Below are 70,891 nucleotides of genomic sequence, written 5' to 3' on the forward strand. Positions count from 1 at the left end.
CCATTTGGTCTAAAAATGCGGGAGATACTTATCAGCAAACCAAGGTCATTCTGTTTCATGATATGATGCATAAAGAGATTGAAGTGCATGGGGATAACATAATTGCCAAGCCAAGTGAGGATGAAGATCACATGATTAACTTGGAAAAGTTTGTTCAAAAGGTTGAGAAGACACTAGTTGAAGTTGAACCCTTTAAAATGCACATTCGGGACAATTTCAAGGAAGTTGTTAAGTTTTTATTGGTAGCAAAAAAGAAAAAAAAACCCGCTAGAGTGAAAACCCGAAAGGGTACTCTAGGCAAAATTAGGAATATACAAAAAAAAAAAAAAAAAAAAAAAAACCCGCTAGAGTGAAAACCCGCAAGGGCGCTCTAGGCAAAAATAGGGGAAAAAAAATTCTGCTAAAGTGAAAAAAACCTCACAGGCGTTTCAATTTGGGCTGCAAGTTCAAATTTCAGATTGTTTGAAGAAGGATGGTTGGATTACGAGTTTGTTGAATTGATGAGTGGTGCCTGAGTTGGCTGTTAACTTGTCTCACATTGACATAGGTGGGAGTGCAAAATTAATTTCGTAATTGAAGGGTTGGAGATCAGTTAATTGGACATGTACCCAAAACTGGGGCAGATTTTGGGGTGCTTTTGATACCATCAGATATTTTACCTTGCTAAGGTGTTAGTCTGTTACATAGAAGAAGAAGTTTGTTGGCAGAAATGGAAGGTTCAGAGATAGCCTCATACAAGTCAGATTTGATTATTGTTAATTGGGTGCACACCAAAATTGGGGCAATTTTGGTACAATCTTTGAATTATCACATATTTCATCTTGAAGAAGCTCGGTTTGTCCTTTCTGCCTTTGATTTCTCTACTTTCTTGTACATATTTCATTCTAAAATATTTTATTACCACCCATCCTTTTCAATAAAAATTGTGAGGAAATTCATTTCTTCAATTTTGTGGTTTGTATTCTCCTTTTATATATCTCAATTCAATTCTCATTTGATACTCCAAGAAACAAATTGTGAGGAAATTCATTTCTTCAATTTTGTTGCTTGTTGTCTCCTTTTCCACATCCCAATTCAATTCTCATTTCATACTCCAAAAATTTATCATTTGCTTTCAATAATTGACAAGCATGGCTGTACTTTTGAATTTATCACTGACAAAGTTTTCACAGGAAATATAATGAGTGCATCAGGACAATACTTTTGATAGGAAGTTGATGGATTTTGGCATCCTAAGCTGGAAAGGATCTGAGTGAAAAGCCTGAAGCTGAAGCAGGTGTTAGCAGGAAAGAGAAGCTCACATTCCTAAGCCGTGCAAAAAAAAAAAAAGATTTGAATAAGGAAATTCAGATAAATGGGTAGCTTTGAATTCAGATGCGTACGAACATGCAAATTTCAGGGAAAATGAATTGATTATGGGAATGCACATTGGAAAAGGAAAAGAGATAGCTCAAGAGCTGGGATCCAGAACGGAAAAAGACCTTCACTAATCAGATTAGAGAAGATACATTGAAAGCTCAGTGAGTCAGAAAGTCAACCCTGACAGAGAAACAAATTTGGTTTAGCAATTCGTAATTGTGCGCTTGTTGGAGGATGGCAAAACCTTGAGAAAACATGCATCCTTTCATTCATGAGACATTCATAATTGAGCAAAATAGGTCAGTGCATGCATCATCACTGCATAAATAAAAATTTTCAGCCAAGCCGGGAATGGCTACAGTGATCCCGAGCACCTTTTTCTCAATAAAAAAAAATCAAAAAATCAAAAAAATCTTTTCCAGCCAAGTCGGGAATGGCCTTGTGATCCCGTGCCCCTTTATTTCCTTGCACAAACATTTGGCCAAGCCGGGAATGGCCATAGTGATCCCGTGCATTTTCTTTTTTTGTCAGCCAAGCTGGGAATGGCTGTAGTGATCCCATGCACTTTCTTTTCTTGTCAGCCAAGCTGGGAATGGCTGTAGTGATCCCATGCACTTTCTTTTCTTGTCAGCCAAGCTGGGAATGGCTGTAGTGATCCCATGCACTTTCTTTTTGTCGGCCAAGCTGGGAATGGCCATAGTGATCCCATGCACTTTATTTTCTTGCATAAACATTTGGCCAAGCCGGGAATGGCCATAGTGATCCCGTGCATTTTCTTTTTTTGTCAGCCAAGCTGGGAATGGCTGTAGTGATCCCATGCACTTTCTTTTCTTGTCAGCCAAGCTGGGAATGGCTGTAGTGATCCCATGCACTTTCTTTTTGTTGGCCAAGCCGGGAATGGCCTTGTGATCCCGTGCCCTTTATTTTCTTGCACAAACATTGGCCAAGCCGGGAATGGCCTTGTGATCCCGTGCCCCTTTATTTTCTTGCACAAACAGTTGGCCAAGCCGGGAATGGCCTTGTGATCCCGTGCCCTTTATTTTCTTGCACAAACAGTTGGCCAAGCCGGGAATGGCCTTGTGATCCCGTGCCCCTTTATTTTCTTGAACAAACATTTGGCCAAGCCGGGAATGACCATAGTGATCCCGTGCATTTCAATTCTCGTACGAAACTCGGTTGACTACGCCTTTGTTTGCCTTTTATTTCATAAAGGACATACAAAAGGGGGCAGCTGTAGTAACCGGATTTCGTCCGATCCGAAAAAGAAAAAAATAGAAAAAAAGAACACAAAAAATGCAAAAGCTCATTTCTTTGACCTATAAGCCCATAGATATTCATAATCCCTTTCTTGGATCCTTAAATACTCAAATCTTGACCCAATAAGATCAAATCTTAGAAAATATCTAAAAATAAGAGAATTATTTTAAAAAATGTCACATCTTTTTATGATTTTTGCTAGAAGAATGGAAAAGTAAAAAAGAAAAAGCCAAGAAATAAGGAAAGTGGGGGAACAAAGAGAGAAAGGTGTGGCACAAATTGGGAAAAGAAAAATAATAAAAAGAAGGAGACAAAGAGAGAAAGGTGGCACAAATTGGGGAAAGAAAAAGAATAAGAAGAGAGGAGGCGTGAGAGAGAAGAAGGGGGAAGGCTTTGGCTTTTGGTGAAGAAAAACAAAAAAAAGAAGAGAGGAAGAGAGGAAGAGAGGGGAGAGGAAGAAGAGAAGGAGAGAAGGAGAGAAGGAGAGAGGGGGAAAACCGATTCTTTGGATTTTTTTGGTAGAAGCTTCATACCCCTCATATCTTTCACTCAAGTATTGCTCTATTTACACTTGATTTCAATGTTTGATTCATTTTTAGCATCATCGGATGTTGACTAAGAATAGACATGGTGTTTCTTGCATTCACCTTGGACATATGTGATGCTTGGGAGTGTTTTCGATACTAATATGTTGAGCCCTTTCTCTTTGCATTTTTTTTCTTCTATTTCTTGTTGAAAAAGGCGGGAGAGACTATATTTGGATTTGATTTTCTTGGTTTGGATACGTGTGAATCTTATAATGTGGTCTTGACTCGATTTAAATCTTGATTTACATTGGAGTATTCTATTTTTCCCTCTCTTTATGTTTGTTTTGTTGGACGAGGCTCGGGCTTGGATATTATTTGGACGAGTTGATGGAGGCTTGAGCAATTTCAAGATTTTGTTTGGTTTATTGCAATTTGTGTATATTTGGCCCCCCATATTGTGTAATTTATCTTATTCATGTCGATTTGTATAATTTCGACATTTATTATTTGGATTATTTGTACAAGTGTGGATTATGAATATATAGGCTTAAAGTTGAATATAGGTCATTTCAATTAAAGAAATCATAAGTTGATTTCCTTTATTTGAATTATGAACCTTATTTGATTTCATTTATGAATTTGCCATAAGTTGGCAATAATAGGTTAAATTGATAGATGACACTTTTCCAAATAATCATTTATACCATAAGTTGGTATTTAAAATTAAACCTACCAAAAGTTGGTAGGTCATTTTATCATTTATGCCATAAGTTGGTATTTAAAATTAAACTTACTAAAAGTTGGTAGGGCATTTTATTAAATAAACCATAAGTTGGTATCTAAAATTAAACCTACCAAAAGTTGGTAGGACATTTTATCATTAACACCATAAGTTGGTGTTTTAAATTAAATCTACCAAAAGTTGGTAGTGTGTCTCCAAATAAACACCATCATAAGTTGATAAGTGTGTTGAAAGTAATAATTCAAACTTTAACAATTATATCTTGCAAATAGCAAGTATCCATAAGATAGCCATGAAATTAATTAGGGTAACTGTTTTCAAACGGGAGTTGTGGGGCGCCTAACACCTTCCCCACACTCAATCGATCCCCGTACCCTTTTCTCTGGTTCGCAGGTCTTTACGGTGTCCAATTGCACCTTAAATCAATTGGTGGCGACTCTAAACATTTTTCATCCTCCAACGCCGGTCCGCGTCGTGACCCCGGTTGCGACAAATATCAAGGTTTGTTTTTAAATTAATTGTACAAATTTTACCATGAATCGTGATAAAGAGAACGAGTTTGGACTTTAATTACCAATTGATGTAAATGAATGGGGACTTTCATCAAACACCTGGTATGCTTCTCATTCATGACCACATAAGCTTACAAAGACAACCTAACTCAAGCTCTGAATTGACAACTACAAAATCCAATCACAACAAACACGGTTAACTCAATCAAATGAAGACAAGGTTCTCCCCTAAACCAACTCACAAAATAGAATCACCACATTCACAATCAAGACAATACCAAACTATTGTTCTCTACCTAAACCAACCATGCAAAACAATATCCAGAGACATGCATCCATCCAAGAACATCAACTACTTCTCCCCATTTTTGACCACTCAATGTCTCTTAGCTCACTTGAAACAGTCCTGAAGAATTTCCTCAACTTCATCTTGAGTCTTCTTCAAAGAGACCATCCTGGACTGAAGATCTTCATTCTGAATGTTTTGAAGCTCCAATGCACGATCAACCTGTGAAGACATATAATTCAGGGCGAAGGCAAGAGTTTCACGAGTCTTGTCCAAATTTGCTAACTTTGTGCTGACTTCCTAGAATGGTGTCATTGCAGATTGCAAAGACGTGTGTGAATTTAATTCTCTTGTTTTAATCTACTTGTTTATGTTAGTTTTCAATCAAACATCAAATTGATTCTCCAAATAGCAAAGGACTTAACCATAATTGGTACTCAATTGCTTGTAAATACATCCTCGTGGGAACGATACTCAATTCATCATTTTATTAATTTTGCAACTTGTACGTCTGTAATACATTTCAAACAGCGGAAAATATTAATGACGTGAGTGAGATGAGATTTCTAACATCGTTCAATCTTATTGGACATCCTCTATCTTGCCACATATTTTTGTTGGATAAAAAAGAATGAAGAGAACTCTCTTACTATTTCTCTGGTGTTATCAATTCTTTATTCTTTTGCAAACTGAGAAGTGTTATTGAGTCCTCACACTGACAAAATTGCAAATCAATAAGAGCATAGATTTACCTTATCATCTAAAAACTAAAAAATTTCTTCATAAAACTATTAATTTCTCCTCAAATTCTGATAACAGAGTTTAGAATTGTGTACCTTTGACTATTCTAAAAAGTCGAGACTATTAAAAGATGGTTACAAATTATATTTGTGCTTTACAGATTGAAAGTGGGTGTACAAAACAAATGAATTTTGTGAACTCGTTATTTTATTCAACATGATACGTGGCTTAATCTGGTCCATAGGATCTCTATTTTAACGGATTATTTCATGCTAGCCGTTGATTCATACCAGTTTGTTTTATCAACATAATCAACTCTTAACTTCTCGGAGAGAACCACGAATAACTCAGATGACATTCATTTTTATGATATCTCATAGAGATCTCGAAATCGAGCCTCTTCCATCCCCTCTCCTATATTCAAAAAGAAAATTCTTAACTTCTCGGATCTTGTGAATCATATGGCATCCTTTTTCAAGGTCAATGGCCTTGCTTCTTTTTCAAGTGTAGTAAACCCTAATCAAGCTTCAGACCCATAAAGCCGACCATGTTCATGCAAAGCTGCGTAATCACAAGAAGTTGACCAAATTAATTCCATTGAATTTTATTCTAATTAGTATATTCAACTTACTACAAGTTCTCTCTCCATATTCCATAACCTTACTTACAGGGAGAAAAGCTAATGGTATTAACACTAAACCACATACATATCTCTCCCCCTCAAACAGCTAGCCTAGCTCAAATGTTTTCAAACAACAATGAAGACCATAAGACTCGATCGTAAACGATTCATCGTCTCCTCCTTCTTTCTCTTCTGTCTATCTCTATTAGCTTCCCTCAACGATTTTCGAATATTGGATAGCTTACTAAACTTCAGAAGATGTGCATTTCCATCCTCTCCCTTCCAATATTTTTACAATTCATCTTCCACTAATTTTCTAGCAGAACAGAATTCTTCCTCCGGCGACATCAGGATACTAATTGGAATCCTAACAATAGCCGATCAATACGATCGCCGCCAATTCTTACGCCTCATCTATGGCACACAATCTATCCCAACCGGCGCCCAAGTCGACGTGAAGTTTGTGTTTTGCAATCTAACCAAGGAAGAGCAGAAGGTAATTGTAGCGCTGGAGATAATGCGTTACGATGACATTGTTATCCTGAATTGTAAAGAGAACATGGACAATGGTAAGACCTACACTTACTTCTCAAGCTTGCCCGAATTATTCAACGCGGCTGGCCGGCCTAATCCTCCGTACGATTACGTGATGAAAGGAGATGATGATACTTATATTAGGCTACCAAAATTGGTGGAGTCATTAAGGCCATTACCTAGACAAGATTTGTACTATGGTTTTGTTGTTCCATGCTCTACTATGGACCCTTTTAAAGGTAAGTACATGGCAGGGATGGGGTACTTGGTTTCGTGGGACATTGTGGAGTGGATTAGGGTTTCTGATATCCCCAAAAACCATTTGAAAGGACCTGAAGATAGAGTATTTGCAGAGTGGCTTCAAGACGGTGATCGCGCAAAGAATCGGTTCAATGCTAAGTGGTCTATGTATGATTTTCCTGAGCCTCCTACAAGATGCACACATGAGTTTTGGCCGGACACAGTTGCCGTTCACAAGTTGAAGAATCTGGAGAAGTGGGTTAGGACATTGAAGTACTTTAATGTTACTGATAATCTTAAGCCATCTAAGTTGTATCATATACAATAGCAATTATCTTACCATGTGTATGATTGATCATTCTTTTTAATACATATTATAAGAGATTTTTCACTCAATAAAAAATGATTGTTTTGGCGATTCATTGATTTTGTGATTAAATAGGAGTAAGAAGAAAATTCAGGTGGCACATTCGTTGCTTGTTAAACTTAATACAATCATTTTTTCATCAAAAAATGATAGGGATCCCAAATTTTTGATGTTCCAAATATGATGTGTGAAACAATGAACGGATTTGTGTTGGTCCCTTTCATTTAAGTAGAAATAAAATAAATCATTCATTGTGTGACATATCATATATGGGACACTTGGGATACTAATTTTTGGGATCCTTATCACTGTTATTTTTTGGCCCTTTCCAACTAATCGATGATACAAATAGGTTGAGGGTTACGTATAGTAGTAATTTTGTAAATTAATGTACGTATTTTGTAGGATATGGATTTTTTAGCCACTTTGCTCTAATGGACATAGGAGCAATGTCGAACCGTGTAAATTATTGTGTTCATTCTCTTTTGTTTTCTCTTTGAGTATAGAGAATGAAAACGTAATCAACAGATGAATACATTGCAAAGTGCATGTGCTTGAGAAAACTAGTATTATTTTTTATGGTAAATATCAAATAGTCAAAAGTCAATGTATTTCTTCATATTGAAGTTTGGTGATTCCCAACACAAGAGTTCATGGAAGTTTACCAAACTAGTCAATAACTTATTCCCACTATGCCCAAAAAGCCTAACACTAACCTGAATTGCAGCTTAAGATGCACAACTTAGTCCTCAGTTTGCGCCTTGTTTTTATATTGATTTGACTTTTTTTGCAATGAAAATACTAAGAAGTCCTTCAACTTCTTTTGTTGCTATAAGCAGACTCTATTTTAATTCTTCACTCAATACGAGTTGGTTAGGATGAATCCTTCTAACTAGGGTAACTCAAATACCCGTAGTCTCATAGATTTACACAGAGCCAAAACAGTAATGATATGGATTTCAATAGTTGACATCCCAATTATCCCAACTTATTGAGTTATATGCATAGGATTTCATGTGCATCATGTAAGACATATGGAGCTAACTAATTCACTTGGATCATGTGTGTTCAACTCAACAGGTAAGATAATTGAGATATCAACTATTGGAATCTTTATCATTTTCAAAACCAAAAATAATTGTTTTGACGAGGGACAAAATAGTACATTTCAGCTAAGTGAGGAATTTTCCTCACTAAAAAGTGGTCAAAACGGGTAGCCAGAGTAGCACGATATTGCCACTTTTATGCATTATATCTAAGAAACTAATAACAAATTTATAAGTAGCACTTTTGACTCCAAAATCTGCATTCACACGCAAACGTTGACTCTAAACAAATCCCCTCTCGTTTTTATGCTAAAATGGTTGCAAACACCCAAACAACAATGAAGACCAAATCCACAAGGCTTTTCTTCTCATTGTTGTTCATCTTTTCTCTCTGTGTCCTGGCTTCCCTCAACGAATTTCGATTCGATAGCTTGGTAAATTTTGGTAGATGTGCTTTTGCAAACACTAATCCCTCCCTATCCGACAATTCTTCTTCTGTCATTACTTCCCTTTCCGATCGAAATTCAAATTCCTCAACAGATGATATCCGGATATTGATTGGAATCCTAACGTTGCCCGACCAATACCAACGCCGCCAATTTCTGCGTCTGGTGTATGGCACGCAATCTCCTCCAACGGGCGCTCAAGTAGACGTGAAGTTTGTGTTCTGCAATCTAACAAAAGAAGAGCAGAAGGTAATCGTTGCATTGGAGATAATGCGTTACGACGACATCATAATCCTCAATTGCACAGAGAACATGAACAACGGTACTACTCGATCTTTTCTTTTATTTTCAAGAATTTCTCTACCACAGAAATTCTCCTACGCGGCTGTAAAATGCGAGTATAAAATGCAGACCGCTTTTTAAGAATGTAAATAAGTGAAATGACAAGTGTTTTGAGAACTTCATGTTTCAAATCAACGGTGAAAGAATGATCCGCATTTTATATCCGCATAGTTGAAAGAATGATTCGCATTTTATATCCGCATAAGAGAATCCCTATTCTCTACAAATATCTAAAAATGCATTGATTTCCGATCCACAGGTAAAACCTACACATTCTTTTCCAGCTTACCTGAGATGCTAAGCGCGGCGGACAAACCTTACGATTACGTGATGAAAGGCGACGATGACATTTACATTAGACTCCAAAACCTTGTGGAGTCAGTAAGGCCATTAGCAAGACAAGATTTGTACTATGGTTTTGTAATACCATGTGAAAGTATGGAATCTTTTAAGGGACATTACATGGCTGGTATGGCATATTTGGTTTCTTGGGACATTGTGGAGTGGATTAGGGTTTCCGAAATCCCTAAGAACAATTTGCATGGACCAGAAGACAAAGTGTTCGGAGAGTGGCTGAGAGATGGTCGTCGGGGGAAGAACAGGTACAATGCTAAGTGGTCTATGTACAATTTTCCTGATCCACCCAATAAGTGTAGTCATGAGTTTGGACCTGACACGGTTGCGGTTCACTTGTTGAAGAATCAAGACAAGTGGGTTAAGACATTGAATTACTTTAATGTCACTCACAATCTTAAGCCATCTAAGTTGTATCAATATATTTAGTATTATTCATTATTTTATCCTTTGCAAAAGCTTACTACCTTCACACAAAATTTAGTTTTGGGAATTTGTTTGTTACTCTCCATTTAATTACGGTATAAACAAGCCGATCAAGCCTATGAGTTTTACCATATTCATGCTTATTAATGTGACAGGACCTCTTGTATTTATAAACTTCTAACTCACTTCACGTGACCCACCAATGACACATGGATAGCTGAGCGGGATGGAAGTTTGGCCTAGGCCTGCTTGGTGAAGCCATGGGCCTGTTATGTTAGTCGAGTGCTTGATTGGGCCTTGAGGCATGTGATGAAACCATGGGTTTCTGGAAGAGCTCCCCGAGCCACGAGCCCATGTTGGGTTATTGATGCATGGGCATGTCAAGCTTTCATGGAAGGCGATGGGCCTGTAGACCGACTATGAAGGCCATGGGCCTTTGGTCAGTTTATTGTAACCCAAACGTGGGCATGTTATGCTATAGATCAACTGTATATGTTGTGGGCCTTGCTAAGTAGATTCCCGCCCAAGTCTCAAGCCTGTTGGGCTCGACTGCATAGGTCATGGATAGGGCTCACCTTTTGGCCCGCGGGCCTAGGCCCGGCCCGATGCCTTAGGCGGGCCTGGGCTCATTTTTTGGGCCGAACCCGGCTCGAAGCCCGACACTTTGGGCCAATTTTGGCTCGGCCCGATGATGTACCATGTATGATGTATCTGCATTCTAAATCTCTGAACTCTGATGTCAGGAGCATCTCTATGAACTCTGATTTGATTCTCTGAAGTGATCAATTCACTTTCATAACTATGCAAATTCACTTTCACAGTCACTCTGACTCAATCACAGACTCACAGTCGTAGGCAGCAGGTTACCATTTGTGAGACTGAGATTCGTGAGAGAAACTAAGATCATAGCCCGTAGCCGTAGGCGTAGCCACAGCACTGCAGTCAGCACTAGCCGACTAGCAGTAGCAGGTTACCGTTGCTAGCTTGCTGCCTCACAATGACAAAGTCACGGACTCACAGTCTCATAGAGTCACAGTTGCAGAGAGATATAGAGAGTGAGAGTCTGAGACTGAGAGACGTAGAGACCTCGAGTTCCGACCATTGGGTTCGTTGGATCAACGCTCCAACAGGCTACAAATACCCCCTTCTCCTTCTCACAAATCACAATCACTCACTCAATCTCATAATCTCAACTCTCAACCTTCTCAATCTCACATCTCAGATTCTCAGTATTGACTTCTGAGTTCTCCTTCTCTATGACTCTGTGCTCTCTCTAAAACCAACTTTGCTCTTTGTGTCTCAGTGCCGGTGGTACCCAGTCTCCACTCCAGTGGGCAGTGGCTAACTCTGAAGTCGTCAAACGATCGAAGTGGTGAACGAAGCTAGGTAATTGCCTTTATCTCCAAGGGACAGAAGGCAATGGCTTAGTGGTTGGGTATTTGGCATTCTGATTGTAATCTTATCTCTTATTCTCCCAATCTCCCTTGACCGATTGACCCTTATCTCTTCGCCTAAGTGGCTCCGTCTCCGTGGCTAGGTAATTGTTGTTATTAATTAACTGTTATTTAATTTATTTTATCATAATCAATTACCAATTACCAAATTATAACCAATTATATAAAATTACCAAATTACCTATATGTTTTGTAGTACGGGTCAACAAATTACTTATATATATATTAGTCAGCAATATACTTATATATTAATACTAATCGGTAATATACTTACATATTAATATATATACCAATAATACCATTATGATTATATGTCTAACAATATTTATTTGTTTTGTTAGGCTGAAGTGAATTGCAATTTGTACAAACACTATTGACAACTCGACATTTGGCAACTCATATTCAACTTATTGTGAATAATTGAATTCTTTGGGTAATTTCTTATTTATAATTTATTGCATCTTTAATTTGCATTAGTATGGACCATACTTATAATGTTGATAACCCTTCGATTCCTACCACTATTTTGATGAGGAGGATGTTATTGTGAGGGAATCCATGGATCTCTCGGTACTCAAATTCCAAATGAGTCTACTTCCGTTGGTACAACTAGAAGTGTTAAAACCCAAAAGCCACCTAATGGCGCATGGAGATTCTTTGATAAAATTATAATTACAAATCCTAATAATATGAAAGTAGTGAAAGCAAAATGTTTAACATGTGGTAAGTTATTAAGTGGTGCACTAGTGGAGGTACTAGTCATTTGATACGTCATTCTGATAAATGTAGACAAAATAGTAGTGTAGATATTAGAACACAAATGCAATTAAATATAGATCCAACTGGAAATGTAGCTAATTTTCAATATGATGAATCACGTGCACGTGAAGAGGTAATAAATTATATGGTTAGGGCCGAGCAACCATTTACTTTTGTTGAAAAGCACGATTTTACTGGTATGATTCAAAGGGGCATTAATCCCCAATATCATAGTTTTTCTACTACAACTGCGAAAAGAGATACTATAAACAAATTTCAAAGTAGATTACTTAAATTGAAGAATTTTTTTATTAATTTTGATGGAAAAATATGTCTTACATCTGATATATGGACTTCTGTCCAAAAAATGAGTTATTTATCATTGACAACCCATTATATTAATAATGAATGAAATTTGAATAAAAAAATTGTTAGTTTTAATCGAGGCCCAAGCCCGAGCTTTATGGGCCCGGGCAGGGCCTGTGCCTTATTTTCCCAATTGGCCCGGCCTAATGCCCGAAGATCAAAACAAGCTTGGGCCCAGGCCTAAAAAAATCAGGCCGGCCCGGCCCGATGTCGAGCCTTAGTCATGGACCTTACTAAGTAGACTATTGTCCAACCCATCTATCTATTGGGCTCGACTATATAGGCTGTGGGCCTTGCTGAGTAGGCTGCTGCCCAGGCTGTGGGCTTGTTGAGTCTTAGACCAACTATAAAGGCCATGGGCTTTGTTGATTTAGGGGCTAGGGCTTGTACAAGTTTTGGCTCATATAGGGAGTACCTTTCAGAAGGCAAGCTCCCTGAAGACAAGAACTGAGCTGAACAGAACATATACGGCCCAAAGAGTCTAGAGTGATTCCCCGTGTTCAGTTAATCAGTTTTATTTTGAATTGGGACTTGGCAGTGGTGTTGATTTGGTATCCACGTGCCACCTCTTCTCCTAATTTCTTAATTCTCAGAGATGCTCATCTCCACCCCATGAGGCTTTTTGCACTACAGTAGGTTTCCCTGGAGTGAAAAGCCTGCATACCTGATACCTTGGCTACAAAGCAGCACAACACTTCAGGACCCGACATTGGGGACCTTTACAAGTCTTAAAGAGATCGTTCACTCTAAAGAAGGAAAAGCATCGGTTACGTGCCAATACACTTGAGAATTAGTGGATGCTTGGAAACTGATGGGAAATTGTCTTCGTCCCAATTTGTAATAGATAGGCACATGGTTCTTCGCTGTAAAGATGAAAAGAGCCAATGATAAATGAGAACCAACTCTAGGCTCCAGCTACGACTACCAAGCAAGGTTCAATTGAGGCATGAACCCAGATAATTGTATAACACAAATTCCACAGAAAATCAAATTCAATGGAAAAGCGAAATCATAAGTAAGAAAATCCACGAAACTAATTTGATTGAAGATGGTCATTCATAATATCACTCCAACATCAACAAAATACAACTTGGAAACTTAAATATTTATAAATTGGGGCAGATCTAGACAAAACCCTAACCCTAAACCCAAATTTTGAAACCAGCATCTAACCACCGAAGCCGTAGAGAGTCCTGCCCTGCCTCTTCAGTGCGTAGACGACATCCATGGCGGTGACGGTCTTTCGACGAGCATGCTCAGTATAGGTGACAGCGTCACGGATGACATTCTCAAGGAAGATCTTGAGGACGCCCCTGGTCTCCTCGTAGATGAGACCGCTGATGCGCTTCACTCCGCCACGCCTGGCCAGACGACGGATGGCCGGCTTGGTGATGCCCTGAATGTTGTCCCTCAGGACCTTCCTGTGCCTCTTCGCACCTCCCTTGCCGAGCCCCTTCCCTCCCTTTCCTCTCCCCGACATCTTCTCTTTCTCTCGCACTTCTCTATCTGATTGGATGACTTAGCGCGACTTATCTTCCTTCTTTTATAAGAACGTAAGTATGATTTCAGTCGTCGGATTTGTCACGATCCGCGTAATGTTCTTAACTTAGAGTTTTTACCGTTGGATGTGGACTGCTTGTTTTTTATTGGTGGAAATTGGAAATGTTGGATTGGAGACAGTTAGGGAGGGTAAAATAGTCAAACTGTGTTCAGACTTCAGACGATCAGTAATAGTAGATCCGCCTATCGCCGATCGCTCAGACTCCGTTGTGTATTGTTAGTAGATCCTCTGCTTCCAAAAATCAGTCACGAGACCAGTCTTTTCCATGGCAACAATTTCTGCAACCGGTTCGCACAGAGAGCCCGTGACTCACGTCATCTTCGACATGGACGGTCTCTTGCTTGGTAATTATTTCTTCAAGCATTTAAATCCATTATCAATCTTGTTCTTTGGAAATTTTGATGATGTTGTTATCTGCAAATGTGATTCGTTGGTTGTTCGATTCATACAATTTGCTTTTGGTTTTGCCTTTTATATGTGTCATGAGCCACTTTGAGCGTACGATTTTGGCACCAATTGATAGCAGAGAGGGATGGAAAGCTCTCTTGTCAATCATTTTTGAAAGTGTTATTGGTGGGGGTAAGAGAGTTTACTTAGGTTGCAGAAGGGGCACATTTCCATCAAACCCCAGATTTTAATCCAAAAATGTGGGAATTGGTTTTGAAGGATCCTAATTTGATTAAAATACTTGAATGTTTGCATTTTAATCTTGTTATTTTTTAATTTCCAACTACTTAAAAAAAATACATGACTTTTGATCTTTTCCCGTTTACTCAATTTTCCAACTGCATGAGAAGAAGGATACTTATTTTCCACATCCACATAAGGGGAATGTAGATTCTGCATTTCCAGTCCATTTCCCCATTTTATCTTATCTCCTTAGTGACTCCAAACTCCCACTAGATTCCGTAATCACTCCAAACTTCCATCTTATCTTTTGTTGTTTGTGGAATTTACATTGATATATTGTTATGTTAGATGTGATTTTACTGCCATCAATTCTTGCAAAGGAGGTATTTCTTTGATGGGCATCTATTCCTGTTTGCTGCAGATACAGAGAAATTCTACACTGAAGTCCAGGAAATCATACTTTCTAGGTACAATAAAACTTTTGACTGGTCTCTCAAGGCAAAAATGATGGGAAAAAAAGCAATAGAATCTGCTCGAATCTTTGTTGAAGAGACCGGACTCAGTGACTCCCTGTCGGCTGAGGACTTTCTTGTAGAGAGGGAGGAGATGTTGCAGAAACTGTTTCCGTCAAGTGAGCTCATGCCAGGTATTATTCTTTAGCATTTGAAGTCTTTCTTTGATATCATATGTGCTTTTGCATTTGAACTTCTGCAGTTTTATATGTTATCTAGTGTGATTTTATGGAGTAGATCTAAGGTTTAGGACTGAATGAAACTTATGACCGCATGATGAAGAGATATTAGGATTCGTGTGTTGATCATCTTAGAAAACAAAGAAGCTCAAGTTTTATTGTTTGAAGAGGTCTGCTTGTAGTTGAACTGCAAATGAAGGATCATTACATATACTTCTACTTGTTTATTTTTTCCAAAGCTCAAACTTCAACTTATGTGATTATTTCCCCTCATGTGGCCCATGGTAGAGTTGCAGGAATGCAACCTAAAGGTCTACTACAACCTGCTTGTCCCCGACCTCTCCCACTACAGAAGTCTTGTGCACGAGAGTTGTTTACCTTACCATTTGCATCCTGATATGTAAAAACTTATATCAATTGCTGGTCAAAGAAAACTACATGAGTTCAAGATATGTGAAGTGATGCAAGAGCATCCAGTAGTCCTTTTGAGGCTAAGTCAGGCTATGAGTTGGCTTATCTTTGTCATGAAAAAAATGGCTATTTGTGAAGAATTTTAAGTTAAGGGTGAAGATAGAGTTCTCTAAGCCTCTGCCTTGCTTAGGTGCTTGTCAATTTTTGACATATGGAACGGGCTAGGATAATAATTGCAGTTAGGATTGTAGTCGTTCCCCTCAAGTGCAATCATTTTTTTTTTTTTTTGAGGTGCCCAGTTCTTGTTTGAAAACAAGATTCCGTCTGGTACTAGTAAATATATCGACATAAATCCTTGAAAATACAGTAATACACTAAATGTATTTATTGTACTTGGTTTTAATTGACAATTACACATATTGACTTTGGCATCAATAAATGTTTCAATTATATTCAACAAGACGCTGTCTTCTCTTGGTAATTGTTTTTCGTAATGCAGGGGCTAGCCGTTTAATTAGACATCTCCATGCAAAAGGGATACCAATTTGTGTGGCTACAGGGTATGGTATCTTTAGAAATTTATTTTTCCATTATTATTAAAATCTGCTTTGATAATGATGATGATTATCCAAATCTGGTTAGAAATAGATATGGGGCACATTTCTTTAAGATTTCTATACTTCCAACTTATGAATTTTCTTAAATTGTGAAATTTACTGATTAATATTGTACTCAACAGTTCTCACATGCGACATTTTGTCTTGAAAACTCAGAGACATGGTGAGCTTTTCTCCTTGATGCATCATGTTGTTAAGGGTGATGATCCAGAAGTTAAACAGGGAAAACCATCACCTGATATATTCCTTGCAGCCGCCAAGAGATTTGAGGTATAGTTGTCCAGTAGCTTTGCTCTTGCCAAGATAAAGGATGACAATCTGTTTGGATATACATACCATATCTTTCGGTCTAAAACATACTTATTAGATTTTATACATACTTTCAGTATGGCAGTGCAACGGCTAATGAAATTTAGCTGTTCAACAGGGTGGCCCAATGGATTCATGTAAGTGCCTTGTGTTTGAAGATGCACCCGCTGGAGTCCTTGCAGCCAAGAATGCTGGGATGTAAGCCTATTCATTTGCCTATTTCTTTCCTCATGTTGAATATTGATTATTACATTTGTATACTTGATATTTTGTTTTCTACAGTGCATTTGCATTGACATTAGATTTCCTTGTGGATGATGAGAGCTTGCTTAAACTACTTTAATTGAAAACAATATTTACAGGCAAACATGTGGTTCAGTGGTAGAGTTGTAGGGGTGCAACCTACAGGTTACAGGTTTAATTCCTGAAAACAACCATGTTGCTTATAGCAAAAACGCAAATGCTTCGTTGGATGTGTGCTCACACAAGGAAAGATACGATACAAAATGAGATCATTAGATCTAAAGTAAGAGTAGCCGGGTAGCCAATTGAAGATAAGTAGCAAGAAAATTGTTTAATATGCTATGAGCATGTTCAACATAGATACTGTGGTGCGGTGGTGAGGAGAATCGAGGGAACTTATATAGGAGAGAGTAGGAAGTGAAGAGGAAGTTCTTGTCTGAACTATGAGAACGATGATCAAGCGGCCATGAGCAAATTTTTTGGAGTTAATTTTGATTTCCTTCAAGTTAGAATGGCGGTATGAAACTTCTATCATGGCATGTAGAGAATAAGTTATTCCAAAAGAGGATTATGCAGTTGCTAGGGCTTCTTCATGTCTCTTAAGGGATGATTTGCTCATACGTTTACCACTCTCTGGCTTCCTCTTTTGTATTTTTCCTTTTCTTTCCTTATTTCTCCGTCTTATACTTCGTATCATATATCCTTGGATAAATTTCATGTGATTCATAAAACAGTGCAAAAACCATCCAGATGATTTAATGACTGACCAATAATCAGAAGTTATTCCTGCCCAGACACCTGGCTTTTCAAGACTATAAGGTCATGAAAATCCTTGAAAACACACACCAATATATTTGCAACCCCCCCCCCCCCCCACCAAATCAAACCTCATTTTCTTTTATTTTGGATGTAGTTAACTCGTTTGATCCTGATGCTGGATTGTGTATGAGTTTATGAAACTGTATGTAGATGTTGGATATAAGTATGAAACTGTATGTGATGGATTAAAACTTCCAGCTAGCCTAGCTCTGCCCCTCTGCGGCTTCTTTTTTTTTTCCTTGGCTTATGCTTATAATGCTTTTTGCATTTTTTGCAAGGAGATGATACCTTTTTGGTGGGTCCTAGAAATGACAATCTAGTCATAGTTGTCAAATGCGAGAATCGTACCTAAAGCATTAAGGGCCCCTATTGCCCAAGGAGCAAGGCGCACTTTGGTGGCATGCCCGACAGATGCTTGGCGCGAAATTAATAAAATAAAACAGTAAATGCGAAAAAAATAGAGAAGGCCTAGACAAATAGAAAATGCTTGATAACTAAGAGAAGGCTTGATAAATAAGAGGAAGAGAAAAAGAAAGAGAGAGAGAGAGTGTACAATGTAGACTGAACAATCTGAAATTCAAAGGAGATTAATTGGGCAAGATCTGATTGAGAAAGAGAAAAATAGATCAAATTTTTATATTTTAGGGGGTTTCGTAATGCAGGGTTTCTGTTCTTCAGCGACCAAACGGAGAGGAGATGCCAAGATAGGGTTTCTGTTCTTCAGTTCAATGCAGCGTACCTTTTCTGTTTTTATTTTGTTCGTGTTTCACACTTTTACTTACGTAGAGGAGCACAAGTCAGTTCAAAAACACATCTAGCAGTTCAAAAACACATCTTCAGTTCCAACTTAATATTTGACTTGAAAACACATCTAGCAGAGAAACGCGTGCCTGAGGTTGGGTTAGGCAATGACCCTGCACGTTGCCTGGCCTCAGACATGCTTTGACTACTGTGGTTCCGGTTAGCCACATTATTATGCATGAAAAAGTAGTAGCTAATATTAGGACAAGTGTGATCAACCAAAGAGTCTCCTATCATGATAGGTCTACATGATGAATCACCAGTCTCTTTCTTGTTTAATTTGCAACGCATGGACTTGTAAGACGAGGTTTTTAGGCGTATATCATTGCCATATGGTATTGTGTTAGTGGATGAGGCCATCTCATCAGTTAATGGCCATATCATCAGTTAATTTGAAGTTGGATACATGAACTCATGCCTTGAAATCTAAAGGATTTTATAATAAGTAGGACTAAAATAGAATATAAGAAATGTAAACCTAGTAAAGTCAAGAGGAAACATGGAGCTAACTAAAATAGATTGACAAGATGATAGAAAAGTATGATTTTAAATATCTTTATTTCAAAGTAAGGCAGATATTGATTCAGATGTAGCCAAATGGATTAAAATTTGTTGAAGGAAATGGAAGAGTGCATTCTGGTCACCGAAGAAATGTTCACTGCTATTTGCTGAATACTTAGTTGCTTGGTATATGAATGCTCTTATGCTTTGGTGCTACGGTAAGACTGTAGATAAGTTTCATTGATATTTGCTATACCGATACTCTAGCAATCAGCTGAATTCGTGATAGTTGTTAATAGCATCAACTACAGATTTGGAATCCCCTTCCAGAATCATATGAGACCAACAGTGAAACCTAGCGCAATCAATTGCTAATTTAGCTGCCATCTCCTGCCCAGCAAGTACCTTGTTTCTGGGTTAGATCTTGGATTATCTAACAACCACCCCAGCTAACATGCTATTAATGACCGTGGCCATTTGAAAGTTTATCTTGATGAACGATTGTGAAGGAGCAAACCACTTTGCCAAGATTTCCAGGCCAAGCTATGTTCCATATAAGCGTCATTGAATATCCCAGGAAGCCTCTAGGATCCAAAGGATCCCTGCCATGGATACTTCCATCTTTTATTATTAGATGATGGCGCATATGGTTTATGGTAAATTGACCTGTCTTGAAAAATAGATTACCTTGCCATGGATACTTCCATCTTTTATTATTAGATGATGGCGCATATGGTTTATGGTAAATTGACCTGTCTTGAAAAATAGATTACCTTGTGATATATTAGATGACAGAAAATCGATCCACAGCCATCTCTGCACGTATCCTTTTGGTGTGACATTCACTGGATGCCCTCTTAAGCATGATATATTTCACCTGTCATGATGATTGATTATAAAAAGGTTAAACAACTCGTGCACAAGACTCTCCCACAATGGGTAAGGTCGGGAACATGCAGGATGTACGCATCCTTAACCCCATATAATATGTGGTGAGATTGTTTCCAGGAATTAATCCACACCCATATGCAGTGCACATATTTTAGCATTCACCGGTTTCTATCACGGTCTGAAACAAGCTTTTGATGTAAATAACCGACTTCTCTTTACTCTGACTTGAAAGGATACTTTCTTAGTTCCTGTTGCTTTTTCTACATAAATACCTTCCTTGGGTTCTTTTCGCTAATTTTTATACATTTGCCATGCAGGTCTGTAGTTATGGTTCCAGATCCACGCTTGGATATATCTTATCACACCTCTGCAGACCAAGTCTTGAGCTCCTTATTGGACTTCAACCCTACAGAATGGGGTTTGCCTCCATTTGACGACGCCAAAAGTTAAATCTGCAGATGTTTTTAACATTATTTTCTGGCTGAAAGCAAAGAATTGCCGAGTCTATTACTTATCAATTGGTGAAAACCATAATCACGCCTTCATTCTTCGCCTTCAGGGCCGAAAGATAATCTTTATGTTTTCTTATTATGGTTTGGTCACATACTTATTATTGGAAGATGACATTTAAATATGATTTAGACTTCTAGTACTGCAATTCAGAACACAGTATGATGAATTCTTCGCATTGATATGTTGTATATGGCCCTCATCTGTACTCATGAGTAACCATACAACAACGAACTGAACTTGGATAAAGTGTGTACTAAAATAAAACTAATGGTAAAAAGGAAATTTTGTCAGGAATGTGCCATCATTCCGAACAAATTGAATCGGTGGATGTCATGTTTCCTATTGCGCAATAATTAAACCACGTCGTGGCATTCTTCACCTATTACAACTGACGAGCAATTTGGTAGTCCAACGAAAAAAGGACATTGTATCTCGCATTTAATCATGGATCAATGTTGAATGTGTCCTCAACTTAAGAGAGAAAAGGCTCAAAGTAGCTTTGTACGTTCGACAACCTCGCTTCTTCTTGATCATCTTCCATTTGAGGATCTTCTTCCATTTGAGAAAGTGTTCTTTGTTTTCATTGCTCTTCCTTTCTTTAAGAGCACTTCTCTTCAACTATAATTTATAGTGCACTTCTACATTAAATATCCGTGACCCTTTTTCATTTTATTTTTTTTTGATTGGAAAAGCCATTTTAAAACACAGAGAAACCAAATTACAAGCCAGGAAAAGCCCAAGCTGGAACTTCCCCCATCCACACTCTGGTACCCAGATTGTGATGGGAATTCCGAGCCATAAGATGAGCAACCTGATTCAAATTACGGGATACATGAGAACAAATAGGGACACAAATCCTCCATCAATGTAACGCACGACTGGAGTACCGCACCCGCAGGTGAATGGTGGAAAGAACGGTCAGCAAGAAAGCGGCACACAACAGCTGAGTCTGATTCAAAGTTGAAAACCACGAAAGCCACCATCCTTGCTACCTGAAGCCCACCAGTACTGCTAAAGACTATAGACCATTTTAAGCCAAGGTATCTATAGGATCGAAATACAGATTTCTAGCTGCAACGAATTAGGATTTGTAAACTCTAGAATATATCAAAAATGCATTACTTCCAATACCATCAACCACACAAGACAAGAAAAAGAGAGAACAGTTTCAAAAAAAAATGGTGAGGCTAGAAAGCACAACAGCTGAGATTGCAGTCGATCAAAGAGAATATCCCAATTGATTTTGCTTTCTTTGCAAGGCCTCAGCAATAACATGGGCAGTACAGGTGAGTTAAGACGGTCATACAGCTCTACCTAAGCCATAATATAGCAGTATTAAGCAAACAAATCATTAAGAACATGCTAGTGTTCTCTATGACACCTCACCGAACAGTTGCCAAAGTGCACTTTCTAGTCCTGGGCAGCATCTTCTATCTCCTCATCTTCTGGGACCCCACGAAGATAAAGAACATTATTGCATCTGCAGAATAGGAGACACCAAAATAAACAGTCAATATTAATATAAAAGGAACTGATGAACATATATATCGCCTGAATTCTAAAAACTCTTGAACCGATAAGTTTGCCATATCAGAGAAATCCATTTACAAGCACAATTTGAGTATCTCATCTGCACACAAAAACATGCACCACACACTTGCTATAATAAGAGACATGGAGCAAAAGGAGACCATCGAAACTGTTACCATCTTAGACCCGGAAAGACTTTGGTTGCAAAATTTTTTCATTGAATCCTATTTTCATTTTCAGATTGCATATTCTAGTATATATGCATGTGATCAGAAAGAGAGACCAGCAGATTAGGCTACCCCTGTTTTCAGCTTACTTGTTCTACTCCAAAAATGCAATGTTATTCTCTTACATGAAGATTTACCTCAATCTACAGTTTACTATTAACAATACAAGCATGTTAACTACTGAAACATATTAAATTTACTAAAGGAATGCAAAATCAGAGAATATTTCCCACACATCATCGTAGTGTAAACCAAACAAATGAAAATTGATCACTCTCGGAAATGCTTTCCTACCAACAATATCCTACAAACAAAGTTTAAATTTCAGGTGTACATACATCATTCGCCATGATGCACTCGTAGTTATGTAAATGGGCCCCAATGAGACAAATTAAGCCCAAACCACAACACAAACCCAACAAAGCTCAATGATCAGGATAACGCATTATTGGCGGAGCACAGAAAGAGAGTCCAAGAAACTTCGACACTCCATAGGAGATCAGAGGTTTGCACAACAAGATGAATCAGACATGAAACATCTCACCCTCGTCAACTCTTCTACTGACAGTGATATTTTTTTCCTGTTCATCAAGAGATGTATTTAGCTGGAAGAAGAAGACAGGGAGTGATCGAGGACAGAAACCCCTGTTTATTTCGCTGGGTTGGGGGCTCAAATATGGACCATTTTTTCACAAAAACAGCACACGTGAATTTTGTACGAATAGGAGCTGTGTCCGAATTTATTTTTGAAAAAAGGTGCGGTATTTCTGCACCCTGTGCATATGTCGGCACAACCCAAACGCACCCAGTGCGGGTGCCTCGGGGTCCTCAGCGTACTGGTGCTTCTTAACCACTAAATGAATGAAACCATTATACTCCTCAACAGGAACCTAGAGAATTACCGACTAAATAACCTACTAGTCTACCACACATCATATGTTTCGCAGTCCTTTCAGGAACTCTTCTTAAATGAAATATTTAGGCACTTTCCTCAAAAGAATAACAACGCATTAGCTTTATCCCTTGGGGAAAAGACTGATGAACAACGTCACAAGCAGGCAAACAAGTAAACAAGATATGACCGTTTGAATGCTATAGACACAAACAAGGTCCAAAATATGTTCCAATCAGAACAACTATGTTGTTACACCAATAATATACCAAGTAAATTTCAAAAAAAATGAGAGATAAATATTATCAGTCTCGGTGCATGATAGAACAAGAGGACCATCACTCAATAACCAAGCCCCAACCCATCCACAGGCCATTGGGCCTGGCCCATACCATGCAGTCCAAGGCCCAAGGGGGTTGTGGCCAAGCCCTTCTATGGGAAAAGCTTGGTTACTAAGGAGAGAGAATACCTCTCACCTATATACAGCACTTCCTCCCCTCTCCTAACCGATGTGGGACTCTATCAATACCCACCCCTTCAAGACCAACGTCCACTTTGGTCGAGCACCTTGGCCTGCCATGGCAGGGTACTCAGACTCAGGACTCGGGACCCTTCCCTATCCCTATCCTTTCGGCCCCATATAACAGAACACCAAGGCCGGCCACTCCGCGGACGCGGCCCCAAGGGCCAGGGGCACAAGGCCCATGGATACCAGAGCTCCCCACAGGGCAGGAACGAGGGCTCCGATACCAATGATAGAACAAGAGGACCATCACTCAATAACCAAGCCCCAACCCATCCACAGGCCATTGGGCCTGGCCCATACCATGCAGTCCAAGGCCCAAGGGGGTTGTGGCCAAGCCCTTCTATGAGAAAAGCTTGGTTACTAAGGATAGGGAATACCTCTCACCTATATACAACACTTCCTCCCCTCTCCTAACCGATGTGGGACTCTATCAGTGCACGAGAGAGAGAGAGTAAAATGCAATACTATTTATGAGAACTGAGAAGGTGGCAAGTTTATTTTCCATGTGCTGAAGGGGAGAGACCAAAATTCATCTCCGTCATCCTTCCTGTTTGATTGTTGGAAAAACAAGAGGCAGATGTATGCAAACAAAGCAGAATTTTTTATGATACCGGATGATAAAAAATAAAAAAAATAAAAACGCTTTCTTTCCCCTGCCATCCCAATAATAAAGGAACTGCAAAAATCACACATCATATACAAAGCGCCACATAATTAATGAACATCAATGCTGTGAATCCAGAGGTTTTTCATACTATTTCATGATCAGATATAGAGGTGCAAACAACTTCAATAATTGGTGAAAGTTACCTGATCAAAATCTCTCCTAGATTTCCAGTCAATTCCCCATCAACATATTCTTCAGCATTTCCTAACTGCAGATAATGTTAGTAACAGTACCATCCAGCAATGAACTTAGATAAAATTTTCCAGCGCAAGACATGTTCCATGCCTGAGTATCATATAAAGATTGAATAAGAAATAAACCAAGTAACAAACCACATAATTAAAGCCGTCATGGATCCCAACTAATGGCTCACAAATGCCAAATGCACTAAACAAGATATGCAGCATAAAAGAAAGGAACCTTTATTTTCTTTTTCTAGATCATAGAAGATAAAAAGCTAAATTAATTGCAATCACATCCATATAAAGTCTACATAATATTGAATTTAAAGCCGCACCTGTAAATTCATGTATGAATCTACCGACGCAAGAAAACCTGAGAAAGAAAATAAATGTTCAAATTAACAATGCTCACGAATTTAAAGAAAACCATTATAGAAATAAAAGCAAAATTCATATAAAAAGACGAAAACTTCACCACTGAATAAAATAAAATACCTTTGTATTCCATTCCCCACTTGAGTTTGACAATAACAGTCTTTCCAGTCAAGTTGTTCAAAAAGGGCTTCGGGTTAACTGGTATTGTCTGCAGTATTCACATAAACGGCATTAGAATGCAACAAGATCCATGTCCATCAAAATAATGACCAACAAAATTCAGAGTAAAAAAAAAAACCTAATCAGAAGAGGAGAATTGGCATTCCCTCCGCCTAACAATCAGGCAGTGTTAAGAATAAACTGCAGGCTCTCAACAGCCTAAGTGCGTACCATATTCTACGTATATCACATAATTGTAGCAGAAAATAGTACTTACGGCCATTGAAGACGAGACAGGGAAGCTTGGATGTGAGGGCAGCAGGGATGGCTTCGCTTCGCTTCGGCGCGAGGGTTTAAGGGCAATGACTGAGAACGCAGAACTGATAACATACAAAACCGTTTACAAAGTTCGGAAAAAGCGGTTCGGGCTTGGGCTTTTGTGTCATTAGTTTTCTAGGGAAGATCTAAGCCCATTAACCTTGCAATAAGAATATTCAGTGGCGACTGCCGAAGCCACACTAGCTGAGGGGGTCAGCTCAAAACAATTTTATTAGACATGTATTTAGTAAATTATTAAATTATAGAAAGACCCCCCTAAATCTTTAATTTAAAACTCTCAAATGTTTAAATAGTTGAAATAAGAAGACATGTTACAATTATTACTTATCCTATTTTATAAACTTTTTATTTTTAATGTATTTTTTGTACTTTCTAGGGTATAATTAGTAGATAACCCAAAAAAAATTTGAGGGCAACCCCGCTTAGCTTTATCTGCCCTAACATAAAATCATGTATCTATTTCAGAAAACCTCCCTCATAATATGTCCTGGCTTCACCCTTGAGAATATATATTGTCTAATGAGCGGAAAAATACTATATGCCATTATGCGCTCTTTGAATTTTTTACTTTTCTTCCTACAAATGGAGAAATTATTGTCTTAACGATTTATCCTCTTTTAAATCAATTTGTTAAAGGAGAACAAAGTATGTGGCAGAATTATCTCAAAAGAAGTCCACGAGAAGTCAGAGTTTATTAGCTCTAAGTTCCTAAATTTTCTCAAACACTTTCGTGTAGAAGTATCAACAGAATGGCGACTTATAGCCATATTTCCGCAGTTTCAAGCATGAAGCCTGCAAATAAAGAAGGTGGAGCGTATCACAACCTCCTAGAGTACCCACATCCACCTTGAAGAATGAGCACGACTACCCTATTTCTTTAAAATGGTTGTGATTATTCAAAATTCTGACCTAACAACTTAAGCAACAAGCAAGATGGCAGTTCCCCATGACTTCCCACATTCGTACATGTCAAGAACATGCCTAGGGAACAGGAATAGAAGGTCACCATGAGCACTATAAAAGGAAAACGAACAGAAGTCTGCAGGCACCCCTCATCAAATTCAGACTCCGCGTCTACATATTTTTATTGCTTTCTTAGGCAATGACTCATGTCACTTATCTTTTCAATTAGTATAGTTCTGACCAACTAGTTCCTAGCTTAGCCTTTTACTTTTCAAAGCCTCTGTGTCTATGTTTTATTTTAACCTGTAAAGCACGTCAAATACATTCCAGGATGTATTCTTTTTCAATGAAATTCCTATGCATTCCAACAATGTGTTGGTATTCATTTCTTTTCAATAGAAGTTCTTTCATTCTAGTGATACTCTTATGTCTCCTGTTTTTCCAAGTTGGCAAGATACGAATTTTAAGCCCTTTTCCTGGAAGGCAACCTCGACCCAGTAGCCTTGTATTCTCAACCTACACACAGTTCGTTTGGTGAAGAGATCAGATTTGGTGCAACCCTTATTAAAATCTTTGGACTGACAATAAGTTTTGACACACCTAAACATACATCATCTATAATACAAACACTCTTATCCCCAATAGCCAGATTTCAAATATCTCCTGTCTAGCACAGAAGACATCCAACGTAAATGAATAAATATATGTCAGAACAAAACAAAGTACATATAATAAAATATAAAAAGGTATGCATATAATTGTGAACACTAAGAGTATGTATGTATGGTGGGCTTCTTAGGTGTGAGAACCTGAGAAGCGTGCGGACCTACCCAAAAATGGGTAGGTCAACATAAAAAGTAAGCGTGGGGCCCAATGCATACGGCCCCACACTTTCCAAAATCTGCTTAAAAATACAGGTTCGCACAGTTCTCGGGTGCGGGATCTCGCGCCTAAGAACCACTGTGTATGTTTATATATAAAAATAATAGATCTGAAAATAAAATATATATATATATATATATATATTATTTACGTAGATATACATGAGATACAAATACACATCCTTCTGGAAAAAAAAAAAGATACAAATACATAAGAATACAACTGTAAATAATTTTTAATAATTTGGGGTTGTTTTTGTCCAAAAAATAAATGTTTTGTTTTGTGGTCAGAATACCAAATTTAGGATGGTACTAGGATTTCTTGTTATGTTATTTTAAGGATTCTCATTAGCGAGTAATCGAATTATACTACATTTTTACATGAAAAGTATACCGAACATTGTATTGAAATAGGATTCATATTATCATTGCAATATCAATCCAACCAAACAAACCCTTAATATTATATATTGATCCTTTTATATCCATTTCGGTTTGTACATGGTTCTACAAGAAGCTTGCTTACAATCATTTCATTAAGCATTACATGTAACATGGAACAATCATAATGTGTTACTTTGCATGTTACTTGTGATTATTGGACCAACAACAACAAGGCCTGGAATGCTTTTTAAGTTTTAAAAAAAGAAATCAATGATATTACCAAGGCCTGAAAGCCCGAATCTTATGCTTTCATCGACACATTTTAATATTTCTATAGTAGCTGGCTTGCCAAAACCTTCGACAGGCAAAAAAAAAAAATAAGCCACCACCCATTTGGCTCGTAGTATGTCGCTCATCTACCTCTCTGTTCGTAATCTCTCCTTCCCAACGAGTTTTACTGCCACTTTTGTGATAAATATAAGAAAGAAGTTCTTGTTGTGAGCCACCATATGGACAATTTGGCTAGGGTCGCACCCCTTGCATGAAGTCCGAACAAAGCATATTGTATCAACCCAGAGATTTATACACAAAAATAATTCAGCTACATATTGGAGGAGCGGAACATTCTGTCCCTCAGTCATACAAACAACTTCGATAAAATTCATAAGATATACGCCTAATTATAATTCCTACAGTATTTGTGTTCATAAATTACATGAACAAAAAAATTTCCCTACTGGAGAAGTCGTAGAGCTTATTAGACGACACTTGCAACCACCCTTTCCTGGCATCATGAGCAGCCTTACCGAGTTCCTTTCATCTCAATAAATTGGCTTCAACACTATAATACATGCATAATTTTTTGCACATGTGCCTCCTCGACACAGCAGGTGGTAAATTACCACACATCCCGGAGATACCTGCCAGTAGTCTGCAGATTCTTCACCATGCTCTCAGCCTTGGAGCTGTCTAGAGATCCCTGAAATCAATGAGAACCAAACGGTAAGGTGAAAAGCCAGGTGTAGCATCATATATAAGAACAATGAAGAATAAAGGGGCAGAAAACCCTAAAGGAAACATATGAAACTTAGTTCACAAGCAGCTCTCTCGAGTTTTTGCTTTGGTTAAATACCACTTTCAAATATCTGCATCTTTTCAAGCACTTTGGCCTCTAAGAAAGATAGCTAGTCACAACAGAACAAGTGACTGATGAGCTAATGTAGCTCCGGAATCAATCTAACAAACATACCTGCTCCTGCACTATAGTGTGGAGAGTGCGGTGAACATCTCTAGCCATGCCTTTGGCATCACCGCAAACATATATATAAGCCCCTTGATTAATAATGTTCCAGATATCTGAAGCCTGTATATAGAGGACATGCATAAAGATTCTATTCAAGTAATTGATCATTTCACAGATTGAACTCAATCGCACATCTTCATCAGACAAATAAGTGGTAGGGGAAATAGTTCAGGTACCTTCTCCATCATTTTATGCTGCACATATTCCTTGGTGGGTCCCTCACGTGAGAAGGCAACAATGAGCTCAGAAAGTGCACCACTTTCAACAAAGTTATTCAGCTCGTCCTCATAGATGTAATCCTGCACACATAGGTCGCATTAAATCAAGCCATTGAAACCCACAAAACCAAGGGAGAACTTTGAAATAAGAAAAAGACTGACCAGTCTTCGGTTTCGGCAACCAAAAAATAATATAGAAGATCCAAGTTCTGCTCCAGACTCTTTCAGAGCCAATCTTTCCTGAAAAATAAATACATAAATCCCAATAATTAGATTAAATACTTCGATGTGACAGAAGGAATGTCAAAGTCATCAAACATGAACTTGCTAAAACCTGCAGGAAACCCCTGAAAGGCGCGAATCCAGTCCCTGGGCCAATCATTATAATAGGCACTTTCGTATCAACAGGAAGCTTGAAGTTCGACTGCCTAACAAATATAGGCGCCCAACAGCATTTGTGGCTTTTCTCAAGAGGCACGGCATTCTGAAATAAGAACCAAGAGTTTTCTTTCCACTAAGATTTTATTTTATCACACACATAAATAGTAAGAGTAATACGAAATAATAGAAGAAGCTAAGCAGAAAAATATCATTCAGATGTAAATTAAGTGAGCTTGCCAAAGAAGTAGGCAGCATTGCTAAATAATAACCAGATAGATGATTTACGATGAAAAGGAATCCTAATTCCACAAATCAAAGGTATCGATGAGCCTTGGACCAAAATACAATATTTTTTATTCTAGGTTCTCATACACTAGTGCGGTTGGGCTTTTTTTCTCCACCTGCTTAAACCTGAACATTAATCTAGGTCCTCAAGTCTCAACCTTTTACTAAACCAATTACATTTTGCTAGACCAATTGTGAAAGGAAAAAGAGTACACAAGGTACCTTCATCCAAGTTGAGCATATTCCTTTATGAATCCGCCCTGAAGGTGTCTTCTCATACACTAGTGCACAAGTAACATGAATCCTTGATGGTGCCATTCTGCATAGCATAATAGCAGGGAGTGACCACGGCATACTAATACCTCAAAAAAGGAATAAAACGCATGAAATACCAAAAATAGTATGATGAAACAAACAGGGAGGCGCCTTCAAAATTATCATTCATGGCAGGAAAAGCCTGAAGACCTAATGCCAAAAAGTATTTTCATAAAAATTCCAAACATGCTCCTCTAATAAACATGGAATCGGACTCTAAAAATAATGTAGTCAACATTCGAGAATATAGTCTTCGTAAGAACCTAGCGAGCTGGAAGTAAACAACCAAATAGGATGGCTACAAATCCAAAATGATAAATATATCATTTGAGGCTCATTGGAACAGAAGTATTGTTCCTTCATTTTGTGGCATCAAACACGTGTTAAGTCAATCCAACAATACGACACCACCAGAAGATCTCCCCAGCGAGTTATATGGTTCATGTATATGACAAGAATGCTACAAGATTTACTTGGGACAAAGACAAAAGAAAAGGGAAGTGGGAGCCACCTGGGCGATGATGAGATTGAATAGTATCTGGGCTGTAAACGTGGTGTAACTGCAGCAAAGAAGACCCCAAGTGGAGGCTTGGCAGATGGAAATTCAGCCATAATCTCAAGCAGGCTTCTCTGACTTGCAATCACCCATTGTGCATATTCATCCTACACAAATGCATAACCAGGTTTCAGTCCACCTAATATTAAGAAACCGAAGGTACCAATTTAAGATATCAACATTTATATAACCACCTTTCCAGCAGGTGATGCAAGATGTCTTAATCGATCGGCCTCAGTTGGGTCAGAAGCATGGGCTGCTAGAGCGAGTAAAGCTGACTGGATGAAACATGCGTCGAGAAAATTATTCATCAACACACAAGTTCTTCAAAAAGAACACAAGGAAATAGCTCAAGTCTCTAGGGGGAAGACCAACCTTTTTGGGTGAATTCAGAAGATCAGCATAGCGAGCAAGAGCCGTTTTCAAACTGCAAGGTGGGAAAGGTGGAGGCAGCGAGCTTCCACTAAGTGGTGTACCATCTTCTTTGTCACTATGGATGGAGAAGTAAGTATCTGGAGACAAGCCCAATAGCCTAACTGCCTCCTCAACCGTTTCTGATAAATTCTCACAGTAAACACCAACATGGTCCCCAGTTTCATATCTGAGATTGCAGATAAGAATTAGTACATAATGAGGTGTATTCCTGTTCTGGACAATTCTTCTACTTAAAAGCTGAGATCTATTGCTTTTATAAGATTATTATTGATACATTTCTATTTTCAGAAAATTAACAAAAAACAGAAAGCAATATTGAAACTTCGGGGAAAAAAATCATGTAGTTCAGCAAAGAGACTTACGAAAGTCCTGTTCCAGCAATGTCAAACTCCAGATGGGTGCAAGAACGATCTGATGCAGCAGTATGGAGCTCTCTTTTCACAGCTACATTGGATCTTCACACAGCAAAAGAAAAGAGTATATTTAAGATTATCTAGCAGAAATTAAAAGCTTAGAATGAGATTGAAAAATTCAATAATCATATAAATCAAACCTGCACGGATGTTGAGCATCAAAAATAGCATGACCATTTGCATTACTCCATCTCTTTTCTTCTACTGGTGCATCTGACGGGTCATAACATATGACGCGATATTCTAATACAGTAGCAGTGTATGGAGTAGAGACAGTTGTTGCACCATCCTTGTCTCGAAGCAACTGATCCAACTCTGGCCACACCAATTCTCGCCTAGATTGCATAATGCACAAGAAGAAATGGAATAAACATGATTAGATAATGCATGGGTTCTACAATTACGATCAAAAGAAATCTCTCTTTCAGATTACCATGCAGTAAAATCATCTTCAATGCATTGATCATCGTCACCAAGACCTACTGGGACAAGCCTTGTTGCACCTGGGGGTCAAAAATACTATTTAAGAACAACAGCTATTTGCGAGGGAGCAATGAAAATGAGTCCATAAAGTGTGTGAGGTATTGATCATTATATGGAACACACTGACAACGGGAATAGAATCGAAACCAAATCTTATCAAGCCAAGAAATTATGCTCACTCATTACTGAATTTAGGATAGATTATCATCCATGTAATGTGCAACATTCCAGGCTGGCAAATGGTACAGTGCTGAAAATGAACTTGGTGACACTTTGAACTAGCATTTATGTTTACTAGTAATGCACAAGATTACTCCGAAAGACTAGCAGACTTATAAAAAAAAAGTCATATTGCTCTTCGGCAACAATAGCATTGCAAGTGAAATTGAAGTAACGTATGAAAGTGAATGCACAGAATGAACGTCAATTGAAAAATAAGCGTATAAGTAAATAACACCCATGCACAAAACTCCCGCAGAGGATGAGGTCGAGGACAAGCAAAATGTACTCAAACTTTACCCCACATAATATGTGGAGAGGCTGTTTCCAGGATCCTCTTGGTTGCACCCTACAACTCTACTATTGGGCGACATTTTCGCCTATAATTATTTGATGTAAATATCAAGTTCGTCCGTCATAGATGAACATGATGAGAAAATTATAGTATAAATTATATTCCATCAATTATCACAAAACAGATGTGTCAACTTGTCTAAGAGCGTTAATTACATCACTTCATGCCTAGGTAGTCATACAAGGTTAACTTACACATTTTCTAACACCCATTCAAAGAAAGCGAGTCAAACTAAACATAACAGAATACCTTGCTCAGCAAGGATTTCATCTACCTCCTTTGCAACCTGTTTCCAAATGAAAATTTATTAATAAATTGCTATCCATTAATTAAAGAACAGCTAGAAACTAAAATTGATTGCATCAAATAAGAACTCGTTGTTAAGTTTTTCCCAAACCTTGTTGAAATGCTCATACTGTCTGTTGCCAAGGCCAAACACTGCAAACTTCATGTTTTGAAGCCATTCCCCTCTCTCTTTCCCCTACGACACAATTATACAAACCAAAAACTCAAAAAGTCTGGTTCAATTGAAAGATAAGAGTTTCAGACCCAACAAAATTAGCCAAAGCCTACCTCCATAAACCATTTATAGAACCTAGCTGCATTGTCTGTAGGTTCGCCATCTCCATATCTACACCAGGTCAGCGAATAATTAATAGGATCAACAAGATGACATCAACAAAAGAAAAATAAACAATATCACAATCCCTCAGCTACAGATGATCACTCACGTGGCCAGGAAGAAGATAGCCAACTTTTCTTTCTTCAATTTCTCTTCATACTCGTCATCATCTGCTGCATAATCATCCTACACATAGGCCAACCCTCAACATTAACATCATCAACAGAGAAATCAAAGTCAATTCAAGACTTCCATTTATTCAAAAAAAAGTCAAACATACCAAATCAACAATTTTGAAAACCGCCTTTTCATATCGAGCTTTTGCCTCTTCCACCAGTGCCTGCAAACGATTAAGTAATAAGCATAAACCACTTTAAGGTTTAAAAAAAAAAAAAGGCAAACTCCTATATAAGCAATAAAGGAAACCTTAGCGAATCCTTCGGCGGTCCCGGTTTGTGTACCATAGAAGACGGTGATTTTAGGCTTGCCGTCATCGACCTCCGCCTCAGGAAGCTTTACGATCACGGGTTTAGGGGGATCAAAAGCCTTAGGTTTCTGAGCGCTGGATCTTCTCCATATGAGCACCACTACACATCCGATGAGTACAGCGATGGTTGTAGTCAATATCATGACGAACTCCCGATTCTCAAAAATGATGGAGGTGAGCTCGCCTGCATCCTTTGATGACACATTAGAGGGGTCCATCTTTCCCCTTATAATAGCCGACATCAGTTCGAGAGGCGACACCTTTATAGAATCCGAAGAAGATTGCATGATTATGATGAAGATGATTTTGAGGCGAGCACAAAGAGAATTCGCAGAGAGTGAATTGGACGGAGGAGGCAAGGAGAGTCGGAGAAGGTCCCTTTATGCTCTGGTTTTGCTGGTAATGTTGGTGAGACAGAGAGACTTCTCTAATGAGGAGAGAGGTGGGGGTAGAGGACGGTTTAACAAGGTGCCCGAACCAACGAACGCCTACCAAACCAGATCGGTCAATTTCCACCTAACACAGTTAACCATGGTTAACAATTTAGTCAAGTAGGAGTAAATGCTAAACGGTGCATCCCTGCAGTCAATTATCCGAGTTAGTGACTTATTGTATGCAATAATTTTCATATTGATCCTGTGAGACATATGTTGTCATATTCGAATATTAAATACAATAAATGAGTTGTTGTATGTAAATAATTTCATGTGGATCATGTGGACATATGTTATCATATTCGAATGCTAAGGCCCCGTTTGGAGGAGTATTTTTTGTAGTATTTATACTACTTGCTAGTATAAATGCTACTGCCTTACCAAACGGGTTTTTTTGACACGTAATCCGAGATATTTTTACTCAGCATTTTATGCTACTTTTGACATGCTACTTGTAAGAAGCATTTTAGTAGCATTTCACCGTCAAAAGTCAATATTATCCCCATTAATTTTTTTATTCCATTTATACCCTCACTTCATGTGTTATTATAAATTAATTAATAAATAAATAAATTTATTGATATTATAAAATATTTATCATTTAATATATGCTACTCAACAAAAATGTTACCAGTAAAAGTTCAACCAAACACCACACAACATTCGAGCAGCATTTCTGCTACTAAAATTCTCCAACATTTCTGCTACCACCATTTCTACTAGTATATCTGCTATTTTCAAAATGCCTTACCAAACTAGGTCTAAATAGTTATGATAGGGATCGCAATTATCTCAACCGCTGAATTATATGTATAGGATTTCATGTGGGACATGTGAAGTCCATAAATTCACTTAGATCATGTGCGTCCAACTCAACAATTGAGATATCAATTGAAATCTTTATCATATTCAAATACTAAATAGTTATTATAGGAATTTCAATAACTAATATCTCAATTATCTCACCCGCTATTTTTTATGCAAAAACATTTTCAGAGTTATTCACCAATATCGAATACTAAAAATTACTAATTATTTATTCAAGCTCTTTTGACGCAAAATCCCTTCCTCGTCTATTCCTTTATGGCAGTTACAAGGAAAATGACCGCGCGTCTCACTCATGCACAATATCTTTAAAATTTTAATTAACTAAATTTTTTAAACAATTTTTTTGACATTTACATTTTTTGAAGAACCACTCAAGATTGGCAGATAATTTTTTTTTTATAATTTATATATCCGTAGATTAAAAAAAACAATAGTTTATGTGGGTTCATATAGAAAATTCATGAAACAAAGTTTAGTTTAATGGAATCTATGGTGACTCAATCATCATAGTTTTGGCCTTTTGGGTGCCCACACAAACTCCAAGGGAGCTGTGGTTGTGGCTGTAAAACCAAATTGAGGTAGGTAAAGGCTCCTCCACAAAAGAACTCAATCATATGTCAGAAGACCAGTAGCCCAATTTGTTGGCACGTGGCCAAATCTCAATCTCTAAAATCGTCATTGTTTGGCTTTAGAGAAATGAATTTATGAAACTCATTATTCATGGGGTGGGTTGGTTTGGTGCACAATATATTGTGCATTATTACATTATTATAGAACCCAAACAAAAAACCGCATATGGTTTAATCATTTTACCTAATTTTGTAATAATTTTATGGTACTTTGGGAATTGTTCTCAGCTGGACAATTTTGTAACAATTGAATATTTCTTTTCTAATATATCCTCATGTTAAAACTGAATTGACTAAAATATTCCAATTTATTTTTCACTTTTATAACATGGAACAAATATGTATGAACTTATATGCACAATATTTTAATCTTAAAAATTGTGAAACAGGTAAGTTCAAATATATTTAAGTATTCTAATTAATTATTTTTTTTGATAATTTAATTTCTATTTTTTTTTATATTTATTTGAATATTTTTATCAAGAAAATACATAATATCCTTACAAGTAATTTATCACATAATAATATTATACAACATATATGTTATCAGTAAAATTTGAATCAAACACTACCAAAATTTCGGACAACATATTTGCTATCACCATATATGCTACTGACAAAATTGTTTACCAAATGAAGCCATGGTTTGACTAATGAATTAGGGCTTGAATTAATCAGGAGTGACCGAATTGTTAGGGATAAGTTTTTTTAACTCTGATCTCTAAATTCAACTCCCTGCATTAACAACAATCCAAGTAGTCAAAATTTACATAAATTAAATATAAGTTTGATTGAAAATAGATTTTTGGACTCATGTGTATTTGGTTTTTCCTAAGAATGATAGGAAGAGTAGATGGTGTAGTTGCACTAGCTGGACTTCAGTGTGACGTGAGCGATTTTGGTGGGCAATCGGTCTTAATTTCTTCTTTTATTTTAATCAGCAAGACGGACAAAACCATCAAACAAAAGACATAACAGAACGACAAACTAAATTAATTAATTAATTAATTAATGTCAACAACATCAATGTCTCTGATTGCTCTGTTGATTAATTAATTAAGTGATCAAGCTGGTTCCTTGCCTTCCTTCAACCTGTTAACATATATAATTAATTTCAATTTATAACCATAAACAACGCGTTAACGCATTTTTTTGGAGGAAAACATATCATAGTGACTCAACAGTTAAACGTGATTATACTAGAGCACTATTGGGATGGGTGACATCTTAGAAAGGCAAAGCCGTGCGGACCCGAGATATCCTTAGGGAACCGGACAACCTAAAACGAACAATATTATTGACGTGTATATGGATTGAAAATTATAATAAAACCAAGAGATACATTTCTCCGCTCTCTAATTAATTGGTGTGTGGGATGTTGCCTTCAATTTTAAAAGAATTGCGTAGCTCTCATATCCCCCAATTGCTGGGTGGCTTGTATGGCAAACATGATGAAACAAATGTCGAGGCATGTGATAGTGTGGGTGTTGGGGACCTGCTATAATAAAATTACAACAGGTCCTGTTGTAATGCCTTTTATGGGTAATAAAAAAATTTATTTTTATTTTTAAAAATCATAAATATGTAGTATTCTTCATAACGAATCTAACGATATTTTTTTGTTCGATAACAAAAATCAAATTCGTCGTGATCAAAACATCAAATATTTTGAGTTTATATCCATCAGCTTAAAATTTCATGTCCTATTCACTTTGATTTTGATTTTTTTTTTGTAACAAAAAAAATCATTGGGTTCGTTACGATGAACACTACACATTTATGATTTTTAAAGATAAAAATAAATTTTTTTATTGTCCAAAAAGGACATTGCAACGGAGCCAGCTGTAATAAAATCACAACAGAGGCCGACCACTCTTGATAGTGTGAGGTGTTGTTTATGGATTGGTTATAGCGTGGTAGGCTAATAAATCCAGACACAAATTACACATGTATTGTCATTTGTCAAGCAACATATGGATACGTGTAAAGCAACATACGTGGGTGAGTCTAATTGTCAAATCTTGAAAGCGCAAAAAAATATTTAAATAGACAACACGTTTGAGATTGTTTAAATATGAAAGCAGTCAAACATGTAGACTTCACCCACCACGAGCATGACCCCCCAATCTTTGCCTTTTTGGTGAATCGTGACTCAGTTCGGTGGACTTCAAAATTTAATTTGCGTTATATGAAACACTGAATTAAGTTATAGATATCTACATACATATATGCATACATATATATATATATATATAACTGTAGGCAGCTATATATATACATACTCCTGTATTTTGGAGCCACTTTGAAATGGTGCTTTTTTAACTCAGTTCAAGTGGAGGTGTAACAAAAGAGACGAGACAAACCGAGTAGGGAGGTGTTTATGTTTTGTTAAGATATTTAATGAACTCGAGCTTTTAATTGAGTTTTAAATATCATGTTTGAACTCTGTTCTTTAAGAAATAACCAAGTTCGAGCTCATTCTAGATTGTAAATCCAACACCCCCATATAACCAATTATATTGTCCATTTTGAGTTGTTCGATTCCCGTGGATACATCGGGCACTCAATGAGTTATCCGGTTTCCGTTGATACATCGAGTCCGCAAGATTTTGTTTCTCCCTAACTAACAAATGGATCAAAACCAAACTCACTTAATTAGAGAAAATGCCTAATTGTTATTAAGTGGTGGACTTAGCTCTTATTAAGGGAATGTCCACAAATCATTTAACGATATAGGACTTCTTACATTCTCTAGTCCTTTATTAAGCTAGTTCGTGAATGCTCTGTTCTCATGTTTATGTTTGCGAACACCAAAATGAGTATGTTTGCGAACACCAAAATGAGTGTGTTTCGTTTACGTACTTAAATTCAAGCTTCTAAGCCTTGGCGCCTAACTAATTCCTCTCAACTTTTTCATGGGCTGGATCTATTCTCATTCCTTAGGAGGCTTAAATTATTTGCAGCCCATTGTCCGAAGCCCAGAATCCAACCCATATAGATTTAAGTGACATTTAAATGTACATAGAGGATTGGTGGAGTTGGTTGTGGATGAATCCTTCTAATTAGGAATCCAAGTTCAACTCTTCACGTTAGCACCCAATGACTTATTAGATACTTAGGAAGAGTGGGATAATCCAAGTATCTGGGATTTACATGGGACACATGATCATGATTTCTCATCATTATTATCATCCGAGCTTTTAACTCAAAAGTATGAGGTTAGTTACATGAATTTATGAGAAAATCAATGGGAATCTACTACGTGTATTTGTTTCCGTCATTCATTTAAGTTTAGGATCATACTTTTATCAATTCTTATTGAACCCATATCCTTTTTTAGTACCTTATGTCATGTCTTTTTAGGTATTCCTCTTCGTTTCCTACTTTCTCTTATATAAATTCTATCGATTATTCTTACTATCACACCGTTATCTCTTGTTGTACGTGTCCATACTATTTTAAAGGCTTAAATTTAACACAACTTATCTTCGATTGGTGCTACTCCTACTTTAAATCTAATTAACTCATTTTTTTAATTTTATATTCTCTCGTGTGGCTATACATCCAATGAAGATTTCACATTATGTTACATGTATTTTTTGGATTTTTATCTCTTAATAGCTCCACACTGAGAATTATATTGCAGGTCGTATAATCGACCTTTATAATATTTTGTTCAATCTTAAAGGAATTCTTCGGTCGCATAAAACTCCGGATGCACTTCCCCACTTCATCCCTCCATTTTTAATCATATTAGAAAAATTTTCACTAATGTCTCCTTCATCTTAGAAAATCAAAACAAAAATATTTAAAAACCTTATTTTTTGTTACTTCTTTCCCATCTAATTCGATAGTTTGTTTGTTTTCTTATCTACTCTTACTAAATTTACCTTTCATATATTATGTTTTAGTTATACTTGATTAGAATTTCTCATGTGCGTGGACTGTAAACTTTAAAGTTTATGGGCTGTAAATCTCAGCTGTTTGATTACACCAACGACTGAGATTAATATATCTTAAACAGCCTAAAACTGACCCACCCAAACCAATTTCTCCCCAAACGAAATCCCTTATTCCCCAAACGACACCTCCCGACACCAGATTGAAGTCAGAGAATCGAGAATATGACACAATAACCAACTTAATTTCGTTGGGTGTGAAGATGGACTCTCAAAATAGAGAGTTGTCAACTTGGGCTTTGGTCAAATTAGCTCAGTATGATTTTTTTGAATTGGGTTTGTGTAGATAGTGTGGTTTGGAATGACAAGTCTTCGCTGCTCTCTCTTGTCAATGCATTTGATCATGTTCTAGCTATATATTATGGTTTCTGCAATCTAAAACAAGTTTCATTTCTTGCACTTCTTCATCACATCTTACCTGGACTGGAATCACCAAGCTTCGTTGTAAGAGGAGTCTCCTTTCATCACTGATTTTGAGATACTACACGATTTGACAAATCAGTGATGAACTCCATGATGCTGTTTGGGAATACAGTCAACTGCTGTGAAGTGCTGTGCGGTGCTGTGAGTTATAAAACTGTGGTGCTGTGAGGTGAGTTGGAACGCAGAAGCTGTTTGACGCATCACTTTCAAAACTGTGATGAGGTGCTGTCAAACGTAGTTTCGCGTATATAAATAAAGATTATATTAGATAACTAATAATATTAATATAAATTAACAAAATATTTACATTGTATAGTAGTTTAAAATAAAGTATTTTACATCATTTGATGACGTTGGACACTTTAGGAAAAAAGTAATCTAGTACGATCCAAACACTTCCGTCACAATCATATCGCGGATAGCTGTCATCTCTAGGTCCTCATCAATGAATGGTTGGTCCTCTGAAGTGCTCGCTCCAACTCCATTGGTACTGACTTCCATGCCTGAGACAAGAAGAGTGTTGTCATCATCACTATATGCAGTGAAGTCCGGGTCATCCAATGTGCGCAATCATATGAAATTATGTAAAACTGTGTAGACCACCATGATTTTCACTTGAGTGCGAAATGAGTAAGGGGACATTGTTGATAAAATGTGCCACTTATTTTTTAGCACACCAAATGTGTGGTCAATAACCTAGGTGAGAGATGAGTGAGCATGATTGAAGGCTTCCTGTGGTGTCGATACATCAGGACCATTTCGCAATACCTCTAGATGGTATCTCTGTCCCCTATAGGGTGCTAGATATCCACTTTGATTCGGATATTCTTAATCAACCAAGTAATATTTTCCTATAACATATAGGGACAATTAATGTTACTTACTAAAAAATTTTGAAGTAAAATAGTAGTTTATAATAAATATGTTCATGTGCCTTACCAGGGGAAGGGTTGGGGAAACTTTGAGTTTCAATTAGAGGGAACCGTACTAAAAATTCGCGAATCACGCGCTGATCCCTCCCAACCCGCACACACATATGTGAATAACATTTCGAAGTCACATGCCGCAATCACATTCTGTGTGGTCACGTCTTTTCGTCCAATGAATCTTGTTCGATCATCATTCGGGGCTGACGCATGAATGTGCGTACCATCAATTGCCCCGATGCAATCCCTAAAGTATGAAAAATATATGTCGTCTTCTTCTATGTACTTCGGGACTGTCGAATATGTTGGATCCCTTGGTCTGATAATATCGTCTGACATCCGAATCAAACTGCTCAATACATTATGAAACTGGCGATGGACTGTTTCCCCAAAATGCTGGAATCTATCCTGCACAGTTCGATTGTCGACACCATTTCCTACAGTGTAAGCAAACATCCCAACTATCTCTTTTACACTTAGTTCACGAGATGGTTCGAGGCCATACCTCGTGCTCAATTCACTGCACAAGTTCCTGAACACCCTTTTATCCATCCGAAAAAATAGACAAACATTTTTTTCTATTACCACGTAACAAGTCCGTCATGTACATATGGCATGTGTACCATGATGTCCAACAAGGTGTACGTGGAATATGAAACATTGCCTCACCAACCATAACAATTGCCACCCCCATAATAAACTGCTCATTTATATCGGAACAGATATCCATATCCTGTTAAAGCAAATGAAATTAACTTGTTGTTAAAAACTGCTTATACTATATTCATATTATAGCACAAGATTGTCCATATCATTATAAGTAAGGCCAAACAATAAACAACAGAAGTTCAATCCCAAATAAACATAACGACTATAGTTATTGAAGTGGAAAACAAATGTCAACCTCTACAGATTTAAACAAGTCCGAAATTTAAAACATATAAAAGTCTAAACATAGAATAAGTGAAAATTCAAAAAAAAATTTAAAAATTCTTCAAGTGTTGCCTCCTGCCCTACCCCCCTTTGCGTTCGCGTACATCATCTTCAACCACGCAAGCTGTCAGTCCCTGTGTAACATGGCAGTGAAGTACTCACGATGATCTTTGTTCTGAAATAGCTTGAAAGTAAACAATAGCAAATCTCCCATCTCAGCAGTCTCTGGAATTTCCTCCAAAATTCTCATACAGTAAGCTATTTCAGCTTTTGCATCTGAAATAAGGGTACTGGCAATTCATTTGTCGGGCTGCTCACAGCGGACACAAGATTGCCCAAGGACTTGCTAATGTCTTAACGATAATCAAACGCAGATGCCCTACGCTTCTTCTTCCCACGAGTCCCTGGTGTGCCTGATCTCCTCCTAACTTGACGAAGTGGCGATGTGGGGGAGCTAGTTACTTCATTACTTTGCTCAACGTTTATGTCAAACTCTGGATCACTAGAAGCATCAGAGCCGAGATGGATGGAATCCACATTTTCATCGGTGCTAGTCCTTGGCAGTTCATCATTAGTTTGGCTAGCATTTTGGTTCGATGCACCTGTAAACATTGCAAATTCACCAGTGGCCAAAATTCCATCAAATAGTGCCTCCAACTGCTCAAGGTTTTCTGGTCCCTGGATTTGAAACTTTGCAACCTTTTTGTCTTCCTGAAATGTATTAGAAGAATTTTATTTATTATAATGCATATAAATTACAGGTGTTGAATCAAGTATGATATACATATACATATGCATAATAGATAGCATAAATTCAAATAAGGTCCATAACATTGACATACAATTCAGAAAGTGTCCTATAGACATTCGAACATTGCATCATCATTCACATGTGTACCCTAAAATTGATTCAAACATTGAGACCACATTCTATATGCATATCAGTTTGCATGAGATTCACATAAGGTCCAGTTTATTTACATAAACTTCAGACAGTGTATTGTTCATAGATTAACAGATTGTATAAATTAACATAACCTCAATAAAATTAACACCAACTTGACACATCAACCTATATACATTCAGAGTGTCAAAAACATTGATAAAACTTTACAAAATTGACCTGCTTTTGAGATAGTGGCCATTAAAATTAACAGATAGCAAGACATTGACACAATCACCAGATTTACCTTAATTCTTCTCTCCCACCAGTCATTGTCAGCAAGAATAGTGGACCTTATGTAGACACAATTTCTTCCACAATTTGTACTCCTTCCTCAGATTGTCCCATTTGTTCTTAAATTGTGGTTGATCATATCGTTTACCCGTTTTCTCAAAAAAGCCAGTAACTATCTTCTGCCAACCTTCTTTGTTGAAGTGTGACCAGGCCTACGTCCTTCCTTTACTTGTTCGACACAAAGATCAACAAACACTTTGGTTTGGGTAGAGTCCTAATTGGCCTTGGGTGCAGCTTGGGTTGATGGTGCAGGAGGTGTGGTATTACTCATACTACGTGGCAAGGCCCATTTTTAAAACTTGGACAAAAAGCTATATGCTAAGGCACACAACTATACAATAATTGAACCAAAAAACACAATCTTGATTGCCAGAAAAATGATATAAAGAACCAACATTTAGAGATTGAAATATAGGTAGTTGTAAAGGAATTAGGATCTATAAACAATTATGCATCAACAAACCTTCACAAAATTATTACAATCAATACATGGGCAAACTAAGATCTGCTAACATTGTTGAATAGAAATGAAGGAATCATTAACATCACACAAACACAATGCAAACATATATAAAATTTGGGTGCTTAATCAGCAACAACAGTCCCACATTCCTTGACCAAGAAACACACGCATACACATACATAACAGTGACAACGTTGACAATAATAGACAAAAGCAAAGTTGCACATGCAATGACCATTGATGAGCTGCCATCGTAGTTGACAAATAACAAAAGAAATACTCTTACGAAAAGGTAAGGTAAAAGAGATTTGAGAGGGTATATATAGTGCTTCACCATGCTAGGAACATCTTTCATAATAACATTTCTTCTAATAGTAGTAAAGATATAATTCAAGCAGCATGGGTGTCAAATCTTCATGTATTGGTACATATCCTACCAAGAAACTACCACTAAGATCAGGGTAATTGTTGAGCAAACAACTCTTAACTTCAACCAAACTACATGTATAGGCTTAAACACTAGACACACATGAAGTAGGAAAAAAAGGACGATATTATCAGACCAATAGCATGTACAAAAAAGCCAAATGAATTTCGCAATACTCAATTTTTCTCTTTCACAACTTATTAGATAAATTACATGCAATGGGGTCAAGCATTTTGATCAAAGAATACACATACATGGAGCCAGAACAACTTCTCAGACCAGTAGCAAAAAAGCCAAATGAAATTCGCATCACTCAAACAACAAAATCAAATGTCTGTCACCAAGCCCTAACCTCGAGAACATCAAGCCCTAACATCGCGAACAGCAAAAAGGGAAAATAAATAGAAGCAAGTAATCGCGTAATACCTGATAATCGGAGTTGAGATGTGCTTCTCTAGCTATGCGTATCAGTTGAAGCTTCTTACCGGGGTGAAGTGCGTAGCTAGCACTGTACCTGAAGGCTTCTCATGGGAGGAGCAATGTATGATCATATTTAGGGTTTTTTTGATGAATTGGGTATTTTGTTCCCGTGGGTTGAAACATCGTTGAAGGGGCTACAGGCCGCAACACGGGTAATGGGCTTCACCAAACATGCAAGCTCCGTTGTGGGAAAACACAAGTCGAATGTGGGCTTAAAAACATGCGGCCAAACTGGGTCCATGATTTGCCAAATCCGTTGCTCCAACAAAGAAGATGAAGACGACCAATTTCAGAATTATGCGAGGAAGATGATATCCATTTAATTATTTTAAACCACTTCAATCTCAGCTGTTGGTTAGATCTAACAGTTGAAATTGAAAGCCCGTCAACTTTAAAATTTACGGAAGCGCGCACTTGAGAAGCTTTCCGTAATTGATATTCTTTAAATTTAAGACTTGCTTTTACAATCACATCACGAATTTTGAGTTTTTTAGAGCACCCACAGTGGGTGTTATATCTCACACTTGATACCCCACCTTTTGGAAAAGTTCAGCACGATACCCTCACAATGGGACCTTTTTGCATACTTGAAAAATAATGGTGTACAATGGAAATTTTAGAAAAATTTGAGAGCTCAAGTATGTGGTAATTTTACCAAAAGCCAATCAGAATGGGCCACCTGTCCTTGGTTGTTGAATACCCTATATGGCTATATCAATACAGAGCATCGCCTTCGTATCACAACTTCAATTCTTCTTGCCTTTTACATCAAGTGAGTAGCTTCGATTTCAATCTCTTTTTTTACCCAAATTTGGATCCGAGACCCACATTAATATACTGTTGTTCTTCTTGGCAAAATACAGAGAATATCGAGAGTGTTTCGATTCTAGCATCTTCTTCATCAATTGGTAAGATTTTTCATTTAAATTCTTGTTTTGTACCAAATTAGTTGGATCTAAGACCACAACAGGTTGTCATGGTTCGATATTCAAATGCCGCTCATCTTCGATGATCATACACTACTAGAATACATAGTTTTTGCCTCCATAGGTTACCGAAGCAAAATATGACTTTGCGGTGGCTAACATTTTTTTTGCTTCGGCACTGCCACGGCAATGAAGGAGTGGCGTTTGACTATGTGGCAAATAGTTTTCACCACGGCAAGTATGTCGTGGCATGGACTTTTACGACGGAAAGAGCTGAAGCAAATGATATCGTGGCCAAAGTTTGCACCTTTTGCTTCACTAATGTGCCCAAAGCAAATAGAATTCAAAAAAGTGATCAATTGCGTGTGCCTCACCTATATTGCCGTGGCAAATAATGCTCACATTTTTTTATTCTTATATTTGCTGCAGCTATTCTGCCGAAGCAAAAGGTTTTAAAAAATGCCATATATATATATATATATATATATATATATAATCAATCCATGTCACCTGTAAGTATTTTTCAACAAAATTCTCAATCACAAATACCCATCTACACTCAAAATACATGAAACTAACAATATCCATTAAGTCATACAAACACAAACGTAAAACAACATGAAATCATTATGTATTCATATGAAAAAAAGTCATACTAATTAAATCCTCATCAACTAGCTAGCTAGCATCTCTATATATCCAGAAATTGTTTAAACAACATAACATAATATAATCCTCATTCAAGATATGACAAATGCTGCAAATTTACTCTCATGATCTTGGAGTACTGCCATCTCCTACAGACTCTCTTACACTAGTTGCATCTTGAACCTGCAATATATGACATATATATATATAAGAAATCAACTATTAATGGATCAAAATGATTAAAGAATCGACAAATATAAAGTATAAGTTCAACTCTATGTGTTAATTTTACCTGTCCAGATGCATCTACATGATGTCCCCTCTCATATTCCAAATATATAATCCTGGCACGCATCGCCTCCACCTCTTTGTTGAACTCTTCTTTCACCTTCGCTAATGCCTCGTTGACTTGTCTAGCAATCTCGGTAGATATCATATCATTAGTTGAAATGGATGATGATTGCTTATCCCGATCATATACCGCATTGCGCTGAATTCCAAAACCATATGTCTGACAATATCCGTGCCCATCCTCTCCCATTAGTTCGTGGAAGATTTTATCTCGAATAGCTACATTCCGTTCAGATTCAGCATACTCAGAAAGCCGTTGTTCGTATTCCTTCTACATTTTAAAAAACATAAATTAAAATTTTTGAAGAACAAACAATTAATGGAAATTAATTAGCTTCTACGACCAATAAGATAAAATGTTCTAATTAAACATGATAATATAAACATACAACTAGCTCTTTCACATTTGAATGAGTCTTATCACGTCTCTATGAATACACTAAACTTGTTAGTGGACTTTCCTTCTTTTGCCATCTGAAACACATATATCTCATAGAAAAACATAATAATCTTGCCACAAGATATATATATATATATACACACAGAAATTCTCCTATGTGGACCAAAAGTGTGGACCAAGTTTGTGGACTTGTTTTTCAACCATAGATGTGATGGGTCTCATAATAAATGTGTGGCCCCCACTTATGTTGTGATTGATTACAACCATTGGATTTTGGTCCACAAACTTGGTCCACACTTTTGGTCCACATAGGAGAATTCCTATATATATATATATATATGTATGTATATAAAATGTAAACTTAATTTTTATGCACTCTATATTAAAGCCATTGCCCTATCTCATATTTGGGCAAAGTGTGTTCTTCCAGTTGTATGGGTTGGGCCTCTCATTTCCCTACTGGATGCGTTTCGAGCAACTACATCCTACATCAATTAATTCACAATAAATTCAATCTTAATATAATGTAGTAAACAATAAATATTAACAATGTCGATGATTATTAAATTGGTACATATATACCTTTGCATAATCACCTTTGCAAAAATATTGGCATCTTAGCCTCAACAAAAAATTAAATATCTACTATATCACTATTCAAAAAAACAGAGAAAGAAAACTATAACCCATATTATCATAGACAAATTAAGCATTTAAGCTTTATCTGCACATACATGGGACAAACACAAACCACAACATATATAGATGACATGTCACCCACATGCCTGGGATAAACACAAATCACAACAAACACTTCTATATCCAACCGGGGAATTAATAATGAGGAAACTCATCCTCTCCTCCCGACACGGTAAACGATAATTTAAACAAGCCCACAATTATAGGAATATTTGAAATAAAAAGATAATGTTTATAGGGATATACCGACAGCACAAGCAACGTTCGTAAGACTAGCGGCAACCTTCTTTGCAAAGAAACCTACAAGTTAGAGCAAAATGGTAATACACAGCTTCAACCAAAAAAGTATCACTCTAATCACATTCATTGTGGACAGAGCATTTTATGCCAAGTTTTCAGAGTATTTCAAGACCATTTGTTGTTAGAGAGAATGGACATATTATATAACTGAAATTCAAGTGAACATTAAAAAGAAATTCAAGCCAAAGCTGCTCTCGGGGACAGTGAAGTGAGCCAAAGAGAAATGTGGACTCTTTTTGACATCCTAGAATAAGTCATATAGAATTATAGATCATCCACTTTTCATGGAAACTTGCTGTGATCTTCTCAGTTTCATTAATTTTAAAGACCCATATGTTTACACACAACTATTTCGTGCATATTCAGGTTTCTGTGTAACTTATGATGTTCTATACGTGAAAAAATAGAGAGAATGGTTGTTTTACTGGTGAAATGGACAAGTAGTTTGAAGGGTTAGATGGTAAATTCAGAGTTTCTATAACAGATGAAACCATGATGAATATCATGCATTTTGCTACTTCAGAGCCCTTACCATCAAACAAAAAATATGCACGAGAAAATAAGCAAATGCCAAAATTAACTTAAGTCACACTCACTAACAATTAACAGATTTGCAGCATTAGGGCACCAGCAAGCACAAAGTTAGCTATCCTAGGGAGGAAAGAGCTGGCTCTAACTTACAATGCTATTGAATCCACACTAGTATCCTTGCCATGTCTTTAGGCCGAGGCAACCGTGGCCACCAATAGAACAAAAGAAGTAGGCCACATTAGGCAGAACATCTGGATCCAGCAAAAATCCTAGCCGCCCGTAGCAATTTCTGCAAGAAAAATTAGAAAATTCAACACACTTTTATTTTGAAAACTCAAACAAAATTCTTCCCCTCACAACAGTCTCTTTGGTAGATAAAACTCACCTTTAAAACGAAATCAATATACAAAGAAGAAATTAGGCGGTTGTGAGTAGATTGAACTTGTCGAAATCGTGAGTAGATTATACCTGTTGAAATCAAGATTTAGACAATAAATTAGACGATAAAAATATGTCGAAATCACTATTTAGTAAGCATAAGTGAAGAAGAACATGCCTGTACTCCCGAATCCATACGTTTTGAAAACCCAAGCAAAGATTGTCAGAGGAATACGTACTTGCCAAACAGGCATTTTCTTTCATTCACTCCAGATCAACTACTATAGCGGAAGAGAGACTGAAAGTGACTCACCGGATTGACTAACATATTTCTCCCATGACTTTGTGTGTGCTTAGGGCGAAAGAGAGGGGTGAAATAGAGAGACCATTAGGGTGAAATATGGAGCAAAATTTATTTCGCGGGATATTTTTGCCGCACAAAAAAAATTTCTTTTTTTGCCACATGGGAGTTATTTGCCGTGGCAAAAATAGACGTATTAGCTTCATCTTTTCGTGCAGTGGAAAATATAGTGAAGCATATAATAACTATTGCCACGGGATCAATTACTGAAGCAAACGATTGATTATTTACTTCGGAATCTAAACCAATGGCAAAGATGATGAAGCAACTGATCATTATTCTTGTAGTGATATTATGAAGACTAATGCAACAATTCATAATATTTGTGATGGTTTCTTCATCCCAAAATCGAAGACCCTGAGTTATTGCCCATTTTGATTGCAACACACCGAAAGCACTTTCGACATCCTTTCTTGCCGTCTCCTGTTTCTTTGCAAAATGTTTCTCCATCTTATTTTTTGGGGGCTTGAGTGTTTGGACCAATGTGGCATAGTGAGGGTATATGCAATCGGTTAAATAGTAGGGAATGTAGTACATCCTTCCATTTACTTCGTACGGAATGTTTGGTGTTTGACACTGAATGAACCTATCAAAAAGCGGCGAGTGGTCAATAATGGATATATCATTGTACGATCCAGGCATACCGAAGAAAGAATGCCATATTCAAAGATCTTGAGATGCAACAACCTTTAGCACCATTGTGGGCCTCCCATAGTGGCCAACGTACTGGCCATGCCAAGCAGTAGGACAAATTTTCCATTCCCAGTGCATACAATCTAAAGGCCCGATCTTCCCTGGAAACCCACGAGATTTATTATCATCTAGCAATCGAATCAGGTCTCGCCCATTGTGAGATCTTAGATATTGCTCAGAGTACATGTCAATGATTGTCCGACAAAAGATACGAACAGTCTCAGTTGTTGTCGTCTCCGCAATGCTAAGAGCTTCATCCTCACGATCAATGGGATTTTCGTAAGCAAGTATGCGCAAGGCTACTGTAATTTTTTGGATGGATGAAAAATCTGCCCTACCAGTGCAATCATATTTCAACTGAAAATAAGGTTCAACCACTTCTATGTCGGCTTGAATACGATGGAACAACTTCCTTCGCATTCGGAAGCGTTGTCGAAACATGCGTAGTGGGTAAATGCAGTCCACAACAAAGTACTTCTCGACAAGCTCATTGTACGCTTTGACATGATCACGATTTATGAATGTACATCTAGAAATTCTAGGTGGCTCATTCTCTTCTAAATCTGCAATACCTTGCTCTATCATGTTAATGTCATCAATCTCTTGTTGTTGTAGAGTCAAAAATTATTCCATAAGTTGCTGTTGAAATTGCCAATTAGAAGGATCTGCCATTGATGTTGCAAAAGCTAGAGAGTGAAGAATGAGGATAGAAGATGAATCAGACTGAGGTAGAAGCTTTGAAATTGTTGTGAAGGGTGATGTAGTTGCTTTGGTTTATTGTTGTTGTTGAAATAGAATGGGTCGCATTGAAAACAAAGGCCTCCATTCATTGAATTGCACTGATATAAGGACATTAATTCATAAATGATATATAATTGAATGAGAAATTGCCTATTGAATGAGAAATTATGTATTCAAATTTAATTTCACACATGTTAATAAATTGGTTGTAAATGAAACCTTAAATTATTTATTTAATTATTTGAAGTATTTTGTCCATATAAGAATTTATGAATTAATATAACATAATTTCATTATTATTATAGGAAAGATAAGAGGAAAAATGGAGGTTGGTAGTTTGTTGAAATGGTTTTTTTTATTTTTATTATAGAAAATATAGAGGGAAAGTGAAGGTTGGTTATTCTCAAGAAATGGTGGAGCTTGTATTATTGTGGGCGTCTATGAAATACACACTCCAAAATATAATGAGTGAACAAATTTTGAGACAATATTAAAGCAACTCCAGTGGTAAAGCAAATATCAAGCACTTCAAAACCATTCTCTCTCTTCTTCTCTATCCTGAGTGACATAATTTAATTGGGTGAATGAGTCTCACAATATACATTATTCATCAACACTTTATACTTTCCAACACTTCAAACTCATTTATCTATTTTCTCTCTCTTTCTTTCCATTATCTCTCTTTTACTTTTCATCATCTCTCTATTATTTTTCATCACCTCTATCTTCATTTTCATCATCTCTCTCTTCCTTTTCATCATTTCTCTCTTCACTATTCATCAACTATATTCATACTTCATATTTCAAGTGTCATTTTCCACAATAACCTATAAAACAAGTGTCATTTTCCATAACAACCTATAAAACAAGTGTCATTATCAAGAAAGTGTGTTTTCAAGTGTTTATTTTCATCCATTATAGAACTCTAACACTCTAAATTTTCCATAAAGTTCACCTTTGGACACTTGAAAACTATGTTTCAAGTGTCCATTGCACATGCTCTAAGTATGTATAAAGGGCACCCAATAAGTATAGCATTAATATTGCCTCATTTTCTAGAATTTGCGTGGGACCTTTTTGTCAATTCCTACGACGTCCCCCATATATTTGCATGACAGGTGCTTTTGCATTCTACTTTCGCCACGTCACATACTACTGTATGCTTCAGCACAGCTGATTATTTCCCTTGAAATGGAAAATGGGCAAATAGAAAATTTCAAATCTCTGCAACTGTTTGCAGATCCATCCGTGCCCAGTCCAAGTGACTGAGACATTCCTTCTCCGAAAGTCTCTCTGGATATATTTTTAACGAATTTCTCTTCCGTCGTCTCTCTCAACAATGCCACCACCAACTGATGCGGACTTTGATCTCAGAGTATGATCCTTCTCTGTACCTTCTCAAATTCTCTTCAGTTTCTCGCTTTTCCGTCCCTTAAGTCTCTCTCACCGCGACAATTTATCTTTCTGTCCTTTCTCAGTCGCCACCTTCGTCGTCAGCATTCACAATCGGGTTAGTCCCTCTCCAAATCCGTGTTTAGATGTTTCTATGTCACCGTACATGCTTCCGCATTTGCAACATAACTAAGTTACTCTAGGGTTTAGTGTGATTATGCGTTGATTTGTTGGATTTTGAGTTGGCGACAGGGATTACACATTTGCCGAGGCTGGAAACTTGGAGCATTGTGCAAAGTACTTGAATCAAACACTCGTTACCTTTGGTTTTCCGGCCTCACTTGATCTGTTTGCCAATGATCCGGTGCGTTTTTGCTGAATTACATATTTTTGCACTGCTGGCATGGATGCTTCTGCCTTGTGAAAGTATTTTCTCTCTTAGGTTTCAATTGCGAGGACTTGCAATTGCATTTACTCATTGCTACAGCAGAGGCAGCGGGACGTCGAGTTTAGAGAGTCTGCTAATGAGCAGAGAAATAGGTATTTTATCATTTTAGATTTTTTTGCTTAATTGGGGGGAAAATTATATATGGAACAACTAAATATTGAACTGATTCAGTTACAATGTCGAATTTAGTTGTAAGCAGATTTTATTGAATTTATTGAATCTATTTGGGTCCGGTTAGGTACATGTCAATCTAAGTTAGTTTTTGTGTCTGTTGATTTTTCTCAATTCTGCTGTTTATGAATGCATCACTTGCAAATACGATGTCTGCAAGATTGTGAATTAATTTTTGACATTGGTGTACTGGTATAATGTTCACATGTATATAGGTTACTGTCAGATACATCAAGATTAGAGGCCAAAGTTGAGAGGCTTGAGGCCCAGTTACAATCCAAAGATAGGGAGATAGCAACAATTACTCGAACGGTTGGAAGCTTGTAGTTTTTGCTCTATAGTTATGCTAGCTTGGAAATGTGATAATTATGCGGTCTTGCTTATGGAAATATTATATGATTAGGAAGCCAAAAATACAGCTGCCCTGAAGGCCCAAATTGAGAAGTTACAGCAGGAACGAGATGAATTTCAGAGAATGGTTATTGGCAATCAGGTTAGGACTTAGGACTGGAGTTTCTTACTTATTTTTGGCTGCGGGTGGAGGACAATATACCAATCTTGACTTGTATGTATGTGGTTTTTTGATGCTGCAAAAGCAAGTGCGGACTCAACAAGTACATGAGATGAAGAAAAAAGAAAAGGAGTACATAAAATTGCAGGTAAAATCTTTTTTTTTTTCCCCCTTTCCCTTGTGGTATCACATCCTTTACAGAGTACTTCTAGGTTATTAATATTTAAAAGTAATACTCATGAGAGATGATTCATGTGAGGATGACAAGGTAAAGGAAGTGGATTTGATTATAAATTTTTTGTGTTCTACTTGCAGGAGAGGCTTAACCAAGTTCTAATGGAGAAGAAGAAGGAGTCAAGGTCTGGCATGGAGATCATGAATTTGCTTCAGGTATAAATTGGATCAATATCGTGCTTTATGAATGAAAAACATTTTATCTATTGATTTGATGTATTTTGTGTGTGATACATGCAAACAGAAAGAAGGGCGGCAACGTGGGACGTGGAATGGAAAGAAGACTGATAATGACTTCCATAAAAAGATTGTATGAAGCTTGATTAACATATTTTTGGAGTTCTGTTGCCTCCATTTACATGTGTTTGATGAAATAGATCGGCAGGTGGATGCATATGAGGCGAAAAATCAAGAATTGATAACGGAGAATACTGATTTAAGGGCGCTATTACGTTCAATGCAGGTTGTATTCAATCATCCACTCTGGTTATTTACTCAGCAATTATATGGTTTACTGGGTGTCTACTTTAGTTTAGTAAGTCTTATTTTGTTAAGTATTAGTTTAGTAAGCATTATACTAGTATGTGAAATTACCATAAAAGGTTGATTACACAGCATTGCATTATAAAGAATGAAATGATGCAGCTAAACTAAAGTTGATTCCCTCTGCTCGTAGTTGGCAGGATCAACCATGTGATTATTGTTTCTCAGTTTTTTAATACCCCAGCATCATTATTTCCTCCATTTATCTATTTATTATATGAAGTGTCATAATCCAATTTTTAGATGTCTTCATTGAGAATTTGTTAATCCCTTTGCTACATAGGATAATCTTGTGAAAGAATGCTCTATTAATTTTTAATTTTTATGTTTCAGTAAGATTGATCTGTGAATATTTTGGTTGTTTCTGTGTTTCCTGACTTGATTAAGAGATCCTTATCTTTTTTCGATCAAGAGCAATTGGATGCCCGATTGCAATATAACTTTAAAACCTTGTTGTCTGACATGTGGATGTAGTATAAAGCTCTGTGTTCATACCAAATTCATTGTGTATTTTTCTGTTGATACGGGTGTACGTGTGAACTCTGAAAGATTTTAATCAACAACGTCAACGCTCTCATAGCAGTTGGCAGTTGTAGTGCATGCTTCTATTTCTTTTTTTTCCTTTCTACTCCAGTGCTTATCTGAATTACCGTTTTTTTTTTGTCCGAGGCAATGGAGGCATAAAGGGTTATCTAATAGTTCAATCTCATATGCAATGTTCTGTGTTCCCTTGGTCAAACTAATTTCTTTTATTGATTCCAATGTTGCAAAAATCCTTCTAATCGGCGACTAGTCGGCCGACTAGTCGCTAGTCGAGGCTTGCCGCCTCGACTAGAGGGTAATCGGGTCACTTAATCGGTGACCCGATTAAATCCTTACTAGTCGGCCTAGTCGTTTGTTTTTGACAGAGTTCCATCCACCTGCGAACTGCGACGAACTCCGAGTCTCCAAACGGAGACCATTGCAGGTCATTCTCCAAGACAAAGACACCCTTCATCTCATTCTCGGTTGGTTTCTCAGCACTACAGGTGAGACTCCGACGGTCCGACCAACGAGAACAAGAAGAAGTCTCTTTAGATCTCTCCGTCGTCCGTCGTCTTCAGCCATCTCCTCCATCTTTGGTTTCTCCGCCGCACTTCATAGTTTTCTTCGAGGAGCTTCTAGTCTTCAGAGCCCTACTAAGGCTTGAAGTCTATGAGGCCTCTCCTTTGGGCCTTGCTTTGGACCTTGCTTTGGACCTCTCTAATGATTTCTCCTGGCCCATTACAATATCTATTACTAAATGACTCAAGTTTTGTAAATCAGATATTCTTTTCGTTATTTGTCAAATCAGGTCAATGACAAACGTCTAGTTAAACGACTAATGTTGCAATTTTGGAGAGAAATCAATACTATTTTAGTACCATAAATTTATTTTACTTGAACATACATATATTTCACATATAGAATTATTTTTAATATAAATATAAATATATTATATTTACATATTTTTAATATAAAAATTTTTTCCTGAAATTTTTTTTCATTTATATTGTGTTTTTACACATATATAATATGTATTGCATATATATATATATATATATTTATATATATATATATATTTTAATTTAAAAAACTCAAAACGATTAATCCGATTAATCCCCGACTAGTCCCCGATTAATCCAATTAATCCCTAGTCCCCGCCAACCGCCTAGCGGCCGACTAGCGATTTTTGCAACCATGATTGATTCATATGTCAGACGGACCCCATGCAATTTGGGACAAAGGCTTTGGTGATGATGAACTAGATATATAATGTGACATCACCCATGGAACTGTGAAATGGAAAATTTGGCATTGGCATGTATAAATAAAACTTACATGGAAAACGTTATATGGCACCCTCATGCATGAAGACATCATTTTTAGTTTCTGTAGCGATGAAATTTAACAGGCATGCCTGGCTTGTAGGTGGACATGCGTGACTTCCTAAATGCTCCAAACGGATTGTCCAAGCAATCTTTAGCTGTCAGTGAAAGAGTTGAAACTGATCGTTTACAGTCTCCATTGGGGGGAAGGACGGTGTGGCAATTTATTTTGGCAATTGAAAATATGCTTATTAACTACTTTGATTCAGTAATTTATGCAAATTTTAATGCATAATTGCAGGATGTCTTTGATTTGCCATTTCACATGGCTAGAGATCAAATAGAAGAAAGTCTCCGAAATAAGATGGTTTCAATAAAGGTATTAATTCTTTTTATTCTCTATCATTTTGTTTGTAGCCAGGTTCTGTTGTTAATAAATTGTTGACATATTTTGTTGATTTCATTTGAAGGAGCGCATGTTTCAGTTGCAAGACGCACAGAAAGGGGCAGAGGTTACTTCTGAAGCAACTGAGAGGGAGCTTGAGCTGGAAGCGCAACTTGTTGAGGCGAGAAGCATAATACAGGAGCAGGTAGTATACGTTTGTTTCAAACCAGAAACCAGATGTGATGCATTAGTGCTTGACTTTTTATTTAGATTAAATACATTAATAAGGATTTTTGTTTTCTTGTTCTGTGTAATTATATATTAATGATGTGGGTATCCCCTGAAGGAAAATACGAAGTTTGAGATGTGTCATGTTTGTTCCTTCATAATTGTAATATGAGTTGTGGACAACTGGACATATTATTTGTCTCTGTAGTAACATCTTTATTTGCTTGACTAGTAACATCTCGCTTTCTTTAATTTATTGATATAATACTTTCTCATCTGACTATCATGTGTTTTGCGTCTAAAAAATACATGAACTTTTATGTTTTTTGGTTCTTTTGTTGAGGATTTTGGGTTTCCGCTTCCTCTCTCTAAGATTATCTTAATGGAGAGTCTCAAACGCGGTCATACGTTTATAACTAAATTGTTTTCCCCTGTTTCTGTTGCATCCATTAATTTCAACTTTTACCCCTTTTTATGGTCTCAGAATTTCTGATTGAATGTCAAACACTGTGATATCTTCTGTGTTTTTAATATTGTTACTTTTTTTCATTCTGGCATTTCAATGATCTGAGGATTTATTGTTATGGACCATTTGCAGGCATCAATTATGTCCAAAACACATTGCTAAGTCTGAGAGGCCCAGGTATGACCTATATTCTTTTGATGTTTTGGTAGTACAGATTAACTAGTTACATTCTGTATTGGACAATGAGTTGCAACGTTTTATTTTGGCAGAGAATCCATCATCCCATTGCCCACTGAGGTGGTACAATAACTTGTCCATGAGAATTCTGTCCACCATGTATCATCTTCATGTCACCAAATTAATATGTAGTAAATCAGATTTTTGGATGCTTTGTTTTTGTCATGGAAATTCTTCTTTTTTGTTTATTATCTAAAGTGCTGGATATGAGCATATTTGTTTAAAATAAACATATGAAAAGTTAATGATTACTAATATTCATGAATGAAATTCTTAGGAGCTAAGATCAACCCTCAATTGTATTTGGGTGGTCTACTCCTATGTGGGTGAGTTGGACAGGTGACGGATTCCCCTGGTGTTTGGGCCGTTTGGCCAAATTGAAAACCAGGAAGCTTTTAAGATCTCTAATACAGATGGTAACATAGGTTGTTGTTCAGTCATTCTGTCGTCCTGATTGGGATATTATTCATCTGTTGTGATTCTGCTATGGAAGACGTTTGCTCATATGAAGAAAATCTTAAGTATGAAGCAAAATAAACTTACAGCTAGTGATGGGCTCAAGTTCTAAATGGTTGAGAAAGTAATTTGGTTTGGGCTGGTTATTCATATCTTATTTATCCTATAAAGAAGAATAGTAAAAGAAGTATAGCGACTGAGATGTGGAATTGTGGATTGAAGCAGGGTTTTGTGGTGCTTTTATGTTTTTGAAAGCATGTTGAGTTGGCTAGAGATATGTGAAACTCCTAGCCTGTTGTAATAGGAAAAACGTTTTGAGAAAATGCAAGTGTAGGTGGCCTGTAGCTGTCATTTAGTAAAAACCTTTATAAAATCCTCAATTCAAGGTCTGTTTACTAGTGACACAAAATTCATTAGGGTTAATGCAAAATTTCAGTAGGATAAGGCAAAATATGGTTAGACTTTGATCCTCCTGGTGATGGTAATGAGGGGATTGGTCCTATTGTTTTGGATTTCTTAAGACAACTTTTCCACTGTAGGTTTTGGCTTTTAGGTTGCGACTGGAGTTTATGTTTCATTCTTCTACTTATTTTTGCAAATATTGCCAGAAAATATTTTCGCCCAGCGTGCACTCACGTCCTCTGATTGCCTCTTCTCCTTTAAGCTTTTGATGTGACATAAGCCTGGAACATTGTTTTGGTTATTAAGATTTTTTTTTTTAAAAAGTCTCCTTTAGTGATATGAGAACTTTTATTGTTGATCTCTTAGCACAATGAAGTTGCTCATATTCCTTTTTGAATAAGGAAAATAGAGAAGCACTTGATTAAAGAACTTATCGAGGAATCGAGTAATGTAGGAAGCAAATTGTCCATTTTCTGATATTGAGTTTTCACTATATTACTGGTGTTATTATTAACCTTTAACATCTTCCCTGACTTTCAGGGGGTATGAGGTCAACAAGCATGCATGGTCTTCTGTTGTTTTGTTGGCTACCAAATGAAGATGGCTAACATGCCAGATCCAAGGTGGCCGCCGAGTGTGTAAAATTATGGGTTGGTGCTCCCAACCTGATCATCCAGCATTATTCATTTGGTATTGTTGTACAACCTTGAAGAAATTATTTTATGCTGTGAAAAGCTTATTTAATTAGTATGTGACAAATATTCAGTTATGTTGTATCCTTCCTTGTAGTCAATGGTTGATTTAACCAGTAATTAATCTGCCGTTATATTAAAGCAACTAACCTCTTCATAGTTCATACCATCTCAACCAATGTTTGTATGATGTTGCGAAGGCAAATTTTCGTTGACCTTGGAGTTTCATTTACCATTTGAGAATTTAATCATTTGAGAACTCTTTAAAAGTTTTATTCTTAGTAGTTCTAATGAAGCATAACATACTTGTTACTATAAACAGGTGAGTGTGCCCAATCAATCATGCGGTCTCTCTCTCAGACCAATGAAAATGATCGCAGTTGTAAATGAAACTTTAAAAGTATTCAATTATTGTATGTATATGATTTCATGTACATCATGTGGAATATGGAGCCCACGAATATATTTGAATCTTGTGCATCCAATTGAGATAATCGAGATATTAATTGTTGATATTTTTATCGTTTTCGATATTATTATAACTAACACAAGGAACTTCTTTTCCAATTTTAAATGTTCAGAATAACGTGGGAGCTTGTTCTCTTTTTTTCCTGTGATTAATTTGTTCAACTACCCTTTTGTGTAGAAGATCTCGTCCTAAAGAAAAAAAAAGATATCTAGAAGACTAGAACCAAAAGTCAACTATAAAAAGCTTATATTGTATTATTACTTTGTACTTTGTACTCATGGAGTCAATTTAAGGTCTCTCTTCAAAATGGAGAATTACTTCAAGCGAGTCAAATATGTACACTTGTACTCAGTAGATGACCTACTACACAAAATGTAACCATTTGCGTCCAAAGAGTTAAACCGGCATTGTAAGCAACATGATTATAGAACTCCTCAAAAATAAGATAAAACTACATCTCCTACCCATCCATAATTGGAAGCAGCAATTCTATAATAATGAAGAAGTGAAAAGCAAGAAAAAGGTAAGTCATGTCCTAAGGGTTTGGTAATTCATTTTCACAAATTCATTACGACCGTCCAAACACAACCAAAACGTTTAGACCCCGTTTGTTTTTAATATAATGCAATTGTAATAATTAAGAATCCTATTACGTGTAACCAGAATAACAAGTTTTGAAAGGTTTTGTGATTACAAATTTTATAATATATGTCATGTATTGATAATGTGAATATAATTTTCATTACAATAACATATATTATAGTTTGCTTGTATTTAACAACCTTTTTGAATCCGTCTCTTAGATTCTTGTCATGCCTATTTGTACAAGATCGGACCTATAATTTTGCTCAAGCCCCAGCCCTTAAGCTTACTTTTGTTAAAAATACATTATGCTTACAAATATCCGTTAACACATTTTTTTGACATTTATTTTATTTTGGGTGCGTTTGGTAGGGTGGAACCGCAAAGCGGCTCCCGCTCACCAAACACACTTATAATGTAGAAATTATGTGGGAGAAAAAAAAAAGAAGCCACTTTATCTAAAAAAAAGAGGGAAAAAAACTAAAAAAACTCTTATCTCTAATAGTGTATTGTGGCTGGTTAGGTTCGTGTCATTTTCTGTACTGGGTAACAATAATGAACTTCTTAATGTCTACATGACTCAACAGCGGACAAATTAGAATGCTCCACGTCAGTAATAAGGTAGACTTAGCTGCACAGCCTGTTATATGATTAGGCACTAATCAAGTAAGCTTAACAGTTGCTGTCATTATTTCCTGCAGTCTATTTAATTAGTAGTGGTCATGCGGTATTGATGTATTATTGTACAATTGAAGCATGACCGATAAATATATAATTAAATATATGTTATTTATATTATAAATATTGATTTTGGCTATTCTTGGGGATAAGCATCTTTGCACGACATGGACATGAGGACATTGAATACTCCATTGGATGAGCTACATGAGAGTCTGACGTTGCTTTCAGAAGAAATCATATTATATATATATATATATATATATATATATATATATATATATATATAATATGCACACCAAACTATATGCATTTATTCTTCAATAATAGATGCAGCAAATCCCACAATAAATATGTGATCCTCATTTTTGTTGTGCTTTATTAAAGTCATTTGGGTTTCAAGCGTGTAAAATTTATGCGCATATGAGAATTATTCATATATATTGATTTTAAGCAACCATCATCATTAATTAGAAGACAAGAAGGTAATAAGTAGAAGAAAAAGAAAAACTTTATAACTTGAAATTGAGATACAACAATATTAAAGTGAAAATTATTTTTTGCATAGTTACTTAACATGCAACTTTGCTTAAGCAACTTTGCAGTTGAGAGAGCAAATCACTAGAATCCCAATTAAAGAAATGAAATATGAATCCCTGCAGAGTTGAAAGGTTTAAGATTTTAAAAACCAGAAGGTACGTAATACACACAATTTGCTATATATAGTTATATGGTTGGGTTAAACAAATTTTTTTGGTAACGGAGAATTTTTCAACTAACATACTCAGTGGACAGTTGGGTTAGCTATAAACTCGAGCTGTCAAACCAGTTAGCACTAAACTTAAGACAAGTAAGATCGAACCGAAACCCATCCGGGGAGAACGATATCGAAACCCATGCAAGGAGAGTTAAATCCACAAAGCTCCCATCGGCCTTTGGTGTGCAAATTGAACTTGCGATCTCCAGTTTTTTCAAAAAATTACCACAATTAACTTCATCATCCCAACAAAAACTGCTTTGTTGAACACTAAATCCTATAAAAAGAAAAGGTAACAATCAACTTTACCTTACATGAAATTGTGCGGCTAGATTTGTTTTGAGATCGGAGAAAATGTAATGTATATGCCATTCAAAGCCGCAATCCTCGTTAACATCCAAAAGAGTACACACACAAACAAGTGGTGTACGTAGTAAGTTGTCCTTCGCTGCTAAAAATAGCATATTTTGGTAACATTCACTGTATCTTGGTAAAGCCATACCGCACTTCACCAACCAAAACTAATTAATTAAGGCACCGACTGCCAGATTATGAAACCACTCATGCAATGTTAGCTATGACTCCTATAGTGCTTGTGAGTTTGAACCTACGGAATTTGATGTTTGAGTTCACTCTACGGTCTTTGGTTTTGATAGTAGTTTTAGTGTGTGAGAATTTTGGTAATTGTGTGTATAAGAGCATATACTATATTTATATACATTGTGGGAATGAAAAAAATCTGAAGAGGTTGTGCTAGTGAGCCAAAAAATACCAAAAGCCTTGAGGTCCCCCCACATGGGACAAACACACTAATGAAGTAATTGGTAGGCATGGGTAGCAATGTCATTCTTTTGCACTAGGAGATAATCATGTACATTCCCTATTAACAAACCTCAAACTAAAAAAAAAATCATGTACAGTCCCCCCATTACATTTTTGCATTTGACACTATATTTGTGGGGAAATAATTCAGGATGGACACATGTTCGCTCCCTATTGGTCACGTCAATATGTTGATCCAGTCGTGATTAATGAGCCCATGATTTCTGGACATGATCCACTTCTAAATGAGGTAACTGATTTAGAAATCCTAACTATTCAACCGGATTAGGTGAACACCGCAAGGTAAAGTTTGAGCTCTAATTTTGTGATTATTAAGTTGGTGATAATCTTGAAAACTTACTTGAGCGTCGAAGTGTCTATGGCTGTCAGGTTCACTGACTATCTTTGTTTTCAGGGTTAGGGTAGCTAGATCACGGAGGAGCAGCAAGTCGAACATCCCATAGCAACACTAAGGAGTGTTCGGCCAATGTGGTGATCAATTTTTGTTTACTACATTTTGGTGACCACAGAGGGAGACGAGTTGGAAGCATGGGGAGCAATCCCCAACAACAAATCAGCCACAAAGAATATGGAAGAAATGACCATTGGGTTGTTGGCGTACATGCAAATCCGCCAACTGTCAACGTGGCCACAAAAGGAGTGCTTCCAACCGAGGATCAGGTGGAAGTGGAGATCCAATGGACAACGAAGTATCTAGAGTCATTGTGACAAAGTCTCGATGAAGTCAGGCGGGAAGGAAAGTGCCCCATCAAAAGCCCTCCTCGGAGAGCAGACGACCAAGCGTCTGACACAAGGGGTGGATTTGTTTCTAAGCGGAGACGCTTAGAAGGTAGACATTCATACACCAGAAGAGAGTATGAGAGATAGCTCTCAGAAAGGGAACTTCATAAGGATGAGGAACGCAGAAAGAAATTATATTCCCATCACGCTGATAGCAAGCCCCATGAGACAAGACATCGAGAGGAAAAGTCAAATTGGAATCACGATGAACCCGGTGCCATGAAGGCCAATCTCATCTTTGGGGCTTAGTAAAGAGCCATGAAGGCCCTAGATGAAATGACTACCTCCCCGTTCACACAAGAGATTAGAAAGAGGGAGGTACCTAGAAGGCTGGTCTGCCCGCATTTGAGTAGTACAATGGCCGAACGACCCTGTGGCCAACCTAGACTAGTTCATGTGAAAGATGATTCTTTGGGAAGGAGACGAGCGAATTCTCTCCAAAGTCTTTCCATCTTCCTTGGGACTGATCGCATTGCGAAAGTCCCATCAGCTTCCTCCGAACTCAATAAAATCCTAGCGAGAGATGACCATACAGTTCATCAATCGTTTCATTGTAGGTTGTAGGGAACCAAAAACCCTCAACAGTCTATTGACCATGAAGCCGAACAATGGAAGGGAAATCTCCGACTATCTATCTCGATATTTGAAAGTCTGTGCAGAGGTAGAAGGATGTAATGAGTGGACGACCGCCACATCATTCAAGATTGGATTGTCGAAGGGAAGTAAGCTCAAAGAGTCCGTAACTCTATATAAACCTAACACCACAACAACCCTACATGATCAGGTTCGAAGGTATGCCACGGTGGAGGTGACAAAGGGATAGAGGCTGGCCTCATCAAGAAAGGAGGTTAGAGTGTAAGTCTTTCTTTTCTTCCTTCTATAGTTTTCATGGTGATCTTGGACTCCTGTTTCCCTGCAGCGATCTTGGCATGTGCAGACGTATGGGATCATGGGGAAGAGTCTTCTTACTCGTTGCTTGAGTTGTGAGTCAAAACTCTTCATAACCGCAACTCCTTCATAGTGAGAATTCCAATTCGTGCTCCTTCTTTAAAGTGAATGTGAGAGTGCTGGGAACCTGGATCTTGCTCTACTTTCCTGAATTATAGGCGTTGTGCTTGTAATTGAGGGAAAATGTCTAACAATTGCCATATTGGTAGTGCTCCTATCTTCACAAACGTGGGAGGATTTCTTCTTCACAGTGCAGGATGATTGTGGATATGGTCTTTGGTTGACGTGCAGTCGTTGGAGTAATGTATGAGACTTTTAAGAAACATATAGGCCTCAAACTCTTAGAACCTTGCGAGGGGCCTCATGACACCTGTACTTTCTTAAGCTTGATCTGGTGGTGTGTCGTATATTGTATCTGTATTTGTACTAAAAAAAAACTCTTAGAACCTCTTTTGCGCTTATCTAGTCGAAATCTCGGTTGCTGTTTAACGAATTGTTATAAATCAAGATTAAAACAATTATGATAACAAATCCTTATTTGTAGCCTTTCAGGCAAGGTTCTTCAGACATTCGTGATTTTTTTCAGCAGTTGTCTCCTAAATTTTAGATTAACTAACATCGGATGCAAAATGAACTTACATTAATCTAAAATCTCTTTGCCCTTGCCACGTGTTCATTAGAGATTGGTTGACCATTGCTAATTATAGGTTCCACACTGCCATGTCTCAATAGGGATTGGAAGTCATTTTTGGTACAAACACATTCGCGCATTTTAAAGGGAAAAAAAACTAATATGAAAACACAGAAAGCAACTATTTTTTGTATTATTATTTGTTTTCATGATATTATTGAAAAAGGGGCAGCAAATAAGAACCGTCGAGTGAGACATGCAGCCGCAACAACCCCCTAATAAAAATACAAACATTATTGATCTCTCTCTCAAGACTCACATTTGTCTCACTCACTCTTGAGAACGAGTCCTCCTCGAATCTCCTTTCACGGCTACTGTTTCGGGTCCTGAAAAGGGAGAGGACTCCATCCACAACAATACATGAAACTATCAATGAAACGTATCGCATATTGATATTGAATTTTTTACATATATACAATATACATCAGGAATTCAGCTTCCTTATTTCAGTTATGGATGCGCTTGTTGTGGTTGAGGTTAAAGCGTCCTTTATTGGTATTTGTTATTCTTTCCTTCTCTCTCATCATCTTTATTTTCTGGGTCCAGTTTTTTTATCAGTACTATTTTGGTTCTATACGGTGTATAGCTTATTATTTTCAGGTTTGCATAAGTTGAGGGTTTGGTGCTAATGTGGTGGCTGACTGGGTTCTGATTGTTCAACAGCTCTGATTATGGATTCTTCACTTGAGGGTAGTTTTTTGTTAATATCTAATTCTGCTGTTTAAATAATAATTATTATTTTTGTAAAATGGATTGTGGGTTCTGATTCTCACATTTGGATTCTGAGGGCATTTTGAGAAATCAAGTGTTGAATGTTTGGTTTATACATGGGTTTGTTGAGGGCCGAAGGTTGTTTCTTTTAATTGCTTTTTAATCTGCATGATTGTCAAAATCACCGGAGTATTTCATCGTTTGGATTCCAATGATTTGGGCGTTATTGATAGCTTCAGGAATTGTGTGTGCCATAGGTGAAGATAGAATATTCTTTGATTTCTCTCAATTTCTTTGCTTCTTGTTGTATCCGTTTGGTCTTTCCTTTTCCTTTTTCCCTGATTAGTTGTTGAACTCGAGAACACCAAGTCTTTGATGGTTTTCAATATTTAATCATAAACTATGAACAGTGTTGGCCTTTTGGGACGTTGGAGTTCCGAGATACCTGGCTGCATTCATATTTCATAATATATAATCAGTCTCATCTTTTCTCCAAATATTGTTATCTTCTATTTTGTGCACTAGTATTCATTCATTCATGGATCCCACTTGTGCAGCTTTTAAGGAATTGTTTGAGCAGAACCATTTTGAAGTCAAATGGCTTTTAGTATTCTTCATATTAATGAGTTATAACAGGATTCCTCCACCCAATAACATTTGACTGTTCTGTGAAATCTCCACCATCTAACGTGGTTGAAACGTCCTTATTAATTCAAGTCAACTCCCAGTTTGTGTGTTTGGCATGTCTTGTATTTTTAATTGTTTTTTCACTTTTAAATTTCTTTGAACTTTGAAAAGAAATTTACTGGGCTTCTAATTGATCTATAGAGGGAATTAGTATAGTTTTTTATTATATGTTTGTGCTCTTATTGTCCTTGTATTGTCTTACTTCTCTAACATGTTTTGCATCTGGGTCCGAGTTTAGGCACGGATGGGGATATTTGGAGCATGAGAATTTTTGGGGGAATTAGATGCAAGTCCTTGGTTTTCTCCATCTTTTTTCTGTTTAATATATTCTTAATTCTTAAAGATGTAGCTTAAAAGGGTGAATAACTGAGAGAAAAGAAGCGGAAGAAAAAGTGGTCATCATTAAAACATTTTTGTTTTGTTTGCTCCCCTTGTTTCTTTTCTATATATCTATATACTGTTGTGAATCTACATTTTCCATGGATTTAGGAGTTGTGCACGATCCATCAAAATGCAGTAAGTTGAGTATGGATGAAAAGAGAGAACTTGTGTATGAAATATCAAAATTGTCACATGGCGCTTCTGAAATGCTACAGTCATGGAGCCGTCAGGAGATTCTACAGATCCTTTGTGCAGAAATGGGGAAAGAGAGGAAATACACGGGCTTGACAAAGGTGAAAATTATAGAGCACCTTCTGACAATTGTATCAGAAAGGAAATCAAGGGAACAAGAGCCCATAACAGACCTAGAAGCTCCATCTTCTCCAGCTGCTGGCCAAAGAGCTTCAAAGAGGCAGAGAAAAACCGATCACCCGTCGCGATTTGTTGTTGCAGTGAACAGTCATCCTAGCAACAATAATGGAAATGATTTAGGTAGTACCACTTACTGCAAGAACTCAGCATGCAAAGCTACCTTAAAATTTGAAGATGCATTTTGTAAGAGATGTTCATGCTGCATCTGTTATCAGTATGATGACAACAAAGATCCTAGTGTGTGGTTGGTTTGCAGTTCAGAGGCTCCATTTGAAGGGAGTTCGTGTGGCATGTCTTGCCATCTTGAATGTGCCTTGAAGCATGACAAATCTGGAATTGGAAAAGTTGAAAAACATGCTGGACTTGATGGGAGCTATTACTGTGTTTCTTGTGGCAAAGTGAATGACTTGCTCGGGTAAATATTGTCCCCTGCTCTTTTTTTTATAATCTATTTTCACTATTAGTTTGTATAGCATAGTTGTGTTCCTTATTATTGGGTTTATGAACATCTTTTCGCTGGTCTAAAATCGTATAAGTGTATAACAAGCATCCAAAGAAAGGAAGAGGTACAATCTGTTTGCTGGATTACAAGCCAGGATTCCTTCCAGAACCCTTGTGCATTTGCAAGATGTTATGCTTGTGTTGGGTTTACTCTATATTCTTGGGTTGTTCTAAGGTCTAGTTTGTAATAGTGGATTTCCTGTTTGGGAACAAATTATCTTTTTTCTTGTTTGAATTTCAAGAACACAAGATACAGAGTACTGCTTTTAAAGTACACAAACTTTTTTTGTTAAATCTCATCACATAAGATTCTGTGAAGCTTATTTAATGAATTTAAGCTTTAAAAAATCTGTTCAAGGTTTCGAACTTGTAACAGTTTCTTAATGCCCTTAAAATAAGATGGGGGATCGATGTTGTGTTACAGCCAGAGCTGGGGGCATGAGCCAGGTGTTATGGTCTGGTGCTTGTGTATGTTTTTATTTAAAAAGCAATGATCACTTTTAGTTTGATGAGTATAAACTCAGCAAGGGGTCTTATTTGCTGGAGACAGCCGAGCTACACCTTTTTGGTTGCTATCTTTTGTGTAAGAACTAAGTGGTTATTTGTATTTGTCCTCATACTTGAAAGATGGAATGTAATCTAGGCTCATTTATTTTGCATGAGGACCAGAAGAATCAATAAACAAATTTTAGTATTAGATACTAGATGATAAAATGAAACAGAAATAAGTTAATGAAAATAGTCATTTTCTACTTATCATCGGCTCGGGATTAGTTGTTCAGCATTATATACTAAACTTTGATCTTTCTGAGCGATAGGTAGTAAAAGCTAGTAGGGTTCAACTTAATCATTTTGGGTGTAATATATGTTTCTTTAGAGCTTCTAGCACAATAAAATTAACTTTAGCTGCTTCTGAAAAAAAAAAAAAACTGTAAAATGTGGTAGGGTAACCTTTATGAGATCATTTGTTCAACAAATTGAAAACGCCTTTAGAGTTTAATATTGCAAAAATACAATTAAAGAAATCGTGTTTCATGTATAAGACAGTCTGTGTTCTATCCAGTTTTCAGTTTTTCTTCAAATATTTTGAACTTTTATAGTTACTGCCAACTGTTAAATTGTAATGGTGCCTTGTCAAATTTCCTTATCAACTTAACTCCTCCAGGAGGGAAAAAAATTGCTACTTATTGGCTAATGGTTTCCTGAACCTTTTTGAGATGACATTATGTGTGAAAGTGCAAGGAAGAACAGGCAATACCAGAAAGACTTTGGGACATTTTCTATGCAGTCCTTTGGTAGTTCCATTGATGACTCTAAAGTTCCTTGTTTATCTTTTATTTTTGTCAAATATTGGAAACCCATTATGCTTAATTACTGAAGGAGACCTAGAGTTTGCCATCAGTATGCTGAAAAGAAACTGATTGTGCAACTAATTCCTTTTGTTGGTCTCTTAACATGCTACCACATGGGATGTCTTCCAATCTTTCTTAGGCAAAGCATTTCTTGATCTTTTGACGCACTTTCTGTTTTGTCAGTTCTTGACTTCTTGTTTGATTCTGACAATCCGGTGCATGCATCCATGCCTGAGTGTGGTTGCAAACAAATCATTTAGATGATGAGATGCTTAGATATGGATTCTATATACGAGTTGATTGATCATTTAGTGCCTGACGTACCTTTGTTCTCTTTTCAAAATAAGAGAATGAGAATACGCCAGTGCAATATTGAAAGCAATGCTCTTGTTTCTCATCCTTTTGGACTATTTAGTATCTTGTTAACATGCAGCCAATGATGCTTAAATCCTTTTGTTAGTGTTCCTCTGAGGATCCGACTGGAGAGTAAGAAACATAGTTAATTCAACACCACTTCATGGTGTCGGTTCAATCATACTTTATACTATATTTAATCAATATCTAACACACTCTGATGGTATCTTTCCAATATGCATATAGATGCTGGAGAAAACAGTTGGTAATGGCAAAGGAAACCAGACGGGTGGACATACTGTGCTATCGTGTCTCCTTAAGCCAAAAGCTCCTCAACAGGTCTGTGAAGTACCAAAAAATTTATGGGATTGTCAGTGAAGCTATGAAGAAGCTTGAGGCTGAATTGGGTGCATTGGCTGGGTTGCCTGTAAAGATGGGAAGGGGTATCGTCAACAGGCTTTCTTCTGGACCAGAGGTTCAGAAACTTTGTGCTTTGGCTGTGGAGTCATTGGATGACATGCTATCCAATGCCAATTTGCATCCATTGCCCAATCCTACAATACGAGGTGAGTTTGTTTATGTGGCAACTGATGTTGTGCCAAATCACTTGCAGACGATTTTCTACTATAGATTTGTGTAGTAGATGGTAACAATCTGAGAGCAAACACGTACTTGCTCCAAATTGTAAATTCTTCAATCACCAAAATGTGCATCTGCAGGTAGGTTGATTTACCTGTTATTCAGATCCCCCTAAAACCTTGGCATTATGGAAAGTCCATAAGATTGCCAATGCTCAAAATAGTCTCTAACCTTGTTATCGGTTTCTCAGAAAAAGGTAAGAAAATCATCAAATTGAACATCTATGGAAGTATAAACTTCTTTCATTCTGTTTGACATCCACAGATCCAAATTTTATTGCACCAACAATGGTGAGATTTGAAGATGTTTGTCCTACTTCCATTACTGTGGCTTTGGGTTCAGAGAATTTCTCACTGGGGAATGATATTTATTCTTTATGGCATCGCAAGGCTCAGGATCTGGAATATCCAGCGGAACCAACTTGTAAGCTACTTGAACCCAATAGAAGGTTTGTTGTCGAAGGTTTGACTCCAGCTACAGAGTATCATTTTCGAGTTGTTTCCTTCAATGGTACAAAAGAGTTGGATATTTCTGATGTTAAGATTGCAACTAGCCGTTGTGAGAATGAACTTCCAAGCTGCTCAGTGTTGGAAAGAAGTCAAAGTCCAGTTACCAATTGTAGCAGCCTTTCTAATCCATCTTCGGTGGAAGATGAAACGAATAACAATATTTCATTCAGTGACCAAAACGATAACAGGGCGGACAATTATCATGCTTACTGCACAGACACTGATAAAATTATTTCTGCAAATTTGTCCAATGATGCTATCAACAGCATTCTCCCTGGTGGAGGAGGAACTCCTGTAGATGCAGCTTCTTTGTTGGACGAAGAAGGAGCCAATGGAGTAAGTGGCTCTGGACCCAATTCAGATACACTAAAACTTGACAACAGGCAAAATCCAGGAGAGCGGATTGTTGAGGAGATGAACGCTGATACTGGGTCTGACACGCTGGTAGCTGGCACTAGCACAGAACGTGTGCCATTCGTGGGTAGGTCAGAAGATGATTTGCCCATTACTCCATTCAAGTTGGAGAAGCTCAAAGATGTGCAAGTAAGGAATGGAAGAGCCACATCCAGCAAGAAGGGTCTGGAAAATGGTACTGGGAAAGGGGAGGAGCCCCACAATGGCAGCACATCTAAGAAAAGTGGGGAAAGGAAGGGTGAGGAGTGCAGAGAAAATGGTCTTCCAGACTCGGACTTTGAGTATTATGTGAAGGTAATCAGATGGTTAGAATGTGAGGGTCATATAGAGAAGAATTTCAGGCAGAAATTTCTAACTTGGTACAGCTTGAGAGCTACCCCACAAGAGTTACGGGTTGTGAAGGTTTTTGTCGACACTTTTATTGAAGATCCAGCATCTCTTGCAGGGCAGCTTATGGATACTTTTGCAGAAATTGTTTCAAACAAGAGATCAACTGCCGTGCCATCTGGGCTCTGCATGCAACTTTGGCACTGATTGGTCCTGCTTTTGATCAACTATTTTTCTCTGCAAACCTGCTGAAGGTAGTAATTTTTTTAGATCACATTAGTATTCTTCATTTAGACTGCTATCATTCATTCCTATGATTAGCATTTCTGATTCTTATGATGTAAGAATATCGAGGTTCGTTTCTTTTTTACAATACGATCTACTTCTCATTCATTGATATTTATGAAATGGTGATTAATTTGGTGAATGGTTGTTGCATATCCAGAGTTCCTTCATACATGTTTATGTCTTGGACAAGGATCAACACTGGAAAGCTAAACATTGTCCTTATCAGTAGGGATGTGGAATACAGCTTCTAGTGGTTGTCTTTGGCTTTGAAGTCCATGATGGTGGGAGTAGCCATTGATGATGAGAATGAGATGGTACTGGAGTT

The 70,891-nt window shown here is 37.2% G+C and overlaps 8 protein-coding genes and 1 pseudogene across 11 annotated transcripts in view; 5 read left to right on the plus strand and 4 right to left on the minus strand.

The window, feature by feature from the left end:
• Positions 1-6,182: 6,182 nt before the first annotated feature.
• On the plus strand, positions 6,183-7,242 carry LOC119993876 (beta-1,3-galactosyltransferase pvg3-like). Its single transcript, XM_038841178.1, has one exon. It carries the CDS (start codon positions 6,183-6,185, stop codon positions 7,146-7,148), a length of 966 nt encoding a protein of 321 aa, XP_038697106.1. The 3' UTR covers positions 7,149-7,242.
• A 1,276-nt stretch (positions 7,243-8,518) lies between these two features.
• Positions 8,519-9,838, plus strand: LOC119993602 (hydroxyproline O-galactosyltransferase GALT3-like). Its single transcript, XM_038840797.1, has 2 exons — positions 8,519-9,001; positions 9,281-9,838. The coding sequence occupies exons 1-2, from the start codon at positions 8,548-8,550 to the stop codon at positions 9,802-9,804; spliced, it is 978 nt and encodes a 325-aa protein (XP_038696725.1). The 5' UTR covers positions 8,519-8,547; the 3' UTR covers positions 9,805-9,838.
• A 3,558-nt stretch (positions 9,839-13,396) lies between these two features.
• On the minus strand, positions 13,397-13,894 carry LOC119992398 (histone H4). The gene has a single exon (XM_038839061.1). The coding sequence runs from the start codon at positions 13,858-13,860 to the stop codon at positions 13,549-13,551; it is 312 nt and encodes a 103-aa protein (XP_038694989.1). The 5' UTR covers positions 13,861-13,894; the 3' UTR covers positions 13,397-13,548.
• Positions 13,895-14,040: 146 nt separating this feature from the next.
• Positions 14,041-20,520, plus strand: LOC119992397 ((DL)-glycerol-3-phosphatase 2-like). The gene is made up of 6 exons (XM_038839060.1): positions 14,041-14,285; positions 14,993-15,217; positions 16,173-16,233; positions 16,413-16,560; positions 16,718-16,797; positions 20,172-20,520. Exons 1-6 carry the CDS (start codon positions 14,207-14,209, stop codon positions 20,302-20,304), a joined length of 726 nt encoding a protein of 241 aa, XP_038694988.1. The 5' UTR covers positions 14,041-14,206; the 3' UTR covers positions 20,305-20,520.
• Positions 20,521-21,472: 952 nt separating this feature from the next.
• LOC119992971 (probable small nuclear ribonucleoprotein F) lies at positions 21,473-25,361 on the minus strand. The gene is made up of 5 exons (XM_038839824.1): positions 25,203-25,361; positions 24,887-24,974; positions 24,727-24,764; positions 24,353-24,417; positions 21,473-21,847 (listed from the first exon to the last, which is right to left on the minus strand). The coding sequence occupies exons 1-5, from the start codon at positions 25,206-25,208 to the stop codon at positions 21,778-21,780; spliced, it is 267 nt and encodes an 88-aa protein (XP_038695752.1). The 5' UTR covers positions 25,209-25,361; the 3' UTR covers positions 21,473-21,777.
• A 2,608-nt stretch (positions 25,362-27,969) lies between these two features.
• On the minus strand, positions 27,970-33,949 carry LOC119993512 (NADPH--cytochrome P450 reductase 2-like). The gene is made up of 18 exons (XM_038840670.1): positions 33,444-33,949; positions 33,298-33,357; positions 33,127-33,203; positions 32,969-33,026; positions 32,793-32,876; positions 32,645-32,681; positions 31,772-31,841; positions 31,479-31,673; positions 31,288-31,380; positions 30,866-31,091; positions 30,685-30,768; positions 30,446-30,597; positions 29,842-29,938; positions 29,288-29,437; positions 29,116-29,193; positions 28,912-29,034; positions 28,682-28,795; positions 27,970-28,411 (listed from the first exon to the last, which is right to left on the minus strand). The coding sequence occupies exons 1-18, from the start codon at positions 33,789-33,791 to the stop codon at positions 28,331-28,333; spliced, it is 2,127 nt and encodes a 708-aa protein (XP_038696598.1). The 5' UTR covers positions 33,792-33,949; the 3' UTR covers positions 27,970-28,330.
• A 15,551-nt stretch (positions 33,950-49,500) lies between these two features.
• On the minus strand, positions 49,501-50,115 carry LOC119992725. Its single transcript, XM_038839518.1, has one exon. The coding sequence runs from the start codon at positions 50,113-50,115 to the stop codon at positions 49,501-49,503; it is 615 nt and encodes a 204-aa protein (XP_038695446.1).
• A 1,374-nt stretch (positions 50,116-51,489) lies between these two features.
• LOC119992885 lies at positions 51,490-56,820 on the plus strand (annotated as a pseudogene).
• Positions 56,821-64,251: 7,431 nt separating this feature from the next.
• The window catches only part of LOC119993115 (VIN3-like protein 2), a 6,782-nt gene continuing 142 nt past the window's right edge, over positions 64,252-70,891 (plus strand). The window contains exons 1-5 of one of the 4 annotated variants that reach the window (XM_038840052.1): positions 64,252-64,526; positions 65,919-66,597; positions 68,636-68,955; positions 69,293-70,532; positions 70,724-70,891. The exon at positions 70,724-70,891 is cut by the window's right edge and continues 142 nt beyond it. In XM_038840052.1, the coding sequence (XP_038695980.1) occupies positions 64,484-64,526; positions 65,919-66,597; positions 68,636-68,955; positions 69,293-70,485 (2,235 nt within the window). In that variant the 5' untranslated portion in view covers positions 64,252-64,483 and the 3' untranslated portion in view covers positions 70,486-70,532; positions 70,724-70,891. The other 3 variants (XM_038840054.1, XM_038840053.1, XM_038840051.1) reach the window with 3 other exon arrangements.

This window comes from Tripterygium wilfordii, chromosome 23, assembly GCF_013401445.1.
Source record: "Tripterygium wilfordii isolate XIE 37 chromosome 23, ASM1340144v1, whole genome shotgun sequence".
Lineage (NCBI taxonomy): Eukaryota > Viridiplantae > Streptophyta > Magnoliopsida > Celastrales > Celastraceae > Tripterygium > Tripterygium wilfordii.

What these genes read in the sequence shown, in the direction of transcription:
- LOC119993512 (XM_038840670.1), bottom strand. Translation starts at nt 33,791, where the DNA reads ATGCAATCTTCTTCGGATTCTATAAAGGTGTCGCCTCTCGAACTGATG. An exon ending in TTTTCAAAATTGTTGATTTG is followed by an intron (nt 33,204 to 33,297) that starts GTATGTTTGACT and finishes GCCTATGTGTAG; the next exon opens with GATGATTATGCAGCAGATGA. An exon ending in GTTGCCGAAACCGAAGACTG is followed by an intron (nt 29,035 to 29,115) that starts GTCAGTCTTTTT and finishes CTATGTGTGCAG; the next exon opens with GATTACATCTATGAGGACGA.
- LOC119992725 (XM_038839518.1), bottom strand. Translation starts at nt 50,115, where the DNA reads ATGATAGAGCAAGGTATTGCAGATTTAGAAGAGAATGAGCCACCTAGA.
- LOC119992971 (XM_038839824.1), bottom strand. An exon ending in GTGGGGAATGGAATACAAAG is followed by an intron (nt 24,765 to 24,886) that starts GTATTTTATTTT and finishes TTTCTTTCTCAG; the next exon opens with GTTTTCTTGCGTCGGTAGAT. An exon ending in CTAGGAGAGATTTTGATCAG is followed by an intron (nt 21,848 to 24,352) that starts GTAACTTTCACC and finishes CCTATTCTGCAG; the next exon opens with ATGCAATAATGTTCTTTATC.
- LOC119993876 (XM_038841178.1), top strand. Translation starts at nt 6,183, where the DNA reads ATGAAGACCATAAGACTCGATCGTAAACGATTCATCGTCTCCTCCTTC.
- LOC119993602 (XM_038840797.1), top strand. Translation starts at nt 8,548, where the DNA reads ATGGTTGCAAACACCCAAACAACAATGAAGACCAAATCCACAAGGCTT. An exon ending in CACAGAGAACATGAACAACG is followed by an intron (nt 9,002 to 9,280) that starts GTACTACTCGAT and finishes TCCGATCCACAG; the next exon opens with GTAAAACCTACACATTCTTT.
- LOC119992398 (XM_038839061.1), bottom strand. Translation starts at nt 13,860, where the DNA reads ATGTCGGGGAGAGGAAAGGGAGGGAAGGGGCTCGGCAAGGGAGGTGCG.
- LOC119992397 (XM_038839060.1), top strand. Translation starts at nt 14,207, where the DNA reads ATGGCAACAATTTCTGCAACCGGTTCGCACAGAGAGCCCGTGACTCAC. An exon ending in GTCAAGTGAGCTCATGCCAG is followed by an intron (nt 15,218 to 16,172) that starts GTATTATTCTTT and finishes TTCGTAATGCAG; the next exon opens with GGGCTAGCCGTTTAATTAGA. An exon ending in CCAATTTGTGTGGCTACAGG is followed by an intron (nt 16,234 to 16,412) that starts GTATGGTATCTT and finishes TGTACTCAACAG; the next exon opens with TTCTCACATGCGACATTTTG.